General features: G+C 47.6%; 1 protein-coding gene and 2 long non-coding RNA genes across 3 annotated transcripts; all 3 read right to left on the bottom strand.

Annotated features, from left to right (window-relative positions):
- Positions 1–841: 841 nt before the first annotated feature.
- Positions 842–13578, bottom strand: LOC144892842 (uncharacterized). Its single transcript, XR_013623986.1, has 3 exons — positions 13514–13578; positions 4461–4531; positions 842–924 (listed from the first exon to the last, which is right to left on the bottom strand). It is a non-coding gene; the product is annotated as an uncharacterized LOC144892842 (long non-coding RNA).
- Positions 13579–35247: 21669 nt separating this feature from the next.
- LOC144893092 (ubiquitin carboxyl-terminal hydrolase 36-like) lies at positions 35248–52635 on the bottom strand. Its single transcript, XM_078782744.1, has 4 exons — positions 52375–52635; positions 41483–41684; positions 38420–38530; positions 35248–35351 (listed from the first exon to the last, which is right to left on the bottom strand). Exons 1-4 carry the CDS (start codon positions 52543–52545, stop codon positions 35248–35250), a joined length of 588 nt encoding a protein of 195 aa, XP_078638870.1. The 5' UTR covers positions 52546–52635.
- Positions 52636–60183: 7548 nt separating this feature from the next.
- Positions 60184–62028, bottom strand: LOC137430651 (uncharacterized). Its single transcript, XR_010985140.2, has 2 exons — positions 61962–62028; positions 60184–60428 (listed from the first exon to the last, which is right to left on the bottom strand). It is a non-coding gene; the product is annotated as an uncharacterized LOC137430651 (long non-coding RNA).
- Between the last annotated feature and the right edge of the window lie 10061 nt (positions 62029–72089).

The following is a 72089-nucleotide window of genomic DNA, read 5'->3' as shown; positions in this document are numbered from 1 at the left end:
TCCTGGATTTTTTTTCACCAAATTAGTTGCAATTTTTTTCACTATATCCCTGAATTTTGTTTTTTTACACCAAATTAGTTGCTATTTTTTCACTATTTTCCTGGATTTTTGTTTTTTTTACACCAAATTAGTTGATATTTTTTCACTATTTTCCTGGATTTTGTTGTTGTTTTTTTACACCAAATTAGTTGCTCTTTTTTCACTATTTTGCTGGGTTTTGTTGTTTTTTTCACCAAATTAGTTGCTATTTTCCACTATTTTCCTGGATTTTTTTTTTACACCAAATTAGTTGCTATTTTTTCACTATTTCCCTGAATTTTGTTTTTTTTACACCAAATTAGTTGCTATTTTTTCACCATTTTCCTGAACTTATACTTTTTCCATCAATTTCGTTGTTATTTTTTCACGACGTTTTTGTTCCAAAAGTGGCTATTTAAAATATATTCTATTTTTTTCCTAATTTGTTTTGTTCCAAAACTCACTCTTTAAAAACGATTTTTCTCCCAGTTGTTTTTCTTCAACTAAGAAACACACATTTAATGTGCTATTAAAAGATGAACTTGACACCTCTCATCATGTGTGTATCCTGTAAACACATGCATGATTGACTCACATGAAGAGTAAGTTGAACGGTGGGCCCCACCACTGGACTACATCCAATATCATAGCATATCATTTACCACCGGAAACCCGAAGAGGGTGCGCACCCACTGCACTAACTCCCTCCAGGCCCCCACCACACCCCTGCATTGCGCTATGTCGAATCGTCGATAGATAAAGATTTACATGCGATAACTCAATTTTATTCCTTCCCCGGGGATTTCTGAAGGTAAAATGTGAAACTTCCCACCTCTCGCAATCCACGTCCGACTCAATCCTCTGGGAGAAGTGGCGCTTCAAGGCCGACGTCACATTGGTCACGTGCTGTGGGTAAAGGGCACAACAATGAGAAGGTGTGAAAAAATAAATTCCAAAATAACAATCGGACATGAATCGTGGCGGCAAGTGCTTCAAATACTGGCCATTTGATATCCACATTTGAGGGATATAAAATAAATTGTATTAAACGAAACATATGGATGAATCATCGTGCCTGTGAAACACCAGGATAACAGTTTTTGTTTGGGAAACAAATAACATGTTTTGATAACTCCCCCTTCAGTGGAGGATGAATGTGCATGTGACGTCACCACATTGGTTGTCCGCCATCTTGGTGTACAAGCAAACAAAAGGAAACTACATGTGGGCTGCATCTTTGTGTTTACATCAGTTAAAAGAGGAGTTAAAATGGTGAAGCTTTGCGCATTATTTTGTTGTGACAATTGTACCGATGGAGGATTGGTTACCGTGTCATAGACTACCGACGGCACAACAATATGGAGACTTGCGAGTTATGAGGGACGCGTTCAAGTTGGATTCGGAATGAGATTCTCACAGTAGTCCAAGAAACGGCAAACGTGTGTGTGTGTGTGTGTGTGTGTGTGTGTGTGTGTGTGTGTGTGTGTATCAATATGTGTATGTATGTGTTTGTGTGTGTGTATCAATATGTGTATTTGTGTGTGTGTGAGTGTGTGTGTCAATATGTGTATTTGTGTGTGAGTGTGTGTGTGTGTGTGTGTGAGTGTGTGTGTGTTTGTGTGTGTGTGTGTGTATCAATATGTGTATTTGTGTGTTTGTGTGTGTGTATGTGTGTTTGTGTGTGTGTGTGTGTGTCAATATCTGTATTTGTGTGTGTGTGTGTGTGTGTGTTTGTGTTTGTGTGTGTGTGTGTGTGTGTGTGTGTGTGTGTGTGTATCAATATGTGTATTTGTGTGTTTGTGTGTGTGTGTATCAATATGTGTATTTGTGTGTTTGTCTGTGTGTATGTGTGTGTGTGTGTGTTAATATCTGTATTTGTGTGTGTGTGTGTGTGTGTGTGTGTGTGTGTTTGTGTGTATCAATATGTGTATTTGTGTGTGTGTATCAATATGTGTATTTGTGTGTGTGTGTGTGTGTTGTGTGTGTGTGTGTGTGTGTGTGTGTGTGTGTGTGTGTGTGTGTGTGTGTGTGTGTGTGTGTGTGTGTGTGTGTGTGTGTATTTGTGTGTGTGTGTAAGTTGTTGTTGGATATCTGAACTGTATTGATGGATACTGATACTGCATCCATGTTTTGACCGTCTGAAACTCCCTTGAAGTAAACATATCTGCCCTCAACTTTTCAGGATTGACAGGAGTAGACCCAGCAGAACTCGAACTTGAACTGGCTGGTTTGCAGGAAGGACAAGGACATGTGGAGTTCGAAATTCAGAGGCTTCGTGACCAAACTCGAAAGTCGAGAAAGGCACAGATCTACCCTGTTACAGATCTACCCTGGTACAGATCTACCCTGGCACAGATCTACCCTGGCACAGGTCTACCCTGGCACAGATCTACCCTGGTACAGATCTACCCTGGCACAGATCTACCCTGGCACAGATCTACCCTGGCACAGGTCTACCCTGGTACAGATCTACCCTGGTACAGACCTACCCTGGTACAGATCTACCCTGGCACAGATCTACCCTGGCACAGATCTACCCTGGCACAGGTCCACCCTTGTACAGGTCTACCCTGTTACAGATCTACCCTGGCACAGATCTACCCTTGTACAGGTCTATTCTGGTACAGATATACCCTGGCACAGATCTACCCTGGCACAGATCTACCCTGGCACAGGTCTACCCTGCCACTTCAACACAGATGTCCTGAATTCGATGATTTCAAAAAAACAAGCCAATTGTGTTTGAAGTTTGGAATTCTTTCCCGGATACCGACAGTAACATGGAGAGATATGCACTTGGCATTCTGTCCACCTTCGGATATACTTTCCGATGCGAGCAGGTGTTTTCAAGTATGAATTTCATAAAAAATCACACTGAGAAACTAATTGAACAAGGCGAGTTCAGAGTCTTGCTTGAAAATGAAAACGACTCCATTCTGTCCAAACATCGAACAACTCTGCAGAGAAACTCGACAGCAGAAATTGAACTAAAATATGGGTAATCTGACTCAAGATACTGAAGAAAAATGAATGGCCGCTTTAGTGATGGAAACGCAATAAACATGTGTTGAGTTACAAATCAATGTTTGTGTCTTTTTCCTGTTATTCAATTCCAGAACAATGCAGCTCTCAATATATTACCTTTTGACCAAATTTGAAAAAAATGGATCTTCTTGTCATTTGGGTTAGGTGAGGAGGCACAGCCCCACCCTCTTCCCACATGTGCAGGGTGGTAGTGCCTCGACAGATTGCATGTCACTGCATATACGATGCATTTACGATGATGGACAGAGTCAGAAACGGGGCGTATGGATTGGGTCTCGCTCGTCCGTCCGTCTGTGTGTGCATGCGTGTATCCACAACCATATATCGTACATGTTTGGACCGATTTTGCTCATAGTAGACACAAAGACAACACATGATTGTATACATATGCACATCATTTTGTTTCGCGATGCGATCAACGATGACCGACTGGCGGCCATTTTAGATGCAAAAAACCTGATGTGGAACACTTCCTCAACCATATCTCGGAGATGTATGGACGAATTTTGTTCATACTTGACACAAAGACAACACATGATTGTATACATATGCACATCATTTTGTTTCGCGATGCGATCAAAGATGGCCGACTGGCGGTCATTTTAGATGCAAAAAAACCCCGATGTTAAACACGTCCTCAACCATTTCTCGGACATGCATTTATTGATCTTATTCAAACTTGCCGCACAGATAAGGAATGAGGGCTTACATATGCAAAATGTTTTGTTTTGGAATCCCACCAAAAATGGCCGACTGGCGGCCGTTTAGCTCTGCAAAGCAAAATTACTAAAACCATGGGGGCCATGACATTTTATGTCTTATTGTCCTTGTTAAATCGTCAAAACGAAATTCCAATGTGTACTTCAGAGAGTGAGTTGGGGTCAGAATTTCTGGCGTATTTGAACATGTGAGTTCAAAAGATAGCTCCTCGTCACAGGTCTGTCATGTGAAGTCAGAGGAGATTTAATAAGACCAGCCAAAATCACCCGGCGTTCCCCGGGTTCTTTTTGAATGCATTTACTACTATAATTCAGCTTTTACTCGCGGCCGTGGAAGATTGACTACTATATAATTTAGCTCAGCTTTTAATTGTGAAATGGGCCCAGCCCGGCCGAAGCGGCCTCGACCGGCCTCGCCACCGAGCCGATAACCTTCCCGGGGCCCGTCCCGACATTTTTTGTATTGGAGGTTTCCTCCTATATTTCACCGTTCAGGAGATTAGCTTGCGCAGACAAACAAACAAACAAACAAAAACTTTTCTTTCACATATTTTGATAGAAGATAGACGATAGATATGTATGTAAAAAAAAATACAGTACATGTTGATACATGTAAAGTAATTTTTTTAAACGGTCTCTGGGGTTGCAGATCTGATTTTTAATGAAGTTTTTACATACCTTTATGTCCAACACGATATGTTCGACATATTCATGGAGATGCGACACCTTTGAACAAAACTTGCATTTCACTGTAAAATTGGCAAGAAAAAAAAGATTCCAAGGTTGAAACGTAACTCAAGCAAAGAACAATGCACGCATTTTACTGAAACAGTTGGACAATAACATATATGTAAAGTACACAACCATTTTATAATGCACGTCACATGATGGCTCGGTCATATAAATACAGACTCTTCACTGCCATTTCGCACAATAAGGATTTATTTTATATGCTCGTTTCCAGATATTTACACTCAATCACAGGACTTCATTCCGTCTGATATTTAGCTTTGGCAATGTGCAAGTTACAAGCAATGAAAGTTGATGGTTTGCCAAAGTTTCAAACAACTCTGGCAGGAATTCCAGTCTTGAAAATGACTATTGAAAGTCTTTGGAGAAGACAAACTCAAAGTTGAAATCTGAAGTTGAAACCAAAAATCACTGAAAAGTTGAAATTTGTTTTATTTCATTTTTCTACCTGTAAAAATGTTTTTACCTCCGCCACCAAAGGTAGATGGAGGTTATGTTTTCACCCATGTCTGTCTGTCTGTTTGTGAACAAGATATCTCAAAAAGTTGTGGATGGATTCGAACCAAATTTGGCAGAGATGTCGTGTATGTGACATCGACGAAATGATTCGATTTTGGTGGAGATGCGGATTCGAATCCGGCTACTAGAATTTTAAAAGGGATTCTTCACCATTGGGAGATGGGGCCAAAAACGATACATAGCAGGATATCTCAAAAAGTTGTGGACGGATTTGGACGAAACTTGGTGCACAGGTTGGGTGTACGACAAGGACTATTCAGTTCGATTTTTGTGAAAATCTGAATACGCATTTGGATATGACAATTATTTAATTTTTATGTGATTCTTCACCATTGAGTGATGGGGCTAAAACCAACATATAGCAGGATATCTCAAAAGGTTATGGACGGATTTGGATGAAACTTGGTGCACAGGTTTTGTGTGTGACAAGGAAGAATCGATTCAATTTTGGTGAAGATCCGGATCCGGCTGGTAGAAGTTTTTAAGTGATACTTCACCATTGAGTGATAGGTCCAAAAATGATATGCATACAGCAGGATATCTCAAAAAGTTGTGGACGGATGATTTTGATTAAATGTGATTCTGTATTGTGATTTTCTGCTCTACTCTGGGATACAAAACGTAAACTGTTCACCTGGCGAAGGTGTGCTCTCTACTGAGTGCCATTCTAGTTCTCGCCTGGTAATTACAAACAAATGATATTTTGAATCATAGACTATCTTACTTTCTTGTTTTCTGAGTTTTTCGCCAATATTCTATTTTGTGGTGTCAGTCAACCCAAACCTAGTCAATCGAGCACATAGTCAACCCAGTTGTCCGACTTTCTGATACACAATAATTATCCAAAACAAGCGTTACGCCTAGGTCCCCCGTCGGTGAAGTGATGTGAGTTGACAAAGTGTAAGACGCAAGGTGGCCATCTTGGATTTTGACGTGGCGAACCAATTTTCAACAGCGTTCTCCCTTATGCGTAGGTACACCCACACACCAGATTAGAAGTTAGTAGTTCGTTTATTTTTCAAGATATTTCGCTCACAATGTTCACAAATATATATGGTGGCGGCCATCTTGGATTTTGACGTGGCGATCCAATTTTCAATAGCGTTCTTCCTTATGCCTAGATACACCCACACACCTGATTAGAAGTTGGTACTTCGCATATTTTTCAAGATATTCCGCTCACAAGGTTCAGACATACATGGCGTCAGACATACATGGCGGTGGCCATCTTGGATTTTTACGTGGGTTGCACCCACAAACCAAATTTGAATTCATTCCTTTTCTTGCGCACGTACGCACGCACGCCCACACGCACGCACGGACGGACGCACGCACGGATGGACGCACGCACGGACACACGGACGGAGGGGAAAACCATAGTCCCGCTTTCGCTCCGCGGTGCGACGGTGGACAAAAAACCTCCCTCACACTTCCTGACCAATCAGCGGTGACAGACTGAAGATAAGGTGTAATATAACGAGCTGCTAATTGCGCAGGAAGTTGCTTTTCATATATTTGTAAACAAGAGAAAATCAGCGTTAAATCATGTATAAAATGAGCTCCATTATGAGCATTAGACCATTAAAAATAAATAAATAAATAAAAACAAAAGCTTGTGGTGGCCGGTAAAACAGAAAAAAGTATTTTGTTGCACATGCACACATTGTTTGGTTTGGAAAACATTGTTTAAAAGACATATTTAACTGATTTAACTGATAAAGGATCGTCTGTTTGCCGTATCGCGAGCAAGGCCTTTGCCGCGTCGCGAACGATTTGAAATCGAAGTTAAGTGATTGTTCCCATTTGTATTTTCGTTAAAACTGTATTTATTTATGGTGTTGTACGTATAGTGTCCCGACGAAGATTTTTCGGTGCAAATCTTTCATACCTGTATTGAAAACCGTGTTAATTCGTGTCGTGTCTTGAGGCTTGTACAGTGTGCACTGTACAACCTTGAGGCTTTGTTTTTCTCTTTTCTCTCAGTGGTCCATCATTTGTGATCCAATAACTTTCGTTCTCTGTATTCCCAGTCTTTTCACCCATAGCCTACTTCCTTGTGTAGATTTCAACTCAAAAAAAAAAAACAAAAAAAAAAACAACATTTCCTTCTCTGTTCTCATTCGTTTATTTCTTCTTATTCGTTCGTTCGTTCTTCGACCACGTGTTTATCCCCCATTTCCCCAGATAGTTTTCACTCATTAACCTTCAATGTTTACACTTTCCCCTCAAGTTATGTATTCCGTCATATTTTATAACACCTTTTTCTTCCTCTTCTTTAAAAGGCTGCTTTCGACTTGCTCACCAAATCAATTCATCCCAAAAAAAATATCCATCTCCTATAGTGCCTTTTTTCTACATTCCCTAAACTCTCCTGCACTCCATCCTCCATCCAGCGTCCTTAAACGTATTTTTAACTCGAAGGTCACAAGAAACTCATTTTGCAATAAATGTTCGTTTCCCATAAATCGTACACTTTCAAAAATCCAATCTCACCCCTCCCCTCCAAATCTTCCCCATCACCCCTCCCCTCCAAACCTTCCCCATCACCCATCCCTTTCAAATCTCCCCCCTTGCCCCCTCCCTCCTAAACTACCCCCTCACCCCTCCCCGCCAAGACGCCCCCTCGCCCCTCCCCTCCTAGACTCCTGCCTCACCCCTCCCCTCCAAATCTCCCCCATATCCCATCCCTTTCAAATCCCTCCCTTTGTCCCTTCCCTCCCAAACTCCCCTCTCACCCCTCCCCTTCAAATCTCCCCACCCTCATTGCTTCTCAATTTCCCCCCTCTCACTCCCCCTCCTCAAAGCATCCTCCCCGCTTCTTCCCCCTTCAAACTCTCACCTCCATCTCCCCCAACCTTCTGCCTCGCTCTTCCCCCTCCTCAAATAACACCTCATTGTGGCTCACCCAATCACCATCAAACCTTTTGTCCGCCCCATCCTTCCCTTTCTCCGAGCTATTCTGAAATCTCTGACACACTTTCAACAGCTCTCCCTACCTCTTCCACCTCTTCCACATCTTACCCTACCCCTCCTCCCCCCTGTTCTGTATCTGATGCTCCCCCTTCCTCTTCATTAACGGTATGGACCTCAAACATCCGGGGCCTTCGTTCAAACTTAACTGATCTCTCCATACAGGTTGCTTCTGTCAAACCAGACGTGATCTGCTTAACAGAAACTTTCCTCCTTTATGATGTCTCTGATTCCATAGTATCTCTCCCGGGCTACTCCCTCCTCCGGTATGATAGACCTGAGCCTCGTCCTGGAGGCGGGGTTGCTATCTTTATCAAAAACTCTCTTCCTCACTCGCCCTGCACTGCACTCTCTCCACCTCACCCCCAGGAATACCTCTGGCTACGGCTTCCCCTTCGCTCCCACCTCTTGTTCATATGTGTGTTGTACCGTCCACCAAACAGTGATGACTCCATCTACATCTCGCTGTCTGATGATATGGACCAACTTCTATCTACTCATCCCAACTCTCTCTTCCTCATATGTGGTGATTTCAACTGTCATCATGCCAGTTGGCTGGGTGTGGGTACCTCTCTCACCAGCCATGGCTCCTCAGCAAAGGACTTCTGCGACTCACTGGGACTGACACAATCTGTCAATTTCCCGACCCGGATCTCAGTCAACGGAACATCTTCTCTTCTGGACTTGGTTATGACTAACTTCCCTGAAAATGTCTGCTGCTCTTCTTCTGCTCCGATCGGATCATCTGATCATGTCCTTGTTAAAGTGGACATCTCTCTGACCATCCTCAGGGAGCCTGCTCAGCGTCGACGAGTCTGGCATTTCACTCAGGCCAACTGGCACGGTCTTCAAGCAGCCATCAATCATCTGGACTGGTCTCCCATCTCTACCACCTCTGACATCAACTCATCCTGGGAATTCTTCCAAAGTAAATTGCTCTCTCTCATGCACAGATTTATCCCATCTCGTCTTCAGTTGTCATACCCTTCCTCCCGTCCATGGTACACGGAATCTTGTGGTGAGGCTGTTGCCCAGAAACAACTTGCCTTCGTCTTCTGGAAAGCAAATCCAACGGAAGGAAATCTCATTTCCTTTCACAAAGCCCGAAACAAGTGTGTGTCCACCCTCAGGAGAGCCAGGAAACAATATCTCTCCGTTCTCAAGACCGAACTCTCTTATCTGTCTCCCTCTTCCAAATCCTGGTGGCGTCTGGTCAAATCCGTTTCTGGTGTTTGTTCCCCCTCCATCCCCTCCCTTACCTCAAACGGCTACACAGCTGACTCCGCACGTGAAAAAGCTGAATGCCTCAACTCTGTGTTTGCCTGTAAATCTTGTGTCCCAAACCCATCCCTCTCTGTACCCACCATACCCAGTCGTACCCTGCTGCTCCTGGACTCCGTGTCCTTTCCTCCTGACAAGGTGGAAAAGTTTCTGTCAACCCTCGACTCTGATTCTGCAACTGGACCCGACGGCATCAGCCCACGGGTCCTAAAATCCTGCTCTGCTGCTCTATCTCACCCTCTTTCTGTTCTCTTCACCCTCTCTTTTGCTCAAGGTCAACTGCCATCTGCTTGGAAATCAGCCAACATCACCGCTTTGCACAAAAAAGGTGCAAAAACAGACCCTAGCAACTACAGACCAATCAGCCTTCTCCCAATTATCAGCAAAGTCATGGAATCCATCATTGCTTCGGATATGAAATCTTTCCTCTTCTCCAATGGCTTGATCTCTGATCATCAATTTGGTTTCAGACCAGGTCACTCTACTCTGGACATGCTGCTTCTGCTGTCTCAACAATGGATGGAGGTCCTCAATGCCAAACAGGAAATTAGAGCTGTCTCCCTCGACATATCACGTGCCTTCGACACGGTCTGGCACCCCGCTCTGCTCACCAAACTCTCCTCCTTTGGTATCCATGGAAATCTCCACGCATGGCTGGCGGACTTCCTCTCTAGTCGTCGTCAACGTGTGGCCCTGAATGGGTTTCTCTCATCTCCTCTTCCTGTTCAGGCTGGAGTTCCCCAAGGCAGTGTTCTGGGCCCCGTGCTTTTTCTGGTCTTCATCAATGATCTCTCTGACTCTCTCGAAAATCCTCTCTATCTCTTTGCTGATGACTCCACTCTCTGCCGCTCCATTCCTCTTCCCTCAGATCGGCAGTCTGCTGCCTCCTCACTCTCTGAAGACCTGGACAAAATCACAGACTGGTCAAACAAGTGGAACATGTCTTTCAATCCTGACAAATCTCACACTCTTACTATGTCTCTCCGAAAAGATCGACTGGACAACCCTCCCATCTACTTTCTCAACAATCCTCTCCAAGAAGTTCTGTCGCTCAAGATTTTGGGTCTCACTATCTGCCATGATCTTTCTTGGGAAAACCACATTTGCAAGCTGGCCTCCAAAGCCAGTCGCCGACTGGGCATCCTCCGTCGTGCGAAGTCCTTCCTCGGCACACCTGAGCTCCTCACCACATACAAGGCTTTCATCCGCAGCTCAATGGAATACTGTTCTCCCCTTTGGGCCGGTGCTCCTGCCTCACACCTAGCTCGGCTTCACGCTGTTGAAACCAAAGCTTTCAGAATTATTGGAATCTCCCGCGATGAAGCTATCTCTGAGGGCCTTTCACTCACTCACCGCAGGCAGGTAGGTGGTCTTTCTGTCTTCTACCGACTCCTCTCCGGCCTTGCACCCCCAGCTCTCTCTGTGCTCTGTCCCCCAAATATTCCTACAGGTCGCACAAGATCTGCCAGCAACCCTCTGATGGTTAAACTGCCGAAATCTCGGCTCTCTGCTCACCTTCACTCTTTCATTCCTCTTTTCTCCCGCCTCTGGAACAAACTCCCTCACTCCCTTCAATCCCACTCCTCCCTCCAGGTCTTTAAAACAGCTGTTCACCACCATCTCTTATCTTCCCCCATCCAAAACCTTGATCTTTTCTACCCCCGCTAATTCACCCCAGATCCACCTTGTTTGAAATTCCAACTTCTTTCCTGGAAGTCCTGGCAGTGTCCATATGTTTTATACCTCTCCCACCGCCCCCTTCCCATGCCCCCCCCCCCCCCCCCCCAAAGCCCTCACCCTCTCTCAGATCTCTCGATGGCTCCATGTCTCTCGGTCCCTGCTCTCAAATGTTGTGTTTGTGTCCTTCCCCCTCTCTCCCCATCTTGTCTACCGCTCCCGATGTTATATGTTTTATGTGTCGGTTTGTCTTTCGGTGTGATTAATGTTCGCTCTTTCACGAGCCTCGATATTGTATACAAAAAAAAAAAAAAAAAAAAAAAAAAAAAAATTTCAACGTTTTCAACGGTTTCAACGACTGTTCCCTCGTTGCTTACCTGGTGTTCAAAATGTTCCATACAAATATTAAATCGTCTCATTTTACTTTAAATATCGTCTTCAGAAGAACGACTATTGTGAGATTTGCTTATGGTATGTAAAAGATAAAATAGTTTTTCCGATTGGAATTTTTTCACAATTCTTCACTTTTCGGGTAAACTTGTGGTCATACCATGAATTTATTTGTTAAACATTTTAATGTTGACATATGCAAGTATATATTTTCAAATTGTGTGGTAAACATGTGGAATGAATTGCCTCGTGAAATAGTCTCACAATGTTCTAAAACGTGTTTAGCTCACCTGGACCGAAGTTCAGGGGAGCTTATGCGATGGTGCGTCGTCAGTCAGTCCGTCAGTCAGTCCGTCCGTCCGTCCATCCGTCAGTCTGTCCATCCGTCAGTCCGTCCATCCGTCAGTCCGTCAGTCCATCTGTAAACACTTGAAACTTCATCTCAAATCGCTGATGGGATTGCGACCAAATTTGGCACAAATTATATTTGTTGTGTTGTGACTAAAGTTTGTTCACGGCATCAGGGTCTAAGACGGTATACCGGGGGTCAAAGTGGATCCAGGTATTTATTGATCCAGGTAGGTATTTGCTTTCTTCTCAGAAACTACATATGCAATTCTGATGAAACTTCACCACAGCCTTAATCACCCATGTTCTCCCAAAGTTTGTTCCTGGCATTTAAAAAATCGGGGTCTAAGGTGGTCTATGGGGGGCTTGCCCCCCAAAATAGGTATTTGCATTTTGCTCAGAACCTACACACACAATTTTGATGAAACTTCACCACAACCTTCATCATCCGTGACATACCAATGTTTGTTGAAGGTATTGGAAAAATTGGGGTCTGAGGAGGAATAACAGGGTGGGAGGGGAGGAGTATGGTTGCCCCGAAAATAGATATTTTTTTATTTAATTGTTTAAAGTGTCATGATTATGTTAGTATGATTCTACATGCCGCCCTGTCTTCGAGCAAGCATTGAAATTGGTTTAAAATACCTTTAGTCAGTGCCGTATACTGTTTATTCTACCAGGTGAGTGTCAGGGGTATTGCCCCTGTTTTAAGAATCGATACTGTTTTGAACAACTCAATATGGGTAAATATTTAAGAGGCAGGGTATTCGAAGTTGATCAATCGACCTGACCCACCAACTTGCAATATTATAAATATACATATATATATATATATATATATATATATATATATATATATATATATATATATATATATATATATAGTCAAGTGAAAAAGTAAGTACACCGCATGTAAAGTTTTGACTTTTTCAACATATTTCAACATTCAGCTATTTGATCTTCATTTCAACAATATTGATAGATAAAGGTGATATAATATAACAAATATCATGAAACATTTACATTTTGTAGGCCATTGTATAATTTAAATAAACATAAATGCAAATTTCGCATGTGGAAAAAGTAAGTACACCCCCACATTTATTCATTTTTGGAGAATAAGAAATTGATGCAGGAATTAAGAAATCGATGTAGAAATAAGAAAGCAGGAATGCGAGAAGACAGGAAAATTTATGATTTTAGGTGATGCTTACTTTTGATCTTTAGACCTTTTGACAAAATTATTAATTTGTCTTCTCCATATTCTCATCATAAAGTTTTGTTGAAAATTTCATGACAAAAGCTCAAATCGTAAAAAAAAGTTGCGGTCCGGGCAGACACACAGAAGTGATTGTAATAAACTGTTCAGCAGCTGTGTTGGGAAATTTTGGAAAGAGGTCAATCAGAGGCAAGAGAAAAGGCTGACAAAGCGAGCAACTGGATGCCAGAAGTGAACTGGAAATTCCCTTGGAAAATTAAAACTAGACTGAAGGCTGATGAGCTCTTTTTGGAGCAAAATATCTCGGAAGGATCTTCAATATCACAGCACCTCGAACACTTCCAAGAATGTAAATGGAATTGCTTTCCAAACAGCCTTTATCCAGTCAGCAACTTAATAGCCATCATCTTTATGGTCTCAATACCAGTCTTGGTGTCCAACCCAGGCAGAGAGCCATGCTGGTGAGCATCTAGTGACAATGAGAATAAGACTGTGTGGGGATCACTTAACCTCATTGGCAGTGAGACCATTAATGGAAAAGAAAAACACAAACGATGGAAATCCCCAATAAACTTACATTGTGAGTTCAGGTTTCCACCAAATGTCTGGCTTATCAGCGTTGATTTCACACTGTGTTCATGATTCCTGAAGGATATGTGACAAAATAACATCAAATCAGTATGAAGCATTGAATAGTTGTGAAGAGATAACTGCACCAAGACATTAGCTATCAAGGAAAATAGATGTTTATACACAAACTTTTTTTATCTAAAATAAGCTCATGCAGCATGGAAGTAAAAGCAAAAGGCAGCTTACCATGTTTACTGCATTTAGTACTTACTGGCATTAGACCAAATATTCAAAATTATAGATGTGGTACAGCAGATTATCAAAATTGGGAACATTTTCTGTCTGGCATTAATTTCTATTAAATTTGTCTTTTTTTCAGCAAATATGTTTCATGAAATCAAACTGCAGCATAAAATCTGTAACCTACATCAGGTTACCCCCAGATGACGGGTCTATGAGGTCCCGGACACCGCATGCCACGATCAACTCTGACCGGATCCTCCCCCCCAACATCGGTTTGCCGTGCTGGTGAGTTAAGTGAGGCAAATAGGGACTGACATAGCAGTTACTGACAGTACCTAGTCAGTCAGTCGTGCAAAACCAACACTGCACCTGAGATCAAACTTAGATAACAAATAAAAGCTGGCTAAACACCTCAGCAGTCTTATGTTTCCAACAAAATGGACAGAATAAGTCAAGACAGGGTTTCTTAAAGAAATGGCATTTATTGCCCATAACAAAAAAGGGAAGTATTTACAACAGCAGGCCAAGCAGGTATTTACAGGCAGATGGGACAATGAAATGGCACATACTGTATGTACAATAATTACAGCATTCATAAATTCCCCTTATCCCCGACGCAAACATTCCCGCAATCCCGCCCTCGTATCCTTATCTACAATGACTTAACATACTACAATCCATATTCCAGCATCATGCATCCAATCTGGAATGGACAGATTGATGATTGGCAAAGAATGATGGGATGAATGATCGGCGACGAAGATGAGGTGATAAACAAATAAATAGATGGGGTAATGGACGGACCCCATGCACATCTTTTACTTGTTGACTCTGGCTCCCACATCCCGAATGAAGCTCGGACCCTCAGATCTCACTCCCCTTCTGCACCTAAGATAGCCACAGCCTCGGTGTTTCCCCACAGTATTTTGACATTGCTCATGGCACGTGTAGAACCTGACCCACCAACTTGCAATATTATATATATATATATATATATATATATATATATATATATATATATATATATATATATATATATATATATATATATATACAGTGAAACCTTGACTTACGAGTGCACCAACTTACGAGTTTTCCGAGATACGAGCCGTCGCTCGGTCGATTTTTTGCTTTGTGATGCGAGCCGAGATCTGAGTTACGAGCGAGCGAGCTTGGATATAAAACACGTAATCGTCGAAAAACATGAGCGAGGTGTGCGTGTTGTCGACTTGGCGAGGCAGTACGATCGTAGTACTTCTACGATATGTACGATTTTGAAGCAGAAGGAGTCGATAAAGGCTATAACGCCAGCCAAGGGCGTTAAGATTATTTCAAAGCTCCGGACCTCTGTCCATGAAGAGATGGAGAAGTTGTTGTTTGTGTGGTTGACGGAGAAGCAGCTCGCAGGAGATACCGTGACCGAGGGCATCATGTGTGAGAAGGCCCGAGACATTTACGGGGATTTGGTGCAGCAGACGGCAGGAACATCAACGGACGAGGCATCGGAAGAGTCATTCAAAGCCAGTCGGGGATGGTTTCATAATTTTAAGAAGAGGACCGGCATTCACTCCGTCGTCAGGCATGGTGAGGCAGCAAGCTCGGATGTGAAGGCAGCTGAAGATTTTATTATAACTTTTGCCGAACTGATAGAAGCCGAAGGATACATCCCCCAGCAAATCTTCAACTGTGACGAGACAGGGCTCTTCTGGAAAAAGATGCCGAGGAGGACGTATACAACAGCAGAGAAGAGCATGCCAGGCCACAACTTGTTCAGAGTGCCGGCGATAGCTCGCCTTCTCTTTGTGGAAGACACGGTGAGATCCTTAACATCCAACAACTAATGGGACACAAACGGGGCGCCCAGTTTAGCGGTACACACATTGATGAATCACCCTGCCTGTGAAACACCGACATGACAGGTTATAGCTGGGTCGGGATTCAAACCCAGGCTGGACAGTTTAGAGTCAAGTGTGCGTACGTCCAGTCCAGGCCATCATGCCAACTTGTATGCTGCATACAGGTGAAATATAAAGCACGAGATATTTTTTATATATATACAGTATTTCAAAAAAAATTGGTGTGGTTTTTGGGGGGCTGGAACAGATTAATAGCATTTCAATTCATTTTAATGGGGAAATTTAATTTGAGAAACGAGCAAATTGAGTTACGAGCTCGGTCACAGAACGAATTAAACTCGTAAGTCAAGGTTTCACTGTATATATATATATATATATATATATATATATATATATATATATATATATATATATATATATATATATATATATATATATATACATGTATATATTATATATATATTTGTATGTATATATATATATATATATATATATATATATATATATATATATATATATATATATATATATACACATACATACATGGCATTTAATATGGAATTTTTTTTTTTCTTAACGGGTTTACTTTCTTAACGGTATCCGAGATACGAGCCGTCGCTCGGGCGGTTTATTGCTTTGAGATGCGAGCCGAGATCTGAGTTACGAGCTTACGCCACCCGCCACCAGGTGGGTTCCGGTCACGTGGTTATCTTGCCGTGCAAGCATTTCTGCCGTATATAGCTGCTGTTTAAGTCTATATGTATATAGTCTGCCGTATATAGCACCGGTGCGGTAAGCCAGAGCAGGCCAGCGGCCGAAAACAGGTGTAAAAAGAGACAAACACGCTGACGATACAAACAATTCGCACACCTTTCACGTAATCGAAAACCTCGACATCTATACTGGGGAATTCTCGGCGAAGCAGCGCCACACAAGCTTCCATGCTCACACTAAGGCCTAGCTTCGAACCCGGCAAGTTGCAAAGGAAGTGCGTCACCGATGCGTCACTCAATGTAGTTGTTGTTGTTGTTGTTGTTTGTGTTCGTTTGCAATTATTTCAACCTTAGGAGATTATTTTTTTTCCCCTCAGATCCCTCAGATCAAACACGCATTTATAAAAACGTTATAAAACGAAGGCTGTAACAAAAGTCAAAATATAATTTCAAATAGAATACCTTTAAAAAAAAATTGAGTGCCAAGGGCAGTACTGAGAAGAAGAAGAGGATGATGTGCTTGGATATAAAACACGCAATCGTCGAAAAACATGAGCGAGGTGTGCGTGTTGTCGACTTGGTGGGCGGATGTGAAGGCTGTGCACGAGTGAACGAGCTCTGTTTTTCTCTGCCGGTGTTTTCATTCCCTGTATTTTACTGTTTGCATTTATTTCTTATTATTTACTTATTGCTTTGATTATTGCTTGTTTGTCCTGCATTTTTCGTCAGTCTTTTCTGTCCCTGCTTTCCCCCCTTCTTCCTCCTGTTTGGGGGGCGTTGCCCACCAGACAGGGGGGAGTCTTGTGCTCCCCTTCGTCTCCCGTCCCTCCCTCCCTCCCCCCCCCTCCACCCCGAGTGTTGTCCTCCGCCCCTCCTAGAACCCCGGCATGGCGAGCAGGCGCCATAATTGTGTCCGGTTTCGGTTGATTGATGTTGCTTGTAGTGTGCCGGCCGGAGATAGATTTGGTAGAGATGTATTGTTGGGTGTGCTGGGGTTCAAGGCTGTTGACTTTTTCTGCCTGATCTCCCTCGCCCGTGGCTTCGACGTGTCCTTCCAAACAGGGCAGGGACTTGCCGAGTTCTGGCGCCGGTGGGCTACCGCTCGGTCTGCTGGGAAACTGGCAGACTGGGCGGTCGAGGCTCTCTCAGAAACACAGGAGAGAGTCGTGACCGTCCACCTGTACAACGAAGGCGTGAGTGACTATGATGTCAAGGTTTGGCTCAGTCGATACGCGGACATCCGAGGCCCAGTACGGCTCGTCCGGAACAGCCTCGGTATTTGGACCGGTTCTCGGCAGTTCCGGGTAAAGCTGCGGACGAGGCAGGACGGCACGGCCACCCATATCCCGAATGGAATAATGGTTGGGATGGACCGAGGCCAAGTCTTTTACGCGGGACAGCCGAAATTGTGCCGCCGATGCGGTCAACTTGGCCACTTGATTACTGGGTGTACAGCGAGTATCTGCACCCAGTGTGGCGAGTTGGGACATTTGAGGGAGCGCTGCACCCAAGCGGTGCGGTGCAACCTCTGTGGTGCGCCGGGGCACACTTTCCGCTCCTGCCCGCAGAGTTACGCGAGCAAGATGCGTGCTGCTGCGGGCGGGAGTGGGGGTGTTGCCCAAGGGACAGGGGACGGTGTGCCCCCAGGGACAGGAAAAGGGGACGGTGTGCCTCCAGGGACTAGGGGGGGGTGTTGCCCAAGGGGTGGGGGAGGGGGTTGCTCAAGGGGTGGGAGAGGGGGTTGTCCAAGGGGTGGGGGAGGGGTTTGCCCCAGGGGCTGGGGAGGGGGTTGCTCAAGGGGCTGGGGAGGGGGTTGCCCAAAGGACTGGGGAGGGGGTTGCCCAAGGGATGGGGGAAGGGGTTGCCCAAGGGGTGGGGGAAGGGGTTGCCCAAGGGGCGGGGGAGGGGTTTGCCCAAGGGGCTGGGGAGGGGGTTGCCCAAGGGATGGGGGAAGGGGTTGCCCAAGGGGTGGGGGAGGGGGTTGCTCAAGGGGCTGGGGAGGGGGTTGCTCAAGGGGCTGGGGAGGGGGTTGCCCAAGGGGCTGGGGAGGGGGTTGCCCAAGGGATGGGGGAAGGGGTTGCCCAAGGGGTGGGGGAGGGGGTTGCCCAAGGGGTGGGGGAGGGGGTTGCTCAAGGGGAGGGGAAGGGGGTTGCCCAAGGGGTGGGGGAGGGGTTTGCCCAAGGGATGGGGGAGGGTATTGCATCTGGGGTCGGGGGGGGGGGGACTAATGTATTTGTGTGTGTGTCAGCCCCCTGCCCCGTAGAAAGTAAAGGGAGGGACCTGGAGGGAAGGGAGAACATGGAAGAGGGAGGGGTAGATCAGGACCTGGATGTGGCTTCGCCGGGTGTCGGGCCCACTGCGGTGGGAGGGGAGGATGCACGAGAAATGGTGGCTCCGGTGGCGGGGTCAGAAGAAACATCCTCGGCGCCAGAAACCCCGCTGCCGGAGGCTGGAAGTGATGGCTCCTCCTCCGGCTATGAGCAAAGCGACCCTGGACAATGGATTGAAAAGAAGCGTCGGAGGAGGGGCCAGGACAAAGGAAAAGCTCCTCTGGGCAAAGCCCCACAGGGAAAGAACACAAAAACGTCAAAGAAGAAAACCCCTGTGGGGCGCAGAGCCCCCCGTGCGTCAAGCGACCCATCCAGGCCTGGGGGATCGCCTGCTCGTGGTAGGGGTGGGGTGCAGTCGGGGTTGGCCGCAGCAGGTCTCCGGGGGAGGCCCCAAAGGCCGTCTTCCCCTGAACGCTCACGTTCCCGTTCCCCCGTGAGTCGTTCCCCACCCGTTGACCTCACCCCTCCTCCGGGGGCAGCTGTGGCCATGGGCCTCAAGGAGGGTTTGCTCGAGGAGGACTGGTGGCTTTCTTCCCCGGGTGGCGGGCGAGGGGGGGTAATTTATTGGACCCCCGAGCAGGAGGACCTCTCCCTGCTACCCGGGGAGAATGTCTGCATTGATGGGGACTGGCTCCCGGGCACCCTCGTGGCTCCCGGCTGCGGGAAGAACCGCAGGGGGAGGAAGAATGGTGGCTCGTCGTGTCTTGGCAAGGAGGGAGGAGCTTCATAAGTCCTATGACTCCCCTTTCGTGGTTTGCACTAGTGTTGGTGATTAATACACTAACACCTATGAGCTTTAAACTAACGAGTTTAAATGTACGGGGAGTCCGTACCACGGTCCGGAGGATCGCTATTTTTGAAGAACTGTGCAATTTTGAATGGGATGTCTGCCTGTTGCAGGAATGCCATATTCCGCACGGTGGGTATGGATACCTCCGTGCAAATTGGCGGTACGGAGAGTCGTATTGGTCCGGCAGCTACACTAACAGGGCGGCAGGATTAGGGTTCCTTATTAAGAGCCCGAATGTCGAGGTCCTTAGTTTAGAAGAAATTATCCCGGGGCGGTTGGCCGTGCTCAGGGTGGTGGTGTCCTCGACCCCACTGACCCTGGTCAACGTGTACGCTCCAACGACGGTGGGAGAAAGAGTGGAGCTCCTGCGCCAGTTGGGGCCCCTCCTCTCCACCTCTGGCCCCGTGATCGTCGGGGGAGATTTTAATATAAGTTTGGACAGGTTGCCCCTGGAGTCATCGGCGCGGGCCCTTAAAGGGCTTGTTCAGGATTTTGGGTTGAAGGACACGGGTGCGGAAAGGAATGAGGTCACCCGGACCGATGCGGCTGGTACCAGTCGGGCTAGGATTGATTACATTTTTTTGACACCAAATTTTGGCGACCCGGACCTGGTACTTCACGCGGTGGCATTCTCAGATCACTGTCGTTTGTCTCTGGGTATTGAACTAAATGGGGTGCGTCCCCGGGGTTCTGGACTCTGGAAGCTTAACTGTCACCTTTTGCAGGATGACAGTTTAGTGCGTGCCTACGTTCGGAAGTATAGGGAGTGGGAAACGGTCAGGTGCCTCTTCCCTACCTCGGCAGCCTGGTGGGAGGAGGTGAAACGTAGGACCATAGGGTTTTTCCGAACGGCCGGGCGAATGAGGGCCGCGGGGAAACGAGAGCGTTTGAAGCGCATGCAGGCGTACCTCCAGCGCCTGCATAAGAAACTTTGCGAAGGGAGGGACGTGTCAGAGAAAATCCGCCGGGTGAAGGGGAGGATTTTTGGCCTCCTCGAAGCCAGGGCGAGGGCCGTCATCTTCCGGAGCAAGGTGCAGGCATTGGAGTGCAACGAAAAGTGTACCAGATTCTTCTTTCAACGATGTGCCAGGCGGAGGGGCGGTTTGGCCCAGGTTAATGTGGGGGGAGGCCGTGTTTCGGATCCGGACCAAATTACTGAAGCAGTGGAGGACTATTACTCCAGGCTTTTTGAAAAACGACCGGTTGACCAAATCCAGATGGCCGACGTTCTCGGCCATCTGAGGAATCGTTTGAGCCCCGAACAGCGGGAGCGGTTGGAGGAGCCGGTGAGCCTGGAGGAATTGACCTCCGCTGTTAGGGATTTGGCAGCGAATAAAACCCCGGGTGACGACGGCCTGCCCGTGGAGTTTTATTGCCGCCTTTGGCACGTCCTTGGCGAGGACTATCTGCAGGTAGTGAGGGAGCTAGCCACCTCTGCGAGGCTTCCAGATTCGATGCGCCGGGGCGTCGTAAACCTCGTGCACAAGAAGGGTGATCGGGAGGATCTGTCCAACTGGCGCCCGATCACTTTGTTGAATGTCGACTACAAGATACTAACAAAGGTGCTGTCTAAGAGGGTGCACGGTGTCATGGTGGACCTCGTGCACCCGGACCAGACTTGTGCTGTTCCGGGGCGCAGAGTGTCCGACAGCCTGGGCCTGGTTCGAGAGGCGATCCAGCTAGCGGAGGAGAGAGGCCTCCCACTGAGCATAGTCAGTTTGGACCAGGAGAAGGCTTTCGACAGAGTGTCACATGAATACATGATGGCCGTTTTGGACCGTTTTGGCTTTGGGCCAAATTTGATGCATTGGGTGGACCTGATGTATAGGGACGTTGAAGCCCGTGTTTTGGTCAACGGACACTTCTCGGGAGCTTTCCCAGTCGCTTCTGGGGTCAGGCAGGGCTGCCCAATGTCACCAGTCCTTTTTGTCCTTTGTATTGAACCGTTTGCTTGTGCACTGCGAGCGGACCCATCCTCCCCTGGGTTGTGGATTCCCGGAACCCATGGGGAGCGCCTAAAGGTGAGTCTGTACATGGACGACGTGTCAGTGTTTGTCACTGATGCAGTCGCCATGTGCAGACTGGTGGGTCTCTGCGAGCGTTTTGGGTTGGCCTCCTCTTCTAAAATCAGTCCCCAGAAGAGTGAGGTCATGCACTTTGGTCGGCACAGGACGGGCTCCGGCCCCCCTTGCCCGTACACGGAGCGGAGAGATCGATTAAAGATCCTCGGGGTCTGCTTTGACCCAGGCGGCGTGGCCGCTGAGAACTGGCGAACGGTCATCGGGGGACTGCAATTGGAGGTCGCTTCTTGGCGGTCTCGTCGCCTAACCATGGAGGGGCGAAATTTAGTCATCAAGAATGTTTTGATCGGTAAGTTGTTGTATTTGGCGAGAATCTCCCCACCTCCTCCTGCGGTGGGACGGGCTCTAGAGGGAATAATTTTCACTTTCTTCTGGGGTACCCGAGCAGAGCGCAGGAGTAGGAGGGTTGTTAAGATGAGCCCGTCCTTGAGTGGGAAGGGTGTCCCCTGCCCGGTGTTTGTATGTATGTCTGCGTTTGCATGTACTCTCATGGAGTTATTTGTGTCTGAGGACCCGGGTCGCCTGCTGGCGCGGGATTTTTTGTTCTTTTTTCTGGGGCCGTCCGTCGCGCGGTTGGAAGGGCGGTCCCTCCCGCTGTCTCGGCCTTTTTCTGGGTCGTGTCCGGGGCATTTCCGGATGTTTGAGGGGTTCGCCCGGGAGCAGGGCCTGCTGACCTGTCGGCCCATCGGTTGGCAGTTGTCGCAGGTCCTGGATCACTTGCGCCCAAGGGAGGTGCTGCGGGAGGTGCGTATCCTTCGCCGAAGGCCTCTCGCAGAACGTACGGCGAGAAAGGTTTGGGAGAACGTTTCGGCTCGCTGTCTCGCCAACGACCAGAAGGACGTCGCGTGGCAAGCCGCCCATGAGTGTCTTCCGGTCCGGGTGTTTCAGTTCCAGAGGGGCCTGAACGTGTCGGTCCAGTGTCCCCGACCCCGATGCACAGGGGACGAAACCGTCAGGCATGTCCTTTGGGACTGCCCTGTCGCCGAGGGGGTCTGGTCGCTTGCGGCTGGCCTCCTCGAATGCTATGTGCCTTGGCTGGTGATGGTCAGACGGGACGTCTTTGCGTTTAGCGGGCTCTTACCACAACCAGTGCCTGTCCGCAAATGGAGGCAGGCCTGGAGAACGGTCTGTATAATCAAGACCGTCTTGTGGCGAGCGAGAACCAGAGGTTTCCATACCGGGGCATGGTTGGATCCTGGGCAGATATGGGGCATGGCCCAATCCTGCCTCCAAAGGTACAGGCTTGGCGACAGCCTGCGGGCGACGGGGCGGGGCGCTGGCCGCAACGATGCGTCAGGTGTGTCGTAAAGCCCTCCCTGGAGCGGAGAATACGGCCGGGCTTTTCCGTGGTGAAGGGGGGGGTCCCGCGGGAGGTTACTTCCAAATGTGCGGGCGACAGTCATGTGCAGCCGTAGTCCCTGACCGAGCTTGCCGCCCGGGCTTGGAAAGGTTGGGGGTGCTCCGGCAGGTGTGCTTGCGGGCCCTGTCGGGCGGTGATTCTCATTGGGACACTCACGCCTCGTGGGCAGCTCAGGGAGCCGGGGCCTTCCTTGTGGGGCATCTTCCGGGTGGGCCCTCCCGGGCGCGGCCTGGGGAGGGTGGGGGCAGTTGGGTTTCCTTTTGTTTTATCTTGATTTTGCCTTGGTTTGATTTTTATTTTCTTTCATTATTATTTCCAGCGGTGGGTCGAGCCCTCAACGTGTTTGTGGCTGCATGTTCCCGGCTGCGGTTAGCAGCCGGTTGTTGATTTCGGTATGTAAAGGAAAAAAGGCCCCTTGACCCTTATTGTTTTAAGGTGTCCCTTCTTTGGTTGTTTTCGGGGGGGTGGGAGGGGGGATAGGGTCTTCTTTCCTTTCTCCCCCCCTTTGGTTAGTTAGAGTTAGGTGTCTGTTGCCTGGGGTGGGAGAGGGGTTTTGGGGGTTTGGGCTAGGGATGATGAACTTTGGTTTTTATGATTTATGGTTTATTGAGTGTGATTTGATTTTCATTTTGGTCTTTGAACCCTGTTTTCTTTCGTTTTCTGATCTCCGGTTTGCTTTCTCTCTTTGATTTCCTATTTATTGTTTGATATCTCGTTTCTTGGCTTTTGATTTCTTGGTTTTTTATTTTCCTGGGTTCTTGTGTGGTGGTGATGGTGATGGGTTTATTGATGGTTTTATTGATGATTTGATTTTTGAGCGTGTTTTTTTACCTTTTTTTATAATAAAAAAGGCTTCGGCCATAAAACGGATGTGAAGGCTGTGCACGAGTGAACGAGCTCTGTTTCTCTGCCGGTGTTTTCATTCCCTGTATTTTACTGTTTGCATTTATTTCTTATTATTTACTTATTGCTTTGATTATTGCTTGTTTGTCCTGCATTTTCGTCAGTCTTTTCTGTCCCTGCTTTCCCCCCTCCTTCCTCCTGTTTGGGGGGCGTTGCCCACCAGACAGGGGGGAGTCTTGTGCTCCCCTTCGTCTCCCGTCCCTCCCTCCCTCCCCCCCCCCTCCACCCCGAGTGTTGTCCTCCGCCCCTCCTAGAACCCCGGCATGGCGAGCAGGCGCCATAATTGTGTCCGGTTTCGGTTGATTGACGTGGATTGTAGTGTGCCGGCTGGTGATAGATTCGGGAAAGATGTATTGTTGGGTGTGCTGGGGTTCAAGGCTGTTGACTTTTTCTGCCTGATCTCCCTCGCCCGTGGCTTCGACGTGTCCTTCCAAACAGGGCAGGGACTTGCCGAGTTCTGGCGCCGGTGGGCTACCGCTCGGTCTGCTGGGAAACTGGCAGACTGGGCGGTCGAGGCTCTCTCAGAAACACAGGAGAGAGTCGTGACCGTCCACCTGTACAACGAAGGCGTGAGTGACTATGATGTCAAGGTTTGGCTCAGTCGATACGCGGACATCCGAGGCCCAGTACGGCTCGTCCGGAACAGCCTCGGTATTTGGACCGGTTCTCGGCAGTTCCGGGTAAAGCTGCGGACGAGGCAGGACGGCACGGCCACCCATATCCCTAATGGAATAATGGTTGGGATGGACCGAGGCCAAGTCTTTTACGCGGGACAGCCGAAATTGTGCCGCCGATGCGGTCAACTTGGCCACTTGATTACTGGGTGTACAGCGAGTATCTGCACCCAGTGTGGCGAGTTGGGACATTTGAGGGAGCGCTGCACCCAAGCGGTGCGGTGCAACCTCTGTGGTGCGCCGGGGCACACTTTCCGCTCCTGCCCGCAGAGTTACGCGAGCAAGATGCGTGCTGCTGCGGGCGGGAGTGGGGGTGTTGCCCAAGAGACGGGGGACGGTGTGCCCCCAGGGACAGGAAAAGGGGACGGTGTGCCTCCAGGGACTAGGGGGGGTGTTGCCCAAGGGGTGGGGGAGGGGGTTGCTCAAGGGGTGGGGGAGGGGGTTGCCCAAAGGGTGGGGGAGGGGTTTGCCCCAGGGGCTGGGGAGGGGGTTGCTCAAGGGGCTGGGGAGGGGGTTGCCCAAGGGGTGGGGGAGGGGTTTGCCCCAGGGGCTGGGGAGGGGGTTGCCCAAGGGGCTGGGGAGGGGGTTGCCCAAGGGATGGGGGAAGGGGTTGCCCAAGGGGTGGGGGAGGGGGTCGCCCAAGGGGTGGGGGAGGGGGTTGCCCAAGGGGTGGGGGAGGGGGTTGCCCAAGGGGTGGGGGAGGGGGTTGCCCAAGGGGTGGGGGAGGGGGTTGCCCAAGGGGTGGGGGAGGGGGTTGCTCAAGGGGAGGGGAAGGGGGTTGCCCAAGGGGTGGGGGAGGGGTTTGCCCAAGGGACGGGGGAGGGTATTGCATCTGGGGTCGGGGGGGGGGACTAATGTATTTGTGTGTGTGTCAGCCCCCCGCCCCGTAGAAAGTAAAGGGAGGGACCTGGAGGGAAGGGAGAACATGGAAGAGGGAGGGGTAGATCAGGACCTGGATGTGGCTTCGCCGGGTGTCGGGCCCACTGCGGTGGGAGGGGAGGATGCACGAGGAATGGTGGCTCCGGTGGCGGGGTCAGAAGAAACATCCTCGGTGCCAGAAACCCCGCTGCCGGAGGCTGGAAGTGATGGCTCCTCCTCCGGCTATGAGCAAAGCGACCCTGGACAATGGATTGAAAAGAAGCGTCGGAGGAGGGGCCAGGACAAAGGAAAAGCTCCTCTGGGCAAAGCCCCACAGGGAAAGAACACAAAAACGTCAAAGAAGAAAACCCCTGTGGGGCGCAGAGCCCCCCGTGCGTCAAGCGACCCATCCAGGCCTGGGGGATCGCCTGCTCGTGGTAGGGGTGGGGTGCAGTCGGGGTTGGCCGCAGCAGGTCTCCGGGGGAGGCCCCAAAGGCCGTCTTCCCCTGAACGCTCACGTTCCCGTTCCCCCGTGAGTCGTTCCCCACCCGTTGACCTCACCCCTCCTCCGGGGGCAGCTGTGGCCATGGGCCTCAAGGAGGGTTTGCTCGGGGAGGACTGGTGGCTTTCTTCCCCGGGTGGCGGGCGAGGGGGGGTAATTTATTTGACCCCCGAGCAGGAGGACCTCTCCCTGCTACCCGGGGAGAATGTCTGCATTGATGGGGACTGGCTCCCGGGCACCCTCGTGGCTCCCGGCTGCGGGAAGAACCGCAGGGGGAGGAAGAATGGTAGCTCGTCGTGTCTTGGCAAGGAGGGAGGAGCTTCATAAGTCCTATGACTCCCCTTTCGTGGTTTGCACTAGTGTTGGTGATTAATACACTAACACCTATGAGCTTTAAACTAACGAGTTTAAATGTACGGGGAGTCCGTACCACGGTCCGGAGGATCGCTATTTTTGAAGAACTGCGCAATTTTGAATGGGATGTCTGCCTGTTGCAGGAATGCCATATTCCGCACGGTGGGTATGGATACCTCCGTGCAAATTGGCGGTACGGAGAGTCGTATTGGTCCGGCAGCTACACTAACAGGGCGGCAGGATTAGGGTTCCTTATTAAGAGCCCGAATGTCGAGGTCCTTAGTTTAGAAGAAATTATCCCGGGGCGGTTGGCCGTGCTCAGGGTGGTGGTGTCCTCGACCCCACTGACCCTGGTCAACGTGTACGCTCCAATGACGGTGGGAGAAAGAGAGGAGCTCCTGCGCCAGTTGGGGCCCCTCCTCTCCACCTCTGGCCCCGTGATCGTCGGGGGAGATTTTAATATAAGTTTGGACAGGTTGCCCCTGGAGTCATCGGCGCGGGCCCTTAAAGGGATTGTTCAGGATTTTGGGTTGAAGGACACGGGTGCGGAAAGGAATGAGGTCACCCGGACCGATGCGGCTGGTACCAGTCGGGCTAGGATTGATTACATTTTTTTGACACCAAATTTTGGCGACCCGGACCTGGTACTTCACGCGGTGGCATTCTCAGATCACTGTCGTTTGTCTCTGGGTATTGAACTAAATGGGGTGCGTCCCCGGTGTTCTGGACTCTGGAAGCTTAACTGTCACCTTTTGCAGGATGACAGTTTAGTGCGTGCCTACGTTCGGAAGTATAGGGAGTGGGAAACGGTCAGGTGCCTCTTCCCTACCTCGGCAGCCTGGTGGGAGGAGGTGAAACGTAGGACCATAGGGTTTTTCCGAACGGCCGGGCGAATGAGGGCCGCGGGGAAACGAGAGCGTTTGAAGCGCATGCAGGCGTACCTCCAGCGCCTGCATAAGAAACTTTGCGAAGGGAGGGACGTGTCAGAGAAAATCCGCCGGGTGAAGGGGAGGATTTTTAGCCTCCTCGAAGCCAGGGCGAGGGCCGTCATCTTCCGGAGCAAGGTGCAGGCATTGGAGTGCAACGAAAGGTGTACCAGATTCTTCTTTCAACGATGTGCCAGGCGGAGGGGCGGTTTGGCCCAGGTTAATGTGGGGGGAGGCCGTGTTTCGGATCCGGACCAAATTACTGAAGCAGTGGAGGACTATTACTCCAGGCTTTTTGAAAAACGACCGGTTGACCAAATCCAGATGGCCGACGTTCTCGGCCATCTGAGGAATCGTTTGAGCCCCGAACAGCGGGAGCGGTTGGAGGAGCGGGTGAGCCTGGAGGAATTGACCTCCGCTGTTAGGGATTTGGCCGCGAATAAAACCCCGGGTGACGACGGCCTGCCCGTGGAGTTTTATCGCCGCTTTTGGCACGTCCTTGGCGAGGACTATCTGCAGGTAGTGAGGGAGCTAGCCACCTCTGCGAGGCTTCCAGATTCGATGCGCCGGGGCGTCGTAAACCTCGTGCACAAGAAGGGTGATCGGGAGGATCTGTCCAACTGGCGCCCGATCACTTTGTTGAATGTCGACTACAAAATACTAACAAAGGTGCTGTCTAAGAGGGTGCACGGTGTCATGGTGGACCTCGTGCACCCGGACCAGACTTGTGCTGTTCCGGGACGCAGAGTGTCCGACAGCCTGGGCCTGGTTCGAGAGGCGATCCAGCTAGTGGAGGAGAGAGGCCTCCCACTGAGTATAGTCAGTTTGGACCAGGAGAAGGCTTTCGACAGAGTGTCACATGAATACATGATGGCCGTTTTGGACCGTTTTGGCTTTGGGCCAAATTTGATGCATTGGGTGGACCTGATGTATAGGGACGTTGAAGCCCATGTTTTGGTTAACGGACACCTCTCGGGAGCCTTCCCAGTCGCTTCTGGGGTCAGGCAGGGCTGCCCAATGTCACCAGTCCTTTTTGTCCTTTGTATTGAACCGTTTGCTTGTGCACTGCGAGCGGACCCATCCTTCCCTGGGTTGTGGATTCCCGGAACCCATGGGGAGCGCCTAAAGGTGAGTCTGTACATGGACGACGTGTCGGTGTTTGTCACCGATGCAGTCGCCATGTGCAGACTGGTGGGTCTCTGCGAGCATTTTGGGTTGGCCTCCTCTTCTAAAATCAGTCCCCAGAAGAGTGAGGTCATGCACTTTGGTCGGCACAGGACGGGCTCCGGCCCCCCTTGCCCGTACACGGAGCGGAGAGATCGATTAAAGATCCTCGGGGTCTGCTTTGACCCAGGCGGCGTGGCCGCTGAGAACTGGCGAACGGTCATTGGGGGATTGCAATTGGAGGTCGCTTCTTGGCGGTCTCGTCGCCTAACCATGGAGGGGCGAAATTTAGTCATCAAGAATGTTTTGATCGGTAAGTTGTTGTATTTGGCGAGAATCTCCCCACCTCCTCCTGCGGTGGGACGGGCTCTAGAGGGAATAATTTTCACTTTCTTCTGGGGTACCCGAGCAGAGCGCAGGAGTAGGAGGGTTGTTAAGATGAGCCCGTCCTTGGGTGGGAAGGGTGTCCCCTGCCCGGTGTTTGTATGTATGTCTGCGTTTGCATGTACTCTCATGGAGTTATTTGTGTCTGAGGACCCGGGTCGCCTGCTGGCGCGGGATTTTTTGTTCTTTTTTCTGGGGCCGTCCGTTGCGCGGTTGGAAGGGCGGTCCCTCCCGCTGTCTCGGCCTTTTTCTGGGTCGTGTCCGGGGCATTTCCGGATGTTTGAGGGGTTCGCCCGGGAGCAGGGCCTGTTGACCTGTCGGCCCATCGGTTGGCAGTTGTCGCAGGTCCTGGATCACTTGCGCCCAAGGGAGGTGCTGCGGGAGGTGCGTATCCTTCGCCGATGGCCTCTCGCAGAACGTACGGCGAGAAAGGTTTGGGGGAACGTTTCGGCTCGCTGTCTCGCCAACAATCAGAAGGACGTCGCGTGGCAAGCCGCCCATGAGTGTCTTCCGGTCCGGGTGTTTCAGTTCCAGAGGGGCCTGAACGTGTCGGTCCAGTGTCCCCGACCCCGATGCACAGGGGACGAAACCGTCAGGCATGTCCTTTGGGACTGCCCTGTCGCCGAGGGGGTCTGGTCGCTTGCGGCTGGCCTCCTCGAATGCTATGTGCCTTGGCTGGTGATGGTCAGACGGGAGTCTTTGCGTTTAGCGGGCTCCTACCACAACCAGTGCCTGTCCGCAAGTGGCGGCAGGCCTGGAGAACGGCCTGTATAATCAAGACCGTCTTGTGGCGAGCGAGAACCAGAGGTTTCCATACCAGGGTGTGGTTGGATCCTGGGCAGATATGGGGCATGGCCCAATCCTGCCTCCAAAGGTACAGGCTTGGCGACAGCCTGCGGGCGACGGGGCGGGGCGCTGGCCGCAACGATGCGTCAGGTGTGTCGTAAAGCCCTCCCTGGAGCGGAGAATATGGCCGGGCTTTTCCGTGGTGAAGGGGGGGGGTCCCGCGGGAGGTTACTTCCAAATGTGCGGGCGACAGTCATGTGCAGCCGTAGTCCCTGACCGAGCTTGCCGCCCGGGCTTGGAAAGGTTGGGGGTGCTCCGGCAGGTGTGCTTGCGGGCCCTGTCGGGCGGTGACTCTCATTGGGACACTCACGCCTCGTGGGCAGCTCAGGGAGCCGGGGCCTTCCTTGTGGGGCATCTTCCGGGTGGGCCCTCCCGGGCGCGGCCTGGGGAGGGTGGGGGCAGTTGGGTTTCCTTTTATTTGATCTTGATTTTGCCTTGGTTTGATTTTTATTTTCTTTCATTATTATTTTCAGCGGTGGGTCGAGCCCTCAACGTGTTTGTGGCTGCATGTTCCCGGCTGCGGTTAGCAGCCGGTTGTTGATTTCGGTATGCAAAGGAAAAAAGGCCCCTTGACCCTTATTGTTTTAAGGTGTCCCTGCTTTGGTTGTTTTCGGGGGGGTGGGAGGGGGGGATAGGGTCTTCTTTCCTTTCTCCCTCCCCTTTGGTTAGTTAGAGTTAGGTGTCTGCTGCCTGGGGTGGGAGGGGGGTTTTTTGGGGGTTTGGGCTAGGGATGATGGACTTTGGTGTTTATGGTTTATGGTTTATTGAATTTGATTTGATTTTCATTTTGGTTTTTGAACCTTGTTTTCTTTCGTTTCTTGACCCTTTGGTTTGCTTCTCGCTTTGAGTGCCTAATTTTTTTGTTTGATATCTTGTGTCTTGCCTTTTGATTTCCTGGTTTTTGATTTTCGCTGGTTTCTTGTGTGGTGGTGATGGTGATGGGTAGATGGATTGTCCTTTGAGCGTGTTTTTTTTACCTTTTTTTATAATAAAAAAGGCTTCGGCCATAAAACGGATGTGAAGGCAGCTGAAGATTTTATTATAACTTTTGCCGAACTGATAGAAGCCGAACGATACATCCCCCAGCAAATCTTCAACTGTGACGAGACAGGGCTCTTCTGGAAAAAGATGCCGAGGAGGACGTATATAACGGCAGAGGAGAAGAGCATGCCAGGCCACAACTTGTTCAGAGTGCCGGCGATAGCTCGCCTTCTCTTTGTGGAAAACACGGTGAGATCCTTAACATCCAACAACTAATGGGACGCAAACGGGGCACCCAGTTTAGCGGTACACACATTGATGAATCACCCTGCCTGTGATTCACCCATGACAGGTTATAGCTGGGTCGGGATTCAAACCCAGGCTGGACAGTTTAGAGTCAAGTGTGCGTACCTCCAGTCCAGGCCATCCTGCCAACTTGTATGCTGCATACAGGTGAAATATAAAGCGCGAGATATTTTTATATATACTGTATATTTAAAAAAAAATTGGTGTGGTTTTTGGCGGGCTGGAACGGATTAATAGCATTTCAATGCATTTTAATGGGGAAATTTAATTTGAGAAACGAGCAAATTGAGTTACGAGCTCGGTCACAGAACGAATTAAACTCGTAAGTCAAGGTTCCACTGTATATATATACATACATACATACATACATGGCATTTAATATGGAATTTTTTTTTTTCTTAACGGGTTTACTTTCTTAACTCAGTATATCAATCTAGTGAGTTTCTTTTACACTTTGGTGATTTATTTGTTGAAAGAACCATGTCACTGATTGTCTGTCGCAGCAAGAAGTCAACAACAGGATTATATCACAGGTGGCGTGGCAAAATGTACGGACAGGTGCATTTGATGATTGGCTTCACAGTCGGGTATACAAGGGTTGTTGCGTTCTGTATTCATGGAAAACAACTGCTGCACATCTCCAAAAGTTATTGCCGCTTCCTCTGGAGATGGTCCGTCAACTCACCAATGCTGTTTGTCATGGAGTGGTGGCTTTACGAAATTACGGCATGAAACAGCGTGCTATTGCTCGGCAGTATGGCATCACTCAAGGTCAGGTGTCAAAGATCCTGAAACGAAATGCTCAGATGGGTGTCCCTACTCCAATACCGAGGCCAGGACATCCCCGCAGAACCACAAGGAGGGATGATCGCCAGCTGCACCGGTTGGTCCGCAATGGCCGTACCAAGTCAGCTAATCGGCTTAGGGCTGAGTGGCAGCAACTGACAAATGTGCCTGTATCCAGAAGGCTAGTCAACCAATGACTGGTTCAAGCAGGCTATCGTGCCAGGCGTCCCCTGAGAAAGCCACGCCTGACCAGACAACACCGCCAGTGCCGATTGCAGTGGGCCAGAGAGCACCGTCAATGGCAGCCAGGACACTGGAATCACGTGATCTTCAGTGACGAGTCTAGATTTCTGGTCTATCGTCAAGATGGTCACGTCCGAGTGTGCAGGCAAGTGCATGAAGCCTACAACAAAGATTGTATAGTGCCAAGACTCCAAGCTGGAGGTGGTGGGGTGACCGTTTGGGCTGCTTTTCATGCAGGGGGCAAAACTGACCTGGTTGTTCTGAATGGAAACCTGAACCAGTTCAAGCACAGGGCCATTCTGGGAGAAACATTGCTTCCATTTGTTTGTGCAGCCTTTCGAGGAAACTTTGTCTTCCAAGATGACAATGCACGGCCTCATCGTGCTCGCATGATCCAACACTTTCTTTCTGACCGTGGTGTAGAGCATATGGAGTGGCCTCCAATGTCCCCGGATATGAATCCGATAGAGAACTTGTGGGCAGAATTAACGCGTCAAATCGACCACTTGGACCAGCAGCCGACCTCTGTGCGTGAATTGCAGCAGGCTATTGTCACTGCATGGCAAGCGATTCCTGTCCAAACCTTGGCAAATCTCGTGAACAGCATGCCTCAACGTGTACGTGCTCTACTGAATGCTCGTGGGGGTTACACGAAGTACTGAACTGTAATTTTACTGTCCGTAATCCCAGTCGTAATTTAACTTTGGTTTTTGTTATTAAAAAAATTTGGCTAATGTGCAAAATAAAGAGATACTTCTGGAAAACGTACAGAAGTTTAACACAGTACTGTCCATGAATTGAGTTCGATATCAGTTTGCATCACTTTCAAGGATCAATTTATTTGTTTCAAAATGTCAAATGTGGTTTTTGTTTCTTTTAAAGGTCACATTAACAAAATCTAGAATAATTTCAACATAATCCCAATGAACTTTTGGTTCTAAGACATCTTGAAAAGTAAGTTCACCCCCACAAAAAAATATTCCATATTAAATGCTACGTCTGTGTATATATATATATATATATATATATATATATATATATATATATATATACACATATATATATATATATATATATATATACATATATATATATATATATTCAGTCATGTGAAAAAGTGAGTACACCCCATGTAAAGTTTTGACTTTTTCAACATATTTCAACATACAGCTATTTGATCTTCATTTCAACAATATTGATAGATAAAGGTGATATAATATAACAAATATCATTGAACATTTCCATTTTGTAGTCCACTGTATAATTTAAATAAACATAAATGCAAATTTCGCATGTGGAAAAAGTAAGTACACCCCCACATGTATCACTACTTCAAATACCTAAAATTAGAATCAGGTGCACCAGCTCAGGTGCAAATGATGAGAACATCGTTGGAGAGGATCTTGGAGGAACCTGTCTTATTTAAACCTCAGACATTTAGTTTGGTTTGCCCTTTGTTGTTGAAGTGTGCAGTGTCACCATGCCGAGATCAAAAGAGCTCTCTGAGGCCTTCAGAAAGAAGGTTATAGATGCCTTCGAGTCTGGGAAGGGATTTTAAAAGATCTCCAAACAATTTGAAATCAATCACTCGACTGTCCGGAAGATCATCTACAAGTGGAGAAGATTCCAAACAACTGCCAACTTGTTCAGGCCAGGCCACTTCAGCAAGTTTCAACCCGAGAGCAGACCGCAAGATGCTGAAAGAAGTCTCGAAGACCCCCAGAATGTCATCACAGGACCTACAGGTAGCTCTTGCCACTGTTGATGTCAAAGTGCATGAGTCTACCATTAGAAAGAGGCTGCACAAATTAGATCTACATGGGAGGTGTGCCAGAAGGAAACCTTTGCTCTCCAGAAAGAACATCAAGGCAAGACTAAAGTTTGCCAATGAACACCTTGGCAAAGACCAGCACTTCTGGAACAATGTGCTCTGGACAGATGATCAAAGGTAGAGCTATTTGGCCACAGTACCAGAAGACATGTTTGGCGAAAACCAAAGGCAGCATTTGACCACAAGAACCTGATACCAACTGTAAAGCATGGTGGTGGAAATATTATGGTTTGGGGCAGCTTTGCTGCATCAGAGCCTGGGCAGCTGACCATTATAGAATCCACTATGAATTCTTCATTGACCAGAGGGTGCTTGAGGATAATGTGAGGCTATCTGTCGGAAAGTTGAAGCTCAACCGAAGGTAGACCTTGCAACATGACAATGACCCTAAACATACCAGTAAACCACCAAGGAATGGCTGAAAAGAAAGAAATGGAGGGTTCTGGAATGGCCAAGGCAAAGCCCGGAACTAAACCCCATCAATATGTTGTAGGGGGATTTGAAATGAGCTGTGCATGCAAGAAACCCCTCAACTATCGCACAGCTGAAAGAATTCTGCACGGAGGAGTGGGCAAAAATATCTCCCAGTCAATGTCAGAGACTGGTAAGAAACACCTACTTGAGGTTGTTTCTGCCAAAGGGGGCAATACCACCTATTGGAGCCAAGGGTGTACTTACTTTTTCCACATGCGAAATTTGCATTTATGTTTATTTAAATTATACAATGGACTACAAAATGGAAATGTTCAATGATATTTGTTATATTATATCACCTTTATCTATCAATATTGTTGAAATGAAGATCAAATAGCTGTATGTTGAAATATGTTGAAAAAGTCAAAACTTTGCATGGGGGTGTACTTACTTTTTCACGTGACTGCATAGCCTGCAGTAAAAAGGGTTCAAGGAGGCACTGCAACACCACCTCATGCCATCCCCCATCCTGCTCCATGATCTTTATTACTCCCTTTAACCCTTCCTAGCCCCATTGACCCTCTTATTTGCTGATTTCAGTTGTTTTTTTTTGTATAGAGTCGAGGCTCGTGAAAGAGCTAACATTTATCAAACAAACAAATCAAACAAACAAGCAAACAAAGTATATAAAAAGGGGAGTGGTCGACAAGATGGGGAGGGAAGGGGAGGAAGCACACAAACACAATATTTGAGAGCAGGGACATCGGGAGATGTGTGGGAGGGAGAGGGCCTGGGGAGGGGGGGGGCAGGATAGGTCTAAAACGCAAGGACACCAAGGACTTCCAGGAAAGAAGTCGGCACCTCAAAAAGTGGATTTGGGGTGAAATTAGAGGGGGTAGAAAGGATCAAGGTTCACCCTCATCCCTTCTCCCTCTCTTCCTTTCCTGTTTGCTATTTATTTGTCCGTAGTGGCCAATTGTTGCCCCACTTCCCCACTACCCCACTGTCAATTTAACCTAGCTCCCTCAATGAGCCTCTGTCTTGTAGAGAGAGAAAAAAAAGATCACTCCAACATGTAAAGCAGCCAACATCATCATAAGTCAAATTTCCTCCCTCCCTTCAATCCGACCAAACAGGCAATCAAACCTTTTTGAAACACCAACTACATCACACCTCCCCCCACACACCCAAAGGCCTTACTTGTCTCCATGAAAGCAATCTTGATGAAGTTCCTTCAAAACGCATTGCAGTAAATTGAAGGGATCTCGTTCCTGAAATAAGGTGAAATTCCTTTGGACTTCTGCATAAAAACAAACACAGACCGAAAGTGAAAGAAAATAAAGATTTAGCAGCCAGCAATCATAATATAGTCTGTAAAGTGTCGGCTTGTGACAAAAGTGGGTTTTATGTGAGGAGGTGAGAATGTTGGATGTCAAAAAAGTTTTTGTTGTTGAAAGTGAAAAAAGATGTTGAAAGTCTAGAGAGGAAGACAGACATCTGCCTGCATGTGTCCATGTGTTTTATACCTCTCCCACCTCCGCCCCCCTTTCACATGCCTACTCCCCCAAGCTCTCTCCCTCCCACAGATCTCTCGATGTCCCTGCTCTCAAATGTTGTACTTGTGTGCTTCCCTCTCTCCCCCCATCTTGTCTCCCGCTCCCTTTATCATATGTTTTATGTGTCAGTTTGTTTTTATGTGATTAATGTTAGCTCTTACACGAGCCTCGGTCTTGTATACAAAAAAAAAGGACAGAAATGTGGCAAGATTTTTATAGAATCAAAATAGAATTGGCCTATTATGTTGGGTTGAATGTTTCCAATTTGCTGTCAGATCTCAAGAAGATAAACTGAGTCGAGCGAAATTTGTACTTGAACGTGAAAGCTCTTTGGAAAACCAGGTATATAGACCGAGGGACAAGATTATTTTGCTTAGTTGGAGTTATGTTCACCTCCGAAATGTCTGGTCATGAATGTATGCTCTCTGTGGAGATTAATCCAACTAAAATGGCCATTCTGATGTTGTGCCAGCAGGTGGGCTCTGCAGCTCATATCAGACTGCCCTTGGGGAATGTAAACGATGGGGGGGGGGGGGTTGGGGGGAGAGGTTGTGTAAAGCCAGCAGTCCCACCTGAATTTGTATTGAGAAATATAAAGATTCCAAATTATTACCCTAACTACTGCTGGTAGAGGGTTGGCAAACCACCCAGCATGACCCCAGATCAAGAAACTGCTTCGGCAGAACCAATACTCTGTAACAGTGTATGGCACATCGGATCAGATGTTAATTCCTATAAAAAGGGATGTGGATGTTGAATTCCATTCAATTCATGGTAAAAGTATTGCTTGGTCCTCGATGGTTAATAAACTTGTTTGGTGTGCAGCATGTGGCTGCTGGTTGCATTATTTTTGGAAGCGCAGCTGTGCCACTGATGCATTGCCCCTGTTACCAGTAAACCAGTACTCATTCTTGAGAAAAATGCCTGGGGCATAGAAAAGGCCCCGTTATATGGTATGTGCCATGTGGCAAACTATAGAAAAGAAGGGACATTCCATGGCTTGTGGAAAATACCAAACTATAGAAAAGAAGGGACATTCCATGGCTTGTGGAAAATACCAAAGTATAGAAAAGAAGGAACATTCCATAGCTTGTAGAAAATACCAAAGTATAGAAAAGAAGGGACATTCCATGGCTTGTGGAAAATACCAAACTATAGAAAAGAAGGGACATTCCATGGCTTGTGGAAAATACCAAACTATAGAAAAGAAGGGACATTCCATGGCTTGTGGAAAATACCAAACTATAGAAAAGAAGGGACATTCCATGGCTTGTGGAAAATACCAAACTATAGAAAAGAAGGGACATTCCATGGCTTGTGGAAAATACCAAACTATAGAAAAGAAGGAACATTCCATGGCTTGTGGAAAATACCAAACTATAGAAAAGAAGGGACATTCCATAGCTTGTGGAAAATACCAAAGTATAGAAAAGAAGGGACATTCCATGGCTTGTGGAAAATACCAAAGTATAGAAAAGAAGGGACATTCCATGGCTTGTGGAAAATACCAAACTATAGAAAAGAAGGGACATTCCATGGCTTGTGGAAAATACCAAACTATAGAAAAGAAGGAACATTCCATGGCTTGTGGAAAATACCAAACTATAGAAAAGAAGGGACATTCCATAGCTTGTGGAAAATACCAAACTATAGAAAAGAAGGGACATTCCATAGCTTGTGGAAAATACCAAACTATAGAAAAGAAGGAACATTCCATGGCTTGTGGAAAATACCAAAGTATAGAAAAGAAGGAACATTCCATAGCTTGTGGAAAATACCAAAGTATAGAAAAGAAGGAACATTCCATAGCTTGTGGAAAATACCAAAGTATAGAAAAGAAGGAACATTCCATGGCTTGTGGAAAATACCAAAGTATAGAAAAGAAGGAACATTCCATAGCTTGTGGAAAATACCAAAGTATAGAAAAGAAGGAACATTCCATAGCTTGTGGAAAATACCAAACTATAGAAAAGAAGGGACATTCCATAGCTTGTGGAAAATACCAAACTATAGAAAAGAAGGAACATTCCATGGCTTGTGGAAAATACCAAAGTATAGAAAAGAAGGAACATTCCATAGCTTGTGGAAAATACCAAAGTATAGAAAAGAAGGGACATTCCATGGCTTGTGGAAAATACCAAACTATAGAAAAGAAGGGACATTCCATAGCTTGTGGAAAATACCAAACTATAGAAAAGAAGGGACATTCCATAGCTTGTGGAAAATACCAAAGTATAGAAAATAAGGGACATTCAAAAAATCTCGTGTGCATGCTGGACTACCCTTGTGTTCTTAGGAGGAACCAAGTAATGCTCTAGAAAAGTTCATATAAAGGGGGGGCAATTTGATTCCTACAGCTGCATGAAGAAGTAATGTATTTTCAATGCAGTTAACGTCTCTCGGTTTCAAAGGGACCACTTGATTCATCCAGCTGCATGAAAAAATTTGCAATCCAGTTGCAGAAAGTGCCTACAATGCCTATAATAATTAATAAATAATATAATTGATTATAAGAATTCATAACAATTAATAATAATAATATAATTAATAATATCATTTGTTGCCTATAATGTGTACACACATCGTGCTTGTCCAATGCTTGTCCTGAAGAATACATCACACCCAGCATGTGTGCAGTTGGTTGATACATAGTAGAAACTTTATTAATTTTTTAAAACAAATTATTCACACACATGCACATTATTATCTTATGTGTTTTCGTTTTCAAGGTACCCAGAACACTTTACGTACTGATGTGTTTTAACCTATATATGCAGGGTGCCCATTGCCAACGATAAAAAGTTGAACTTACGGAACATTTTTCTGATCAACCATGAAGGACAGACGACCCGGCAACCGATTTTATACATGTTGCAAACAAGCTCCTCCATGCAATTCATCGTGCACAAATCACCTTGTTCACCTGAAAAAGGACAAAAGAAGATGTTATACAAAATGGATCATTTGAACATGACGTTTATTCTGAGCTTTTCACTCAAATTTCACAACTCTCAGAAAGCCTCCTCTAACTTCCTGCCAAACACCGTGAATGTCTCCCTTATTTCCTCTCCACCACCACTGTATGACAATTTATATGTGGATAATCAAGTTTGTGATGGCCTTGTTCCATCAGGAAAATGCAAGTAACACAAAAGTAATTGTCAGGCTGGCAAGTGTGGGATCACCCAAACGTCTTCCTTCCATGACGGAGTGCCATCTTTCAAGAGAGATGTTCCAACAGGTGCCATTTGGAGAAGTGACAGGAAAGCTCAGAGGAAGCAAAATCACCTTAACTTAGTGTTGGCTTATTTCCTGCCTTGACTCTAAACTGGCAACCTGGTGATTTACGGACAGGCTGTTGGCTCAAACAGTGCACTGTGCTTGGGATGAAGGTAAACATGGCTTTCCCATATGCTAGCATTTCCTTGTGGATGTTGAAGGCTCTTAAAGTAACACAATTCCGAATATTGATAAGTGCACAACATAAGAAAACTATGACGCACTCGGTAAAGAGCACACCTCCGCCAGGCTGACCAGTTTAGGTTTTGTATACCACTGATATGCCAGATCTGGATTCGGACCTGAACCAAAATCTAATCGGCTTGTTTTTGTCGTCTAACCAACTCATCCACCAAGTTTAGTCATAATGCATCCAGAACCCTTTGAAATATCATGCTTTATATCGTTTTCGGCCCCCACCCCAATGGTGAAGAATAAATAGAATATTCTCGTAGAAATAGAATCTCGCGTAGAAAATAAAAGAATTCTCGTGTCTGGATCCGGATTCGAATCTTCACCCAAATCGAATCAATTCATCCTTGTTAGTCAGGGCCCTTAGGGATATTTTGGGGCCGTTTGGTTCAAATTCTTCCAAAAGCACCAAATTTGGCCCAGATATTGCCCATGCCATACTCTTTCGATTTTTGACGGGCGCCAAGACGGGCGCCCCCCCCCCCCTCCGGGGGCCCCATATTGGCGAAATACTAAATGGCCGCCAGCCGGATTAGAGGAAAATCAGTTAAATAACCAAAAGGGTTGGAATCATGTATGATACCACTTTTCAGGGGTTTTCGAGGTCGAGGAATCCAATTATGATGTTATTTTGATGATACGAGGTCAAGGTCAACCCTCAAGGTCATCTTAAAGGTCATTTTTGAGTCAAACATGTCGGTTTTTGCGTTTTTTGTCAAGATTTACACGAGGTTCACCATTTTATGTTTCTGAGTTGGGTAATCGAACTCTGACCTTATTTTTGACAATTAGAGGAAATATTTACATGTCTGTTTCCTAATTTTCAGGCATATGCAGTTCATCAGTCTAATTACAAAGGTACGGATTTTGATGTTTTGAACTGTATGCCATATCCTTGTGTTTAATTTTTGTGCGATCATGATCCGGGTTCATGTATACATGATTGTATACATGTCATAAATATAACGTCATAGGTCATGTGACCTGGCGGCCATATTGGATTTTATGAAAACCTTAAAAATGGATCCCTGCCTTCATTTTTCGATCGATTCATTTTGAACTTTGACCACTTATAGTACGCCATGTGATTGGATGCATATCCTAATTATGACGTCATAGGTCAGGTGACATGGTGGGATGGACCGGTATGGTCCCTGGATCATACCGCCCTTGGCGCCCGTCAAAAATCGAAAGAGTATGGCATGGGCAACATCTGCGCCAAATTTGATGCTTTTGGAAGAATTTGAACCAAAATATCCCTAAGGGCCCTGACTATGTCACACGCCCAACCTGCCCACCAAGTTTTGTCCGAATCCGTCCAAAACCTTTTGAGATGTCGTGCTATATATCGTTTTTTGCTCTAATACAATACAATGATTCTTCAACACACCAGATGAGCGATGACAAATGGTGAGTCATCCACTCTCAACTCTGCTCCAGCCAATCCGAGCCAGAGATAGTGGTGCCTGAGTCAACCAATGGGTGTACGGATAATAATTAAGTCATGACTGGACAACCAATCAGTGTCGATCTCACATAGACATGTTCATATATGGACACTCTTTCACTTCCTTCTTTAACTTATTGTGATTTACCTTGAAGAATACAGCACCAAAAGCTTTGGATATTCTTATTATGTCGTGCTTGTTTTATTGCATTTTAAAGTTCTGTAGTTCCAAACATCTGTTCATTTTATCTTTTTTCTTTATTCGACTTTCTACAGCTTTAAATGAACACTTGTTTTACTCTGCGCATGTTGCACATCACATGCAGCGAATTTCACCTCCCTGCGCCTTGTATTTATTGTTATTTAAAAAACGCTTCTGTACACCGCCCTTGATGCTCGGTTTGCAAGCCACCGTCTACATTTCCAATAGAAGAGACATAATTGCTCTTTCATGGAAATTGTTTTTCGAGTTTTTTTATCCTCAAAAAATAGACCGTAGTGAGCACACATTCATGTTAAAAGATTGGTCTTTAAAACCTATCCTTATGAAAGGGGACGGACATATGTACAAACACAAACTGACATTGTGTTTTATATGATAGATGAAAAGTGCTTTGAAAGAAAACGACTTGATTGATTTCATCATTAATTTGCTTAAATCTCATTTAAAGGAGAAAGCGCATATTTCAAAAACCAAGAATGATTCCGTCTTATCGTCAAACCTTTCACTTTGCATATATGTATGAAAAAGATGCACAATGAAGCAGGAAGTGAAAAAAGTTATTTCTCATTGCCATGTTATCCTCAGTTGGCTGTTTGGCCATCTCTGAAGTCATGCATGTGATTTTGGATCAAGGATGGACTGTGGAAATCTTGTGATGATATCAAAACTTTAAATTACTGCTGCAGACAGTTTAAAACAATCAAAACAAGTCTGGAAATAGTGATGGCACTCACAGTTTTTGGAATGTTCACGAGATAAGAAGTAAACTGCAAGAGATGGAGTGTGGAATAAACACTGAAGAACAGCGCTGATGTAGCTGTTGTTTGCCTCCTTCATCGCCTGACCAAGTCCAGCTGCATATCCGATATTTTTCGGCCACTGGAGTTGAAGCTCGTGTTCAGGAGAAGACATCGTCCCTGGAACTTCTAACAGACCCTGCCAATGTGCATGGCAAATGAAAACACCAACTCAAACAACATAAGAATTCTACTTTCCACACCAATGTGGTGAGGCACAAACGCAACAAGGTCATGTGCTTTGGATTGGATCTTTTATGTTATACTGGGATAATAATATGCCAAATGGTGCAGTGCTGATGGTATATAGAGGAATATACAAGGATAGACAAGGAACTTTGGCACAGGAGGTCATTTGGCCAACATTCCTGGGCTACACCAACATCAGATGCCAACACCCATCCACATACAACCTGCAAATATCCATGTACCCCAATGCATACAAATACCTATCTACTCAAAATTTAACTTATCTACTCTTTCTGCTGACACTACCTTTCTAGTGAAACCATTCCATGCATTAACTAGAGAGTTCATAGAACACGATACCCCATGCAGTGTTCAGGTCGATACAGTTTGATCCCGACATTTGTGGAGGATATGTTCCTGGAAAATACCGCAAATATCAAATCCGTGAATGTGGAGACACTGTTTCAATGGGAAAATGGGGGATAAATAGGTTCTTGGCAGTTCGTGACGAATAAGGGAAAATCAAAAATCCCGTGAAAAACCGAGAATACACCCACCCACAAAAAAACAAGAATACGCGAGGCACAGGGCTGTGGATGTCAGAGCATGTCAGAAAAACCGTGAATATGCCCGCAAAAAAAACAAGAATACACGAAGCACAGGGCTGTGAATGTCAGAGCAGATCAGAAAAATCGTGAATACACTCGCAAAAAACCCGCAAAACACCCACGAAAAGAATGTCAAACCGTGTGGTTACGCATGTACAGTGGCTTTATACGTGACGTGACGCATGGAAGATGCTTTTAGAACTGTGACGTGTACAGCTGGTGGGAAATGGTTTATGTATAGCTGGAAGTTGTTTTATGCGTGAGGCACAGAAGATGCTTTTAGAAGTGTCATATGCGCAGCTGGTGGGAGATGGGTTTTTTTGCACCCATGAAAAACCGCGAATACGTGGGGAACAGGGCTGCGTATGAAGAAGCATGTCTTATTTTATCAACTGTGAATACACGGGGTCCCACGCATGTTTGAAACGCGGATGTTGGGGTCTGACTGCATTTCAATTTTAATAAAATAATGATTTTAAAGATAGTCAAAAAATGACGGGAGTTTAGTTTTATACATCCCCTTATACACTGTAATAAGACGACGTCAGGTTGCACTTTTGGAGTTTGGAGGCTATATTTGATACCCTCTCACATGCCACACCCTCTCATGTGTACAGGATGGGCCATTTATCTATTCCCAATTTTGAACCCCTGTAAATATGTTGCTAAGAAACAAAATCAAACAAAATATTTACAGGATATATGTACATATTTCAAGTTTTTGTGGTAAATATTGTTTTATTGAATTCAGAAGTGAACAAAATTAGTGATGAATTTCGACGTTATTTCCATATTTTTCAAGCAGTGGGTGTATCCTTTTGCAATACTCCAAGACCATTTTCTGTCGCATTCTGACAAATAATTTCTCCAAAAGCTGCTTTAATCCACACTTGCAGATCTTGAATATTCACTGGTTGAGTTGCGTAAACCTTGCCTTTACGAAAGCCCCACAAGAAGAAATCGCACCTGCTCACTGGGAGTCTCCAGGTCCACAAATGGCTCAACAAGACTTTTCATGACTGGTGGATGGGTCAAGGTTCGCCCAATATGCGCTGACCCCCTCGATTGCCAGACATCACCCTGTGCATTCACTGACAGTTCACTCAGCCATCGTGGTAATATTAGTTGTGAAAGATGGGTGAATGCTGAAGGCACGTCCTTAGCTGAGGTCATCAGATCACCAAGGTCAACACGACAACAGGGTGAGAGGACACTGTTGTACCTGATTATCCTAACTGACGTCCGTCTCCAGTTGCTTAACAACCCATTGGGCCACAGAGCTATCCGTGGCCTTGTGGCCTCAGGTCCGGAGGACAGGGAGCAAATCCGAGGAACACCATTGTGGTCACCCCCGAACCCTGGTGCCTCATAACAGTATGTATGTGGTAGGTACGTATGTATGTATGTATGTATGTATGTATGTATGTATGTATGTATCGAGTATGTATGTATGTGGTATGTACGTATGTATGTATGTATGTATGTATGTATGTATCGAGTATGTATGTATGTATGTATGTATGTATGACTATGTATCGAGTATGTATGTATGTATATATATGTGTGTATTAAGTATGTATGTATGTGTGTTTTAGGTATGTATATATGTGTGCCTATGGGTGTGTATGTATGTATGTATGTACGTGTGCATGTATGTACATCTGAAAATCATAGAAAGAAAACAGGGCTCGGCCAATCTACACCAAATTTTGCATCCTTGTTGGTTGTACCCAGGGTCAGGCCATGGGCACAAAAATACCCCCCCCCCCCTCCTCACTCCCTACCCAATGTTCCTGAAGGGAGTGGCTGTTTCTTGTATGTTAAAAACTGGAGCAATGCAACTGTGCCGCCAATATGCCTCTGCATAGTCCCACAATGGGTATACGCCCTCGTTCATGCTTTCAAGCCAATATGGCTGCCACACCACGTGACATATGACCTTAAAATGTACACTCTGCATATGTATGGCTCGGGGATCACGTATGTGAAGTTTCGTGTTGATCGGATAAGGTTCGTTTTTCTATCCAAGATGGCTGCCAAACCACATGACCGACGGCGTCATCATTTTCAAACTGTATGCAACAATGGTGTTAGATGATATTTGTAAAATTTCGCATCGATAGGGTAAGCCGCTTCAATGATGTAATTATTTAATATTTTCCTTCAATCCAATATGGTTGCCACACCATGTGACGAATGATGTTTTTGTGATAATCTTTTAATTGCCATGCCAAGTCAATGACACACGTAAAGTTTTGAGTCAATCGATTCGGTGGTTTTGGAGAAGGTGTTTTTTTGAAGTTTTAGGTTAAATCCAATATGGCTGCCAACCCATGTGACCTATGATGTCATCAATTTAATATTTCAATACAAATGGGTCATCGATCACATGCATGCAATTTCAGATTTTTAGGACAAGGAATTTGATTAAAATATTTTTGGCTGGTACACCACTTCACTGATGATATCATCATAACGATGCTTTTGTTCCCCATTTGGAGTACTTGACAATGTGCCAAGTTTCAAATTTTTGCATTGAGCAGTTTCCGAGAAATAATTTTTCAATTATTTGCGTTTAATCCAAGATAGCTACCACACCACGTGACCTATGACATCACAATTATCATAAAAACATTCTGCATGGGTGTCGCTCCTACCCTGAAAGTTTCGTCTCAATCGAACATATGGTTGCTGATAAAAACGAGGTTTAGCCGTACGGACGGACGGACAGACGCACGTACAGAAAGACGGAAGAACACTCTGAATGCTCAAATGGAGAAGATGTTCATAAACTCGATAATGGTAATGGGGCTGGCAGGTATGTTGGTAATAAGCACCAACCAATTGTATGACCATGCATTGTGGCCCTTCGGGGTCAGGATGCATGCGTTTTGAATGACCATGTGCTTCAGCCTTTGGGTTGAGGTGCATGGGTATGCTAATGGGGCAGCCTTGATAGACGGTGTGGCTTGGCCATGGGGTCAAGGTGCACGTCCAAGGCTGTTTAAATGTTTGATTTTTTTACCTTTTTTTATTATAAGAAAGGCAGGCCTTTATTGCTGGAATCATAAGCAATAAGCACCAACCATATGTTGGTAAGAGCAGCGCAAACTGATTGTCTTAATGGCTCCTCCAGCGTCGACGTTCCTTGTAAGAGAATTCATGTTATTATTATTTGTTTTTTGATAAACAATCTTTGTTTTGCTTTTGAGAAACTCGAGTCTGAATTCACTCCAACTTCCCAGAAGTTCATAGTGTTGAGAAATCTGTGTGACCATTGCTCGATCACTAACCCCCGACACTGATCTCTACACCAACTGGATTGGGCGCTGTGCACTATTTGTACAATCTGGAGTGAAGCCGCCGATGCAAAGCGGCGGCCATCTTGGGACCATCAAAAAGCTTACAAAACGCAACAGCAGTATATCACGATCTAATTACGAATTTTACTTCATTTGTTCAGCTGAAGTGATTTATTAATTTGGCCTAAGGAATGGTTTACCTTGAGTAGCCCCATGTCCCGACGGACGAGCGCCCAGTCCAAGCCGCCGGGCCTCAGAGCGCACGACGACGACCCCCGCGGACGCCACACCAGACCGACCGAGCACCCGGCCACCGCACCTACCGCCGCAGACCCCCGATACGAGCGATCGAGTCTCAAGGACCACCTCTCACCGAGACGATGTTGGGGTTCAGCTGAATTAACAAATTTGAAGTGCAATATGCATGCACGGGAGGGAGGCAGCCAAAAAAGGATAACCTTGTTGTGGGCCGACCCCAAATAAATCATAGATTCAATTGTACTTCATCATTCATATAAATAAAATTAAGCAAATTACACTAAATCTAAAAACTAATCTAAAAACTGAAGATTTAACTTCACAAAAACAATCAATACTCTGATTATAACACAGCGCACACGACAAAGTGATGTTTTGTTGATGGTCCCAAGATGGCGGCTCATTGATTTCGTTTCCTGTTGCATGTCCCGCAGTCCAGTTCGTATAGAGATCACTAACCCCCGATAACACCTTGTGGTTTAACACTTTGTGCACATCTCTGCTACTTCTCGGCCTCACCTCGTATTAATATCTTGTTTCTTGATTCCTCGACGGTCCTCGTACTCTTCGTACTCTTTCGTTCAAACAGCACGGGGGAATGTACACAGCAGCACGAAAATAACCTTCCACGCCACAAAAATGGGACACAGCCTGAGTGACGTCACATTGTGACGTCGTCACTATCGACATTGTCACGTCACAAACATTACGCCCATCAAAGCCTACGCTGTTATTCCCAACCTATGGTTCGTTTGTTACATTGTTACAACTAACCTACGGTTTGTCCGTGGTCGTTTGACTCGGCCAAGGTTATAACAACCGACAGGTTCAGGGACCATTCAACGAACTTGCCACTGGCAAGTAATCAATCAATTACGTTCACGTAATCAATTACGTACGTTGGCTGTTGCACAACATAAGGGAACTCGTATTTATGTTTACCGGTGCATACCTGATACCCCGACCTTCTGGGAACGTGACGCTGAATGATGCTAACATTCCTGCTTCTTCTTCTTCAAAACTGGAGACGTGCTTTTTAAATCGACATCTTCTACGATAAAATGGATGAGTTGTGTGTTCGTGCGTGTGACTGTGAGGCATACTTTTTGTGTCTGTTAATTACGTACGTCTATTCATTAATTACGTGTGACGTACTATTGAAATGTTTACCTTTTAACTCTTCAGACTGCTGAGACTCTTTCCACCATTGAAGTCTCTGAGATCCCTAAGATCCTCAATACCCCAAAAACCCCAAAAGACCCAAATGACACAAAAGACCCAAATGACACAAAAGACCCAAATGACACAAAAGACCCAGAAGCCCCAAAAGACCCAGAGGACCCAAAAGAACCAGAAGACCCAAAAGACTTCAAGGATGCAAAAGACCCCCAAATCCGGCAGGCAGGTATGCTACAAGGTCGTGAAGACCTCTGATATTTGGTCCAATAGACCAATGGGCACCCACCCCCCCCCACCCCCCCATTAGTTATGATGAAACAGACACGAATTTTTATGCCTCCACTCCCCGAAGGTGGCCGGAGGCATTATGTTTTCGGGTTGTCCGTCTGTTTTCGGGCATTATATGTTCGGGTTGTCCGTCTGTCCGTCCGTCCGTCCGGATGGGCTCATCCTCGTTTTTCTCAGCAACCACATGTCCGATTGAGACTAAACTTTCAGGGTAGGAGTCACACCCATGCACAATGTTTTTAGAATTATGAGGTCATAGGTCACGTGATATGGCAGTCATCTTGGAATAAACGCAAATAATTAAAAAATTATTTCTCAGAAACCACTGAATGGAAAATGTTTAAACTTGGCACATTGTCAAGTACACCCAAAGGGGAATAAAAGCATGGTAATGATGACATCATAGGTGAAGTGGTACATCAGCCAAAAATGTTTTAATCGAATTCCTCATCCTAAAAATCTTACATTGCATTGACGAGGCATGGCGTTAAAATATGATCACAAAAACATCCTTGGTCACATGGTGTGGCAGCCATATTGGATTGAAGGAAAATATTAAATAATTATATCTCTGAAAGTGCTCACCCAATTGATGCGAAATTTTACAAATATAATTTAACACCACTGTTGCATATAGTTTGTAAATGTTGTCGTAGGTCACGTGGTTTGGCAGCCATCTTGGATAGAAAAATGAACCCTACCTGATCAACACAACACTTCACAAGCATGTTCCCTTACTCATACATATGCAGAGTGCACATTTTTGAGGTCATATGTCATGTGGTATGGCAGCCATATTAGCTTGAAAACCGATATTTTAAAAAATCCGTTCTCTGAAACTGCTTCATCGATCGATGTGAAACCTGTCCTGGCTGGTGAAAATGTGATACTTCAAAACAGCTGAAGGGATTTAAATCAAACTTTTTTATTTTTAGTTCAGTGAACGAGGGCATCTACCTGTTGTGGGACGATATGGAGGCCTATTGGAGACAAAATCGCATTGTTCTAGTTGTTCCAACTAAGTCGATTATTAGCTTTGCAACCCAGTAAATCGATGATTGGCTTTCGCATGGTACCATTCTTGTTATACCACGACAGTCGGAACAAGATATTCGGCAAACACTTTAACGGAGCATGTGAGTAGCTGGGTCGTGAGGATACTTTAGCGGTTGCCGAAGACGATAAGAAGAGGCCATTTCGTTGGGTACAAAAGGTTGTTTATTGTACAGAAATCTCCAGCAACTGCTAGCGAACGGAAGTCGTAACGGCTTATATAAAACCAAGAACCCTCTTCGGAGGGCGTGGCTCCAACAGTAACAGCGTCACGACGACACAACCAAAAGCCCGTGTGACAATGTGCCAAGTTTTAAATTTTTCCATTTAGCGGTCTCCGAGAAATAATTTTTCAAACTGTCATCATGCCAACTGGCTGGGTGTGGGTTCCTATATCACCAGCCATGGCACCTCAGCAAAGGACTTCTGCGACTCATTGGGACTGACACAATCTGTCAATTTCCCGACCGGGATCTCAGTCAATGGAGTATCTTCCCTTCTAGACTTGGTTATGACAAACTTCCCTGCAAATGTCTGCTGCTCTTCTTCTGCTCCAATCGGTTCTTCTGATCATGTGCTTGTTAAAGTGGGCATCTCTCTGGCCATTCTCAGAGAGCCTCCTCAGCGCCGAAAAGTCTGGCATTTCACTCAGGCTGACTGGCACGGTCTGCAAGCAGCCATCAAAAATCTGGACTGGTCTCCCATCTCTACTGCCTCTGACATCAATTCTTCCTGGGAATTCTTCCAAAGCAAACTGCTCTCTCTCTCTCATGCACAGATTTATCCCATCTCGTCTTCAGTTGTCTTACCCTTCCTCCCATCCATGGTACACTGAATCTTGTGATGAGGCAGTTGCCCTGAAACAACTTGCCTTTGCCTCGTGGATGGCAAGTCCAACTGAAGGCAATCTCAGTTCCTTCCACCAAGTTCGGAACAAGTGTGTGTCTCCCGTTAGGAGTGCCAGGAAGCACGATCTCTGCACACTCAAGAATGAACTCTCAAACCTGTCTCCTTCCTCCACATCCGGGTGGCATCTGGTCAAATCCGTTTCTGGTGTTTGTTCCCCCTCCATCCCCTCCCTTACCTCAAATGGCCACACAGTTGACACCGCACGTGACAAAGCCGAATGCCTCAACTCTGTGTTTGCCTCAAAATCTTGTGTCCGAAACCCATCTCTCTCTGTTCCCACCTTACCCAGTCGAACCCAACTGCTCCTGGACTCTGTGTCCTTCTCTCCTGACAAGGTGGAGAAGTTTTTGTCAAACATCGACTCTGATTCTGCAACTGGACCATACAGCATCAGCCCACGGGTCCTAAAATCCTGCTCTGCTGCTTATTCTCACCCTCTCTCTGTTCTTTTCGCCCTCTCTTTTGCTCAAGGTCATCTGCCAGCATCTTGGAAATCAGCATACATTACCGCTTTACACAAAAAGGTGCAAAAACAGATCCTTGCAACTACAGACCAATCAGCCTGCTCCCAATTATCAGCAAAGTCATGGAATCCATCATTGCTTCGGATATCAAATCCTTCCTCTTCTCCAATGGCTTGATCTCCGATCATCAATTTGGATTCAGACCAGGTCATTCTACTCTGGACATGTTGCTTCTGCTGTCTCAAAAATGGATGGAGGTCCTCAATGCCAAACAGGAAATCAGAGCTGTCTCCCTTGACATATCTCGTGCCTTCGATACTGTCTGGCACCCAGCTCTGCTCACCAAACTCTCCTACTATGGTATCCATGGAAATCTCCACGCATGGCTTGTGGACTTCCTCTCTGGTCGTAGTCAACGTGTGGCCCTGAATGGATTTCTCTGATCTCCCCCTTCCTGTTCTGGCTGGAGTTCCCCAAGGTCGTGTTCTGGGCCTTGTGCTTTTTCTGGTCTTCCTCAATGATCTCTCCGACTCTCTGGAAAATCCTCTCTATCTCTCTGCTGATGACTCCACTCTCTGCCGCTCCATTCCTCATCCCTCAGATTGGCAGTCTGCAGCCTCCTCACTCTCTGCAGACCTGGACAAAATGACAGACTGGTCAAACAAGTGGAACATGTCTTTCAATCCTGACAAATCTCACACTCTTACTATGTCTTTCCGAAAAGACCGACTGGAAAACCCTCCCATCTACTTTCTCAACAATCCTCTCCAAGACGTTCTGTCGCTCAAGCTTTTGGGTCTCACGATCTGCCATGATCTTTCCTGGGAAAACAACATTTCCAAGCTGTCATCCAAAGCCAGTCGTCGACTGGGCATACTCCGTCGTGCGAAGTCCTTCCTCGGCACACCTGAGCTCCTCACCACATACAAGGCTTTCATCCGCAGCTCAATGGAATACTGTTCCTCCCTCTGGGTCAGTGCTCCTGCCGCACACCTCGCTCGGCTTAACGCTGTTGAAACCAAAGCTTTCAAAATCATTGGAATCTCCTGCGATGAAGCTAACTCCGAGGGCCTTTCGCTCACTCACCGCAGGCAGGTCGGTGGTCTTTCCGTCTTCTACCGATCCCTCTCTGGCCTTGCCCCCCCAGCTCTCTCTGGGCTCTGTCCCCCAAATATTCCTACAGGTCACACAAGATCTGCCTGCAACCCTCTTATGGTTAACTGCCAAAATCAAGACTCTCTGCTCACCTTCACTCCTTCATTCCTCTTTTCTCCCGCCTCTGGAACAAACTCCCCCATTCCCTTCAATCCCACTCCTCCCTCCAGGTCTTTAAAACCGCTGTTCACCACCATCTCTTATGTTCCCCCATCCAAAACCTTGATCTTTTCTACCCCCGCTAATTCACCCCAGATACACCTTTTTGAAATTCCAACTTCTTTCCTGGAAGTCCTTGCAGTGTCCATAAGTTTTATACCTCTCCCACTTCCCGCCAAGCCCACCCCCACGCACAGTTCTCTCGATGTCCCTGCTCTCAAATGTTGTGTTTGTGTCCTTCCCCCTCTCTCCCCATCTTGTCTACCGCTCCCCTTATTTTGTGTTTTATGTGTCGGTTTGACTTTTTGTGTGATTAATGTTAGCTCTTTCACGAGCCTCGATCTTGCATAGAAAAAAACAAAAACACAATTATTTGCGTTTAATCCAAGATAGTCACCACACCACGTGACCTATAACGTCACAATTATGATAACAACATTCTGCACGGGTGTCGCTCCTACCCTGAAAGTTTCGTCTCAATCGGACATGTAGTTGTTGATAAAAAACAAGGTTTAGCCCGTACGGACGGACGGACAGACGTACGTTCAGGACGGAAGAACACTGTATGCTCAAATGGAGAAGACGTTCATAAACTCGATAATGGTAATGGGGCGAGCTGGTATGTTGGTAATAAGCATCAACCATAGGTTGTTAACAATAACGCAAACTGATTGTCTTAATGGCTGCTCCAGCGTCGACGTTCCTTGTAAGATAATTCATGTTATTATTATTATTTGGTTTTTGATAAGGCCAAGTAAAAAAATAAAAATGTTTCTCGTCCGGACTTTTTTGAAAAAGGAGGAGGGAGGCCCTTACTATTTACTATTTTCATTTTTTTTGCTATTTTTTTCCAAGATGGCTGCCATGAATTGAATGACCACTGTGGCTGACTTAAAGACTCTATAGTTTGTCCAATGTAATGTGAAACATGCCAGTGTTGATTGTTACCGAAAGGCCTGTAATTTCAGGCCTACTTTATATAGTAGGCCTAATCTAGGCCTACTTTATTAACTACAACAGGGCCAGAGACCCGTGTTGTACTCCCACCTCCCACCATTAAACCAACATCATATGGTAGGACTATGGCCTGACAGTATTCACACTTCAGAATACACGAAACTACAACTAGTACTAGGCCATCCAAGTATAGCGTTACAGCTACATATGGATTTTTTAATGCACCAAGTATTTAAAAACAAGTACACCAGAAAATGTATGTCTTGATATGGCTTCAATATTTACGCTATATCACGACGCCAACTTACTTTCGTTGTTTGGTATCCATCACCAATGTCATCTCCATCGTCAAATTCTCCACTGGCAAATTTAGCGAAGAGCTCGTTCAACGTTCGCTTCTCATCTACAACTGATCTCGCGAACCAAGACTTCAAACCTTTTGTCGACGAACGTATGCTTACACACACGAATATCGTCATATTCCCCACTCAAATTTGTACCATTAAAAGTATGAAATGCAACATTCTTACACGTAAATTGCACTTGCGCAGTGCACAGCCGCTGCGAGAATTGACCGTCTTCAGCACAAAGTGTCTGCGTTAAGCCGAGCGTGTATTAACCAGGAAGTTCCGTTAGAGGGCGCAATCCATAATAGTTCAGATCATCAATGCACAAGATACGATCAGCAAACGCCCAGAAACGGCGAGTTTTACACCGACTTTCTTCGCAAAACGATTTTTTTTTCAACAAATATATATTTTAAAAAAAAAGTATTAAATAGGAAATAAAAGTAGGCGGCGACTAAAACGGAAGCGGGCGGGGACGAGAAACATTTTTTTTTTTTTTACTTGGCCTAAACACTCTGTTTTGCTTTTGAGAAACTCGAGTATGAATTCACTCCAACTTCCTAGAAGTTCATGGTGTTGAGAAATCTGTGTGACCATTGGTCGATCACTAACCCCCGATAACACCTTGTGGTTTAACACTTTGTGCACATCTCTGCTACTTCTCGGCCTCACCTCGTGTTAATATCTTGTTTCTTGATTCCTCGACGGTCCTCGTAGCTCGTACTCTTCGTACTCTTCCGTTCAAACAGCACGTGGGAATGTACACAGCAGCACGAAAATAACCTTCCACGCCACAAAAACGGGACACAGCCTGAGCAAATCCCTTTCCAATGACGTCAAAATGAATAGAACGACATTGTGACGTCACAAACATTACGCCCATCAAACCCTGCGCTGTTATTCCCAACCTATGGTTCAATTGTTTATCCGTGGTACTTTGACTCGGCCAAGGTTAGAACAGTCGACAGGTTCAGGGACCATTCAACGAACTTGCCACTGGCACTTGTTGCACAACATAAGGGAACTCGTATTTATGTTTACCGGGACATACCTGATACCCCTACCTTCTGGGAACGTGACGCTGTATGATGCTAACATTCCTGCTTCTTCTTCTTCAAAGCTGGAGAGACGTGCTTTTTAAATCGACATCTTCGACGATAAAATGGATGAGTTGTGTGTTCGTGCATGTGAGGCTTACTTTTTGTGTTTATTAATTACGTACGTCTATTCATTAATTACGTATGACCTACTATTGAAATGTATACCTTTTAACTCTTCAGACTGCTGAGACCCTTTCCACCTTTGAAGACTCTGAGATCCCTAAGATCCTCAATACCCCAAAAACCCCTAAACACCCCAAAGACCCAAAAGACCCAGACGACCCAAAAGTCCCTGAGGACCCAAAAGACTCAGAAGACTGAAAAGCCATAAAAGAACCAGAAGACCCAAAAGACCCAGAGGACCCAAAATAACCAGAAGACCCAAAAGACTTCAAGGATGCAAAAGACCCCCAAATCCGGCAGGCAGGTATGCTGCAAGGTAGTGAAGACCTGTGAAATTTGGTCCAATATACCAATGGGCACCACCCCCCCCCCCCCCCCCCCCCCCCCCCATTCGTTATGATTAAACAGACACGAATTTTAATGCCTCCACCCCGAAGAGGGCCGGAGGCATTATGTTTTCGGGTTGTCCGTCTCTCCGTCCGTCCGTCCGTATGGGCTAAACCTCGTTTTTCTCAGCAAAAACCATATGTCCGATTGAGAATAAACTTTCAGGGTAGGAGTCGCACCCATGCACAATGTTTTTGTGATAATTATGACGTCAGAGGTCCCGTGGTATGGCAGCCATCTTGGAATATACGCAAATAATAATAAAAATTATTTCTCAGAAACCACTGAATGGAAAAATTTGAAACACATTGTCAAGTACACCAAATGGGGAACAAAACCATGGCAATGATGACATCATAGGTGAAGAGGTATACCAGCCAAAAAATTTTTAATCGAATTCCTTATTATTATTATTATTATTATTTTTTGTATACTGAATCGAGGCTCGTGAAAGAGCTGACATTTACTTCACACACAAATCAACCAGACAAACAAAATATATAAAAGAGGGAGCGGAAGACAAGATGGGGAGAGAAGGCGAAGCACACAAACACAACATTTGAGAGCAGGGAGATGTGTGGGAGGGAGAGGGCTTGGGGGGAGGGGGCGTGGGAAGGGGTGGGGGGTGGGAGAAGTATGAAACACAAGGACACCAAGGACTTCCAGGACAGAAGTTGGTATTTCAAAAAAGTGGAATTGGGGTATAATTAGCGGGGGTAGAAAAGATCAAGGTTTTGGATGGGGGAAGATAAGAGATGGTGGCGAACAGCTGTTTTAAAGACCTGGAGGGTGGAGTGGGATTGAAGAGAGTGAGGGAGTTTGTTCCAGAGGCGGGATAAAAGAGAATGAAGGAGTGAAGGTGAGCAGAGAGTCTTGATTTCGGCAGTTTAACCATAAGAGGGTTGCAGGCAGATCTTGTGCGACCTGTAGGAATATTTGCGGGACAGAGCCCAGAGAGAGCTGGGGGGGGGGGGGGGTGCAAGGCCAGAGAGGAGTCGGTAGAAGACGGAAGGACCACCAACCTGCCTGCGGTGAGTGAGTGAGAGGCCCTTGGAGTTAGCTTCATCGTGGGAGATTCCAATGATTCTGAACGCTTTGGTTTCAACAGCATGAAGACGAGGAAAGATGTGAGGCAGGAGCACCAGCCCAGAGGGGAGAGCAGTATTCCATAGAGCTGCGGATGAAAGCCTTGTATGTGGTGAGGAGCTCAGGTGTGCCAAGGAAGGACTTCGCACAACGGAGGATGCCCAGTCGGCGACTGGCTTTGGAGGCCAGATTTGAAATGTGGTTTTCCCAGGAAAGATCATGGCAGATAGTGAGACCCAAAAGCTTGAGTGACAGAACTTCTTGGAGAGGATTATTCAGAAAGTGGATGGGAGGGTTGTCCAGTCGGTCTTTTCGGAGAGACATCGTAAGAGTGTGAGATTTGTCAGGATTGAAAGACATGTTCCACTTGTTTGCCCAGTCTGTGATTTTGTCCAGGTCTGCAGAGAGTGAGGAGGCTGCAGACTGCCGATCTGAGGGATGAGGAATGGAGCGACAGAGAGTAGAGTCGTCAGCAAAGAGATAGAGATGATTTTCAAGAGTGTCAGAGAGATCAATGATGAAGACCAGAAAAAGCACAGGGCCCAGAACACTGCCTTGGGGAACTCCAGCCTGAACAGGAAGAGGAGATGAGAGAAACCCATTCAGGGCCACACGTTGACTATGACGAGAGAGGAAGTCCGCCAGCCATGCGTGGAGATTTCCATGGATACCAAAGGAGGAGAGTTTGATGAGCAGAGCGGGGTGCCAGACCGTATCGAAGGCACGTGAAATGTCAAGGGAGACAGCTCTAATTTCCTGTTTGGTGTTGAGGACCTCCATCCATTGTTTGAAAGCAGAAGCAGCATGTCCAGAGTAGAGTGACCAGGTCTGAAACCAAACTGATGGTCAGAGATCAAGCCATTGGAGAAGAGGAAAGATTTCATATCTGAACCAATGATGGATTCCATGACTTTGCTGATAATTGGGAGAAGGCTGATTGGTCTGTAGTTGCTAGGATCTGTTTTTGCACCTTTTTTGTGCAAAGCGGTGATGTTGGCTGATTTCCAAGCAGATGGCAGATGACCATGAGCAAAAGAGAGGGTGAAGAGAACAGAGAGAGGGAGTGAAAGAGCGGAAGAACATGATTTTAGGACCTGTGGGCTGATGCCATCAGGACCAGTTGCAGAATCAGAGTCGAGGGTTGACAGAAACTTTTCCACCTTGTCAGGAGGAAAGGATGCAGAGTCCAGGAGCAGCTGGGTATGACTGGGTATGGTGGGTACAGAGAGGGATGGGTTTGGGACACAAGATTTAGAGGCAAACACAGAGTTGAGACATTCAGCTTTTTCAAGTGCGGAATCAGCCGTGTAGCCGTTTGAGGTGAGGGAGTGGATGGAGGGGGGACAAACACCAGAAACAGATTTGACCAGAAGCCACCAGGATTTGGAAGAGGGAGACAGATAAGAGAGTTCGGTCTTCAGAACGGAGAGATATTGTTTCCTGGCTCTCCTGAGGGTGGACACACACTTGTTTCGGGCTTTGTGAAAGGAAATGAGATTTCCTTCCGTTGGATTTGCTTTCCAGGAGACGAAAGCAAGTTGTTTCAGGGCAACAGCCTCACCACAAGATTCCGTGTACCATGGATGGGAGGAAGGGTATGACAACTGAGAGCAATTTACTTTCGAAGAATTCCCAGGATGAGTTGATGTCAGAGGCGGTAGAGATGGGAGACCAGTCCAGATGATTGATGGCTGCTTGAAGACCGTGCCAGTTGGCCTGAGTGAAATGCCAGACTCGTCGACGCTGAGGTGGCTCTCTGAGAATGGTCAGAGAGATGTCCACTTTAACAGGCACATGATGAGATGAGCCGATTGGAGCAGAAGAAGAGCAGCAGACATTTTCAGGGAAGTTAGTCATAACCAAGCCCAGAAGAGAAGATGCTCCGTTGACTGAGGTCCGGTTCGGGAAATTGACAGATTGTGTCAGTCCCAGTGAGTCGCAGAAGTCCTTTGCTGAAGAGCCATGGCTGGTGAGAGAGGTACACACACCCAGCCAACTGGCATGGTGACAACTGAAATCACCGCATATGAGGAAGAGAGAGTTGGGATAGGTAGATAGAAGTTGGTCTATATTATCAGACAGCGAGATGTAGATGGAGTCATCACTGTTTGGTGGACGGTACAACACACATATGAACAAAAGGTGGGAGCGAAGGGGAAGCCGTAGCCAAAGGTATTCCTGGGGGTGAGGTGGAGAGAGGGCAGTGGAGGGCGAGTGAGGAAGAGAGTTTTTTATAAAGATAGCAACCCCACCTCTAGGACGAGGCTCAGGTCTATCATACCGGAGGAGGGAGTAACCTGGGAGAGATACCAAGGACCTTCCAAGGAAATCAGAGACATCATGAAGGAGGAAAGTTTCTGTTAAGCAGATCACATCTGGTTTGTCAGAAGCAACCTGTATGGAGAGATCAGTCAAGTTTGAGCGAAGGCCTCTGATGTTTGAGGTCCATACCGTTAATGAAGAGGAAGGGGAACCATAGGATACAGAACAGGGGGGGGGGGGGAGGAGGGGTAGGGTAAGATGTGGAAGATGAGGAAGAGGTAGGGAGAGCTGTTGAAGGCGTGTCAGAGATTTCAGAGATTTCAGAGATTTCAGAATAGCTTGGAGAAAGGGAAGAATGGGGCGGACAAAAGGTTTGATGGAGATTGGGTGAGGCACAGTGAGGTGTTATTTGAGGAGGGGGAAGAGCGAGGCAGAAGGTTGGGGGAGATGAAGGTGAAAGTTGGAAGGGGGAAGAAGCAGGGAGGACGCTTTGAGGAGGAGGGGTGAGAGGGGAGTCCAGGAGGGGAGGAGCGAGGGAGAGTCTCGGAGGGGAGAGGTGTGGGGGGAGTTTAGGAGGGAGGGGAGGGAAGGGGCAAGGGGGGAGATTTGAAAGGGATGGGTGATGGGGAAGATTTGGAGGGGAGGGGCAAGGGGGAAGATTTGAAAGAGATGGGTGATGGGGAAGATTTGGAGGGGAGGGTCAAGGGGGTAGATTTGGAGGGGAGGGGAGATGGGGAATTTTGGAGGGGAGGGGTGATGGGGAAGTTTTGGAGGGAAGGGGTGATGGGGAAGATTTGGAGGGGAGGGGCAAGGGGGAATATTTGAAAGAGATGGGTGATGGGGAAGATTTGGAGGAGAGGGGTAAGGGGGTAGATTTGGAGGGGAGGGGTGATGGGGAAGTTTTGGAAGGGATGGGTAATTGGGAAGTTTTGGAGGGAAGGGGGGATGGGGAAGATTTGGAGGGGAGGGGTGAGATTGGATTTTGAAAAGTGTACGATTCATGGGAAACGAACATTTTTTGCAAAATGAGTTTGAGACCTTCGAGTCAAAAATACGTTTGAGGACGCTGAAGGAGGGATGGAGTGCTGGAGAGTTTCGGGAATGTAGAAAAGAGGAACTGTAAGAGATGGATTTTTTTTTGGAATGAATAGATTTGTTGAGCAAGACGAAAGCATCCTTTTATAGGAGAAGAAGAAAAAGGTGTTATAATATATGACAGAATACAGTTCTTCAGGGGAAAGATTAAACCTTTCTAACCACGTGATCGCGTGATCACGAACAACGTACGAACAAATAAGAACAACAAATAAACGAATAAGAACTAAGAAGGAAATATTTTTTGGGGTTTTTTTTTTGAGTTGAGATATTAAACAAGGAAGTATGGGGTGAACGACTGGGACGAAACAGAGAACGAAAGTAATTGCAACGCATTCGACGAACCGCTGAGAGAAAACAAAACCACAAGGCCCGAGACGGTAGCCTAAGCCTACTAGTACTCGTACTAGGCCTCAGAATATGCGACACGAATCAACCGACGATTGTGGATACATGTATGAAAAATTAACACCGAAAATCTTCCTAAAGACACGCTATGGGTACACACACCGAAAGATAGATACAGTCTCGACAAAAACACAATTGTGAAAAAATTACTTAGCTTCGAAAGCGTGAGCGCATGGAACAGCTTCGAAAAACGTGACCTCCAATCTTGCGCATGCGCAAAATCAATCTTGCTAAGGCCGTAACAGCTATCAGCTCAAAATCCTTTTAACTGTTGATTTGGTACAGTTACACGTATCGGGAATTTGGGACACGTATCGGGAGTACATACGACATCGCGATTGTGAACACGATTATCGATCACGATTCTCGATCACTATCATCACGATCATAGTGTATCGATCACGATTTGAAACACGATGGAATAATATTTACCGATATGAACAGTGATGCAGCTTTTATTGAAATTCTCAAGATACTGTTTAGATTTTGATGATTTGCGTGTGATATGATTCAACGGATGTTTATATGAATCGTTTAAAATAAGAAAAACCTTCAATTTATGATATTTTGCCATCGCCATATGCAGATTCGCCACGGTCGCACGAACGATGTTTCGATACGTGAAGCAAACGGGTACGTTTTTCATGGAAGTCTTTCACGAACTTGCTGTCCTTGTCTGACGTGCGACTGAAGGTGCTACAGGAATGTGGAATTTATTGGTTTCATGCTTCAGCATTTGCCGTATCTGCCTTGTCTGTTTGCTTCTGGCCTCCCACCCGTGCATAGCACGGGTATCTCTCTTGTATAATCTAACACCACTGTTGCATATAGTTTGAAAATTATGTCGTAGGTCACGTGGTTTGGCAGCCATCTTGGATAGAAACATGAAGCAATTATCCGATCAACCCAAAACTTCACAAACATGATCCCTTACTCATGCATATGCAGAGTGTACATTTTAAAGGTCATATGTCATGTGGTGTGGCAGCCATATTAGCTTGAAAGGCGATATTTAAAAAATAAATCCCTTATCTGAAATTGCTTCACCGATCGATGTGAAACCTGTCCTGGCTGGTGAAAATGTGATACTTGAAAACAGCTGAAGGGATTTAAATCAAACTTGTTTATTTTTAGGACAGTGAACAGGGCATCTACCTGTTGTGTGACTATATGGAGGCATATTGGAGACACAATTGCATTGTTCTAGTTGTTCCAACTAAGACGATTATTAGCTTTGCAACCCATTAAATCGATGATTGGCTTTCGCATGGTAACATTCTTGTTATACTACGACAGTAGGAACAAGATATTCGGCAAATACTCTTTAATTAGGTAATGGAGCATGTGAGTAGCTGGGTAGTGAGGATGCTACATGCAAGGTTGTCATCTCAGCTGCTAAAGCCAACAATCAGGACACAGCCCTGGGCTCCAGTCGATCGCGGCATTTCACTCAGTCAGTGGCTCCGGTCCATATCACATGCTTAGTTGCAGCACCACGAGGGTCCTCCTGGTGGCCACGCCCCAGGGGTAGCATGTCACATCCACAGACCCGCACTGACGTCAGAGGGAAGGGAGAGAAGGGAGGGAACTTAATGGTGTGCTATGCAGGGGTGACTTCATCTGAATTACCATCTTGTGGGGGCCTTCACCTTACCTTGATTGTTTAGCACTCGCAGGTTCAGACAAGATGGACTGATCACATGACACCATTCGCCAAGCTAACCTGTCTATGACACAGAATATTGTGGTGCGGGAGCACACACGTTGAACAAAGGTAGGCCACAACGCTTTGGTTATCATCGAGCTCTTTATTCATTGCTCACTCATCCGCACTGGAGCGCCCCGAGCAGCGCGCCCGGTGTATATCCCGCTGCCACGCCTACCCCTCGCTCCCGCGGCCACGCCTACCCCTACCGACCCGCTCAGCAAGCTGCTCGGAGAGCCGCTCGATGAGCCGCTCCGGGAGCTGCTCAATGGGTCGGGCAGCGCGCAAGCGAGCGAGCTGAACGTCTCAGCCTGGACAAGCCTTCTGTGCTTGACGTCCACCAGTAGACCATTGGCACACAGGAAGTCCGTGCCGAGCAGTGCCATAGGCACGTCGGCAGTGACGAACGACCATCGGAAAACCTGCCCTCCGAACCGCAGAGAAAGGCAGCGTTTTCCGTACGTGCGAATGGACGTACCGTTTGCGGCAAGCAGCACAGGGCCCCGGCCCGCGGACTGCTTGTCGGACGTACCGGCGGGAACGACACTCACCTGCGCTCCCGTGTCGTACAGGTAACGGCGCCCAGATAAGGTGTCCGTGATGAACAACAGGCTGCCAGTATGGCCGACGCTCATGGCAGGAAGCGAGCGCCGGCCTGGTCGTTTCCCGACCTGCCAAAAGTACAAGGCGGGCGACAGGACCTGGCCTTGTGGCCGAACCTGGCATGGAAATGGCACCAGGTCTGGCCCGGTGGTGGTCGCCGCACCGGTTGCGACGATGGTGGTGGGCGGGGCGTGGCGGCGGCCACGCATGGATCCGCCAAACCTATGCCGCGCTCAGAAGGAACCGAACGCCATGCCACGCGGCGATCCGCCAAACCTACGCCGTATTCGGGAGGATCCGAACGCCATGCCACGTGGCGATCCGCAAAACCTACGCCATGCTCGGAAGGATCCAAACCACCCGCGCCGTGCGTGGCGCCGGGACCCACGACGGCCGTGCTATATGCCGGCCGCGCGTCGTGGGCTGCGAAGTACTTGTCCGCCTCCCTGGCCAGGGCCCGCGGTTCCGTAATGGTCGACCCGGCCAACGCGAGCCGCACCTGTACAGGCAGTGCACGGAGGAAGAGAGCACGGAACAGGAAATCCGCACAGCCGTCGCCGAGCAGGGCTAGCATGTAATCCATGCGGGCGGACGGGCGTGTGTCGCCGAGTGCGGGAAGGTGCAAAAGACGGTTGGCGCGGTCGGCCTCTGGGAGGCCAAACGTATCGAGGAGCAGCTGCTTGAGCGCCGCGTACTTGCCCTCATCCGGCGAGTGCCGGAGGAAGGACACGACGCGCGCGGCCGTGCCGGAGCCAAGGGCAGCGACCACGTAGACGTACCTCGTGTCGTCTGCCGTGACGTCCCGAAGCTGGAATTGGGCCTCGGCTTGAAGAAACCAGGTGTCGGCCTGCGCTTCCCAGAACTCCGGCAGCTTGATCGCGTTGATGGCCATTGCGCGTTCGGGGGTTCAACTACGGTTGAACCAGTCGGAGGTCACCAATGTGGTGCGGGAGCACACACGTTGAACAAAGGTAGGCCACAACGATTTGGTTATCATCGAGCTCTTTATTCATTGCTCACTCATCCGCACTGGAGCGCTTCGGGCTGCGCGCCCGGTGTATATCCCGCGGCCACGCCTACCCCTCGGGCGTGGTCGCCGCCCACTTGGTGCGTGGAATGATGCCCTCACGCCAGTGAGCTTTCGTGTCCGCCACAATATTAACCTGTCAGCCTCACACAAAAACAGGACGACTTAACCGAACAAAAAGTAGTCCTTGTTACAGGTAAATATTAACTATTCTACACAAGCACATAGTCCATGCAATAGTAACAAATATGGGCAGGAAAGAAGTTAAATGACGTTGTGGATGTCTTTATTTACCTTCGACATTTGGCAGGTCTGCAAAAGCTTTGCATTGCCGTTGTTATTGTTGTTGTTGTTGCTGTTTTTGTTGTTGGGGTTCTTGTTGGGGGTTAATTTTTGAAATGTGCATGCATTAGTCGGATAGCTGCCGGACCACACCCACATCTGTTCACTTGACTCCACCCACCATAGCACCAAGACAAAATTATATGGCCACCATCTTGGTTTTCTGGTGGGCCTAGCTAACACATTAGGCCTGTAGACCTCTGCTGATTATACCCTGCCCGGGTTTGTTGTGCCAGATTTCCATTGACTTTGTTTGGGTCGAGTGTTATTGACGATAAGGGACCCTGAAAAATTAATCATATGTCAGTTAATAACAGTGAGGTTTAATTGTTTAATCAAGCCAACCAGAATGCACAGTGGGGTGTCGATGTAACCTTTGAATAGCGCATTGAAAGTGTTTCTCAATCAGCCAATGTGGTGTTGTGCAGAGAAAGTACGCTAGAGGGGGCGTGGCCAAGAGGAGGAGGAGTTCCGGAAAAAGGACGGAGCGTGGAGAGGATTGGAACGGGACGTGCGTTCGTTGTTGGATTGAATAAAACAGTTGGACCTTACTGAATTCTTCTTTCTGAACTTTACGACACAACAAACTGGCGACGAGAATGGGACTTAACTTGAATCCACCGACACCCTTTCTGCAGAACCCGGGTGAGCCTTCGATGCCTTCGATGCCTTTTACGGCCTGGATTCGTGTCTTTGAAAACTACGTGCTGGCGATACAGGAGACTACACTTACTGATGCGAGAAAGCGCACACTTTTGATACATTGCTCTGGCACCGATGGTCAGAGACTCTTCTATACATTAACAGTAGCTGGTAATAGCTATGAGACTGCACTTGCGGCCTTGAGGAAGTTTTTTGTCCCAAGAGTTAATATCGTGGCAGAACGATATAAATTTCGGCAAAGTGGTCAGGAAAATGGCGGCGAGTCTACGTCACAATACATTTGTAGGGTTATAAAGATTTCTCCAGGCAAGAGTAGGCGAATTATCGCAAACATCACAAATTGCATTCTTGGATTTAAGAATTAAAATGTGTTCTGAAAGTGTGCAGTCTGAGCAAGGAAAGATTGTATGTGGCACAGAATAGACATTCCCATGTTTGGAATCACCTCGTGACCTTTGTGGATGTGTAAAAGACAGAGAGTTGACTTAGCCCGGGGTTGGTATGCAGCAGTCAATTAGTGAGAGTGAACAGGTCAAAAGGATTGACCTTTAACGGATAGAACAATGGGTTTTTTCTCCATCCCATGTGATAGTCATCTTGGGCAAACTTCTGAGTCGCTTCATGATAGAATCCAGATGGACTCCGGCGCCAGAATATTGACCCGGCCAAGCTTTCGTAAGTGACCCCGAAATTCCAACTGAATAAGATCAACGGGGATGGGGCTTATATAACGAACATCGTGCAAAGCTTGAGGAGAGAATCCCTATCGCCTGTGAAGACGCGTCGTTCTGTGCATTCTGTGCTTTCTGTGCGTAGAAATCTAAATGTATAGTGTGTAGATTTGGGTTTCTCTCCATACGATGTTTGAATAAATCTGAGTGGAAACTGCGGTGACGCCTCCTTGATCCTCGTCTTGAGAAATGTCTTCAAGAAGAAGTTCACCGCAACTTTAACACATTGCTTCATTAAGGGAGATGGTCGTCACATGTGAGTTTGGAGAGCTGGCAGACGAAATGATCCGGGACCAGCTGGTCGATAAAACAAATTCACCTCGGATTAGAGAGCCGTTACTGCTAGAAACGGGACTGACATTACAGAAAGCTAAAACCATCGCTCGACAGACTGAGTCGGCAATGGCAGAGGCCAAGATCATCGGTCAAGGGACTGCTAGCGCCATACAGGCCATACACGCTGTGCAGACACAGGATTCGCAGAGCAGCAAAAGACCGTTTAGACTCGCTGGGAGAGGTATTTCAGATCAGCGATCCCAACCGGCTCAAGGGAAGACGTGTTATAGATGCTGTTCTGTAAAACACACAGCTAATTACTATGGATGCCCAGCAAAGGACGCACACACAGTGCAACAGCTGCAAAAAGAGAGGACATATTGCTGAAGTATGCCGGAGCTCAAAATACGTTCACGAAGTGACTGTGCCTGTCGTGAATGTGTTGAGTGTAGACAATAGGATTCGAGATGCTGATAAGATAATGTGCAATGTACATGTTACTGCTGCCGGGGGAGAGCCGATGGACATTGAACTAATGTTAGATACAGGCTCGGCAGTGTCGATACTTCCTGAATCTGTCTACATGCAATGTTTCAATAATGTGTCACTGACTGAGCCAAAACTACACCTGGTTAGCTCCCTGAGAAACCCGATTCCTGTGCGGGGTTGCCTGCATGCCGCTGTGACTTTCGAGAATCACTGTGCACCTGCTGAATTCTACATAATGCGAAGCGGCACTGCCATTCTGGGCAGAGACCTGGTTGCTGCACTTGACATGCAATTGCTGAATGGTCGCATCACTTCTACCACCCAAAACAGGGCAAATCGAACACCAGTCACAAATGTTTCAGGTGACAGCAAGGAGGACACCCTGGGCTGTGCAAAGGGGTTTATTCATCCCGTTAAAATACGGCCCAATGTGACTCCAGTCCAGCAAAAGCTGCGCCGCTTGCCTTTTTCTGTGAGAGATGCTGTTTCTCCGGAGATGAAAAAGCTCGATAAATTGGATGTAATTGAGCCAATTGAATCTTCAGAGTGGGTTTCACCAATTGTAGTGACAATGAAAAACGGAGGGATTCGCCTGTGTGTGGATTTAAGAGAACCAAATAAATCGGTGGTGATTGACGGATATCCTCTTCCGCATATGGAGGAGATGTTTGCCGAGCTGCGAGGCAGCACACTTTTCTCCACACTGGATCTGCAAAGTGCGTACCACCAGGTTGTATTGCATGAGCACAGCAGGAACCTCACTGCCTTCGTTCCGCACAAGGGACTGTTTCGCCACAAACGAATCCCTTATGGGCTCACTTCAGCACCCAGTTGTTTCCAGAGGATGATGTCGGCCATTTAAAAAAAAAACCAGCCCGGAGCTCGGTGTTACCTCGACAATTTAATAGTTTTTGGACGGACTCCCGAAGCACATGATAAAAACCTCAGAGAGGTCCCACAACGTATCGATACAGCTGGGCTGAAACTGAACCTTTCAAAATGCCACTTCAGATAGACGGAGTTGTCATTTATAGGACATGTGGTGTCACACGCGGGACTGAAACCTGACCCTGCTCATATTGTTGCAGTGTCACAAGCAACCCCACCGAAAGACGTGCAGAGTTTGCGCTCTTGTCTCCGACTCATGTCATGGTATGCAAAATTCATCCCTAACTATGCATCAGTTGTGGAATCTCTGAGAGAGTTACTATGGGGACCATACACCTTCTCCTGGTCAGTCAAGGCACAGCAAAGTTTTGACTCAGTTAAAGAACTGATTGTCAGTAGTCAAGCTCTCACTCTTTTTGATCCCGAGCGATACACCACAGTGACAACTGATGCCTCTGATTATGGTCTTGGAGCGGTCCTGACGCAAATCCATGCTGACAAAACAGAGAAAACCATCGCATTTTCATCCCGAATGCTGACTGAATAGGAAAGAAAATATTCCACGGGGGAAAGGGAAGCACTTGGATGCGTGTGGGTGACAGAGAAGTGGAGGACTTATCTCTGAGGCAGACATTTCACATTATGCACTGACCACAGTCCTCTCACTACACTGCTTTCCACAAAAGGATTGGGAAGAGCTGGAATGCGCATAGCCAGATGGTCCGCTCGACGTCTGTCATTTAATTATGACATTCAGTACAAGCCTGGCTCTGAAAATGTAATAGCTGATTGCTTGTCTCGCCTGCCACTGCCTACTTCAGAGCCAAGCCTGGAGGATGATGTTGAGGTTGTCGCGCTCACATCGACCCTCACTGCTGTGACAGCTGAAGAATTCAAAACTGCCTGTATTTCCTGCCCTGTTCAAGCAAAGCTGCGGGAAATGCTTACAAAGTGCTGGCCGAAAACGTCCAAAGGCCATGATCCTGATCCCCTTCCTTACTTCAGATTGCAAAATGAACTGTCATTACAAGAGGACTGCGTGATGAGAGGTACTCACCGCCTTCTTGTCCCGGATGCACTACAACCACATTTCATCAAATTAGCGCACGACACTCACCAGGGCATAGTGAGGACAAAGCAGCGTTTAAGGGATCTGTACTTGTGGCTGGGACTGGACGCGCAGGTACAGTCCGCAAACAAAGCTTGCATTACTTGTCAGCAGCACGACAAGACAACTGTAACACACGCATCACCACTGCAACTGGTTCCTTATCCTGATGCAGCTTGGGAGAAACTGGCAATCAATATAGTGGGGCCCTTCGATTTTGCACTACTGGACTGTCGTTTCGCTATCACACTCATCGATTACTTCAGCAAATGGCCAGAAATTGCCTTCACCTCCCAGGTCACTTCCACTACAGTGATCAAGTTCCTGTCATCTGTCTTCAGCAGAGAAGGTGACCCAAAAGAGTTGATCTGCGACAATGGTTCACAATTCACCTCTCGGGAATTTGAAACCTTTCTAAAAGACAGAGACATTACACACAGAAAGTCAGCAGTCGACTACCTGCAAGCGAATGGAGAAATAGAACGATTCAATCGAAGATTAAAAGAAAGCTTGCTCACTGCTAACATCGAGGGGAAAGACTGGAAAACATTTACAACGGACTTTCTTCAAACATACCGGGCAACCCGACATGCCACAACACAGCGATCACCTGCTGAACTGCTTCATGGGAGAGAGATGCACACCAAGCTTCATGTATCTGGATTACAGATGCCAAAGGCCAACACACACCGTCACGCAAAACCACAGCACTCACAGTACAAGAGAAGCAGAACAAGCAAAATGCATACACCGACAAACGGAGGGGGGCAAAGGATGTGAACTTTGAATGTGGCTCCTTCGTCCGATTGAAGAAACCTGGCATCCTCCGAAAGGGACAATCTAAATTTTCAGCGCCTCTCCAAGTTATGGAACGAAGAGGATCTCACACGTACAAACTGTCCGATGGACGGATCTGAATGCTTCTCATTTAGCATCTGCCTGTCAAGTGAATGAAAGAGATGATGCCGGGCAACCACTCCTTCCTGACATCACCTCACCACCAGCTCAAGACACTTTAGAATTTGTTGCCGGTCGGCCGGGGTACCAGAGTTCGCAGACCAACAGTCTGGACACGAGATCATGTGATGATGTAACCTAAAGTTCTTCGAGAGTAAGAAAGGGAAGCTATGATAAACTGTTGCATGTCTATTGTTAATTGTTTTATGGTTAATCCACGCTGTGGTATTACTACATTTCGTCTTCTAGTTAACTATACTGTGGCGGGCACAAGGGACAATAATTCCGCGCACCAGTGGGTGGCGCGAGCGTCCAGGCGGGGAACTGAAATGCATGCCCCGCCTTTCGACCGATCGGCCACGCCCGGGGGCAAGGCATGGCCTCGGGACATATATGCGGGCTCTAAGCTCGAGCCCGCCCAGTGCTGAAGTGCGAGCTCTTAATAAAGACTCTTATTGTATCCACGCGTTGTGGCCTACCTCTCTGGCAATCGAGTCGTGTGTGCACAGCACCAAACTGGTGACCCCGATTGGTTCAGCCGTTGCTGACCCCCGAACGCGCCATGGCTACCAACGCCGTCGCAATCAAACTCCGGGAGTTTCGGGAAGCGCAAGCCGACGTTTGGTTTGTGCAAGCCGAAGCTCAATTCCAACTCCGGGGCATCACGGGGGACGAGACCCGGTACTACCACGTGGTCGCCGCCCTCGGGCCCGGCACTGCCACCCGCGTCGTGTCCATCCTTCGGCGCCCGCCGGGCGACCACAAGTACAAGGCGCTCAAACGTCTCCTCCTCGCCACGTTCGGGCTCACAGAGGTCGAACGTGCCGACCGCCTCCTGGACCTTCCCGCCCTCGGCGACACACAACCATCCGTCCGGATGGATTTCATGCTGTCTCTGCTTGGGGACCAGCACCCGGATTTCTTGGGCGGATTTCGCCACCGCCGCAATCCTGGTGCTACTACCATGCCAAGTTCGGCCGCAAGGCTAAAACGTGCCGCCCGCCGTGTTCTTTTGATGGGTCGGGAAACGACCGGGCCAGCGCTCACTTGCGGCCCTGAGCGTCGGCTATTCCGGCAGCCTCCTGTTCATCACGGACACCTTGTCCGGGCGCCGTTTTCTTTGCGACACGGGAGCGCAGGTAAGCGTCCTCTCTGCCTCCGCGTCCGAAAAGCAAGCCGCAGGCCGGGGCCCCGCTTTGCTTGCCGCCAACGGTACACCCATCCGCACATTCGGGAAGCGTTGCCTCTCACTGCGGTTCGGAGGGCAGCGCTTTCAATGGTTGTTCGTCACCGCCAGCGTGCCAATGGCCCTGCTCGGCGCGGACTTCCTATGTGCGCATGGGCTGTTGGTCGACGTTAAGCGCAGACGTCTCGTCCAGGCCGAAACCTAGCTCGCTTGCTTGTTTGCTGAGCGGCTCGTTGAGCAGCTCGCTGAGTGGCTCACCGAGCGGCTTGCCAAGCAGCTTGCTGAAAGGTTCCGTCCCGGCGAGGTTAGTCTGCACGCTTCCGGCAGCGGACGAGTTTACCCGCCTCCTCACCAGTTTCCCGGCCCTCACGCGGCCCACCTTCTCAGCGGTGGCCGTCAAACACGGGGTGGAGCACCATATCCCCACGGTCGGGCCGCTGGTCTACGCCCGGGCACGCCGACTCGACCCCATGAAGCTCGCCGTGGCGAAAGCGGAGTTCGCCACGCTGGAACCGTTGGGTATCGTGCAGCGCTCCAACAGCGCTTGGGCCTCTCCTCTGCACATTGTGCCGAAGCCCGGCGGAGGATGGCGGCAATGTGCGGTGACTACCGCCGGCTCAATGATGCCACCACCCCCGACCGCTACCCGGTCCCGCATATCCAGGACTTTTCCGCCCGGTTGGCAAACACAACCGTGTTCTCCAAGGTGGACCTCATCCGGGGCTACCACCAGGTCCCCGTACAACTGGACGATGTCCCAAAGATGGCCGTCATCACCCCTTTCGGCCTCTTTGAGTTCCTGCGAATGCCTTTTGGGTTGAAGAATGCGGCCCAGGCGTTCCAATGGCTCATGGACAGCGTCTTGCGCGACTTACCTTTCATCTATGTCTACCTGGACGACATCCTAGTCGTGAGCGCGTCCCGGGAGGAGCACCTGCTCCACCTCCGCATGCTTTTCGAAAGCCTGGGCCAGCATGGCCTGATCATCAACCCCGCAAAGTGCCGTTTCGGCATCGCCACCATCGACTTCTTGGGGCACCGCATCACCAGGCACGGGGCCGTCCCTTTACCGGCCAAGGTGGAGGCGGTCAGGGATTTCCCACACCCCTGCACGATCAAGGGGCTCCAGGAGTTCCTGGGCATGGTAAATTTTTACCACCGCTTCGTGCCCCACGTCACCCAGCTCCTCCGCCCCCTGCACGAGGCCCTCCAGGGCAAGCCGGGCAAAGGTGACATCGCCTGGTCGGAGCCGATGGCCGCGGCATTTGCGGGCGCAAAGCTGGCCCTGGCCAACGCCACCATGCTGGCGCACCCGGCACCCAATGCACCGATCGCCCTCACCACCGACGCGTTGGACTACGCGGTGGGCGCGGTGCACGAGCAGTGGGTGCGTGGTGCTTGGCAGCCGCTGGCGTTTTTTAGCCGGCAGCTTCGCCCGCATGAACGCCGCTACAGCACCTTCGACCGCGAGCTGCTCGGGCTCCACCTGGCGGTCCGACACTTCCGCCATCTGCTCGAGGGCCGCCTGTTCACGGCTTTCGTCGACCACAAGCCCCTTGTGTTCGCGATGGCCAAGGTCGCCAAGCCATGGTCGGCACGGCAGCTGCGTCACCTCTCTGCCGTGTCCGAGTACACAACGGACATCCGTCACGTCGCGGGTAAAGACAACCCGGTGGCGGATTGCCTTTCCCGGTCCGTCACGCACGCGGTCCACCTCGGGATCGACTATGCCCGGATGGCGGAGGACCAGACCGCCGTCCCCGGCGTCCAGGCCTTGCGGACCGCCGTCACGGGCCTCCGCGTCACCGAGGTGCCGTTCGACGTCGCGGGCGCGGCCCTCCTGTGCGACATCTCCCTCGGCCGGCCTCGCCCCATCGTGCCCGCTGGCTGGCAGCACCCGGTTTTCGACGTCATCCACTGCCTGTGCCACCCGGGCACGAAGGCCTCCCAGAAGCTCGTCGCGGCGAAGTTTGTCTGGCATGGCCTCAGGAAGGACGTCCGCGACTGGGCCAGGATGTGCCTCGCGTGCCAGCGTGCAAAGGTCCACCGCCACACCCAGGCCCCGTTGGCCCCGTTTACGGTGCCCGAGCGTCGGTTCGACCACGTCCACGTTGACTTGGTGGGACCTCTGCCCCCCTCGCGGGGGTTCACCCACCTCCTCACCATGGTGGACCGCACCACACGGTGGCCGGAGGCCATGCCATTGGCGGCGACGTATGCGGCTGATGTGGCGCAAGCCTTCATCGCCACTTGGGTTGCCCGGTTCGGTGCCCCTTCGGACATCTCGTCCGACCGCGGCCCCCAGTTCACCTCAGAGCTCTGGGGCGCGGTGGCGCAAGGGCTCGGCGTCCAATGGCCTGTGCGAGCGCTTTCATCAATCATTCATCATTTCATTTTCATGTACTCTCCAAATAACACTGTTCATACTTGATGAATGGTGCATTATTTATATATATATATATATTATATGTATATTATATATATATATATATATATATATATATATATATATATATATATATATATATATATATATATATATATATATATATATATATATATATATACACATATATATATTAAAGCCTTTCTATCACAATGTCAAATGTGTTAATATCATCACTTTGACCACTTTGTATAAGATTGCCTTATGCGTGACCTTATGCATGAAAAACAAAAGTGCATAACTAGATTGGTACTTAGGATCACTTTGCTTAGCGCTTGCTTGTGCTCGGATGTTATATCCATTATCGATTCATATGAATGCTGAGTACATTTCATACAGGACTTTTTTTTTTTTTTCAAATATGTCAAAAATTAGTGGTAGGCAGAAATGTCAAAAAAAACCAATGTATCACACCATGATAAAACGTTAAACCTATAAGGTTATGACACTAGACAAGGAAATCAATACTAATGGAGTTAATAGATTGGAAATCCTCCTTATGAAACCATCAAGAGGTGTCCCAATAAGTTCAAAACAAAAAAAGGAATGAAATATAATCCCAGAAGTAGACACCCAGTAGCTGCATAATTATGTGAGAAAATATTGTGAAACTATTAAAAACAAAGAAAATGTGATTGTGAATACATGACTTGAATTACTCACGCTGTTTCGATGTTGGACCAGGTGGGTCGATTCAGCAATCAGCATGTCATCCTTCTGAGGTCGGCAAAATGAGGACTAGATTTCTGGTAGTTACTAGGAATGAATGGGATAAATACAGGGGCATTACATCA

Source organism: Myxine glutinosa, chromosome 7, assembly GCF_964187855.1.
Source record: "Myxine glutinosa chromosome 7, kmMyxGlut1.1, whole genome shotgun sequence".
In the NCBI taxonomy this organism is placed as follows: domain Eukaryota; kingdom Metazoa; phylum Chordata; class Myxini; order Myxiniformes; family Myxinidae; genus Myxine; species Myxine glutinosa.
The sequence above is the reverse complement of the archived record's forward strand: the minus strand, read 5'-3'. Positions and strand labels throughout refer to the sequence as shown.

Excerpts from the sequence above, each read along its gene's own strand:
- LOC144893092 (XM_078782744.1), bottom strand. The coding sequence starts at position 52,545 with ATGACGATATTCGTGTGTGTAAGCATACGTTCGTCGACAAAAGGTTTG. Across the intron at positions 41,685-52,374 it reads ATGGATACCAAACAACGAAA|GGTCTGTTAGAAGTTCCAGG; the intron begins GTAAGTTGGCGT and ends GCACATTGGCAG. Across the intron at positions 38,531-41,482 it reads TCGTGAACATTCCAAAAACT|GTGAACAAGGTGATTTGTGC; the intron begins GTGAGTGCCATC and ends GTCCTTTTTCAG.